Source organism: Amia ocellicauda, chromosome 10 (genome assembly GCF_036373705.1).
Source record: "Amia ocellicauda isolate fAmiCal2 chromosome 10, fAmiCal2.hap1, whole genome shotgun sequence".
Lineage (NCBI taxonomy): Eukaryota > Metazoa > Chordata > Actinopteri > Amiiformes > Amiidae > Amia > Amia ocellicauda.
This window is the reverse complement of record NC_089859.1, coordinates 7,892,925-7,953,872: the sequence shown is the minus strand read 5'-3', so window position 1 is coordinate 7,953,872 and position 60,948 is coordinate 7,892,925. Positions and strand designations below refer to the sequence as shown.

Here is a 60,948-nt window from a genome sequence, read left to right as displayed (position 1 = left end):
TGTCTCTAGCTCTTGCAGTACTTTTTAAAGTTAATTTTCAATTTGAGTGTTTAGTAGTAACATATGTTTATTTCATTTATAGAAACCTCTATTTATTTTTTCTACTACACTCACTAAAACCTGCAAGTGGACACTATATATAATCTCCAGGTGTGTTGTGCCTAAACACAACCAGGTCAATGCTAAATACTGAAGGCGTGGCAGTACTGATTAAGGCCAGTACTATGTCAATTTTTTTTTTTTCGTTTGTGAGGTAGATGGTGGGGGTCTTTACAACTGACTCTTTTTCTGAACTGTTTACATATTACCTTCTTACTGGCTATATTATCTGATCACCATTATTTGGCATCTCACAAACCCCACATTTCTATTCTTCACTCTTCAAAACCAATAAAAACCAATAAATTAAAAACCCCTCCTCCTCAAATTCTTTCTTTCTGACACTGAACCAGAGTCGCTACCAAACGCATGGGAGAAAATTGCTTCCTTGTCCTGAACAGATTCAGGAAGAAAAAGGGTTAAACACAAAATTGAAGGGCCCAGTAACTTGGGGGTTCACCCATCACAATAAAATCTAAATAGTCTCTCTGTTTATTGAATTATCATATATATATATATATATATATATATATATATATATATATATATCTTTTTAGACGTATTGGCAATTTATTTAGTGTAGGTTCATTCCCCGCCAGGTTAATCAGGATTATCTATAGTAGGCTAGCTTTTACCAGATCATTGTTACTCTCATTTGCCTTTGATTGTCTCCTACACATTTCCTAAGCAATGTCTCTTCCCTATACACTCCTAGTGTCGCCAACGCACAAGGCTTTTAACGCACAAGCAGTGATAAGAGCAGCTAGGACCTGAAAGCTGCGTCCATAATGCTGAGGTTAATAGTACAATAAAAGGGCAGAAAATAAAATATTCTCCACATTTTCCTTACTGTAACTACATTCACAGAAACTGGATGGTCTAGAATCTATCTTCGTGAGAATGGTTGGGGAGATTGAAAGAGTACGGCTAAATTAAACACAGGCCACAGTGCTTTGTATTTTCAATTTTGAGTAACCTCAGATGAATATAGGCCTCTCATTGTAGGGCAGTTTCATTCCTTGCTTAAGAAAAGTTCGGGAAACTCAAAGGCAACTCCCAGAACACACCCCGGTGCGCAGACCCTATTCTAACCGCCTCCTCGCAGCCAACCATTTTAACAAGAAGACCCCCTCGAAAACAAGGTGGAGAAAACCAGATGTGGGAATCGTTTGGACTGCAATGTTCTGTGACAGCTGATAATTCCCTTCGCTTTCACTCATCTCAAAAACACAGAATCTCTGTACAGATTGTCCCCCTCTGCCCTCCCCTCTCACCTCCCAGACTAGCCCAGGCTAACCTCAACTGTTCCGCCGCTTGGGCTGTGCGTTTGTATGCTACTTTTGACTCAACAGTCATCGTGCTCAATAGGCTGTTATGTATTCGTTTGCGGACAGGAGGCCCTGTTTTATAGCCTAGAGGCTGAGTGGAGCCCAGGCCCCCCTGCCCCTGTGCCTCAGTCGGACCACTCATTCTCGTCCAGCTCCGAGTCGTCGTCGGATTCGCTGTACTCCACCGCGATGCGGCGCGACAGGATGGTGGCCACGTCGTTGCCCACCGGCTCCTTCTTGGCTTCCTGCTCTCTCTGCTCTTGGACCTTTCTGAGCTGAATACCTGCAAAAGATTAGGGAAACAGGAACAACAATGCTCAGCTGCCCAACTTCACATTTGCTTCCATCTACAAGTTTATTTCCCATCTTCTATGTGGTCGTTTTCTCATCTCTTGGGATACATTCAACAACTTCCTTTGTCCATCTTTGATCTGTTCTTCTTGCAATGTGTCCCACCCACCACCATTTTAACTCTTTCAATAATGTCACATATTTTGGTTTGTCTAAGACAGTTTACATATATCATTATTATACGTATTATACATTTATTCTGCCTATCTTTAATGCTGTACTGATATTTTTGACCTACATTGCCAAACATGGTTTTGGCAGCACGAGAGACTCTACCCATCCACTCACCACGGCGGATAGCTGCTAGCAGGTCGCTGCGGGCGTCGCTCATCGGGATGAGAGGAACCTGGCTCTTCCTGGGCTCTTGGGAAGTGGGGGGGGTGGCAGCGTGAGCAGGTGACAGAGTGTGTGTGGGGGGGCCGGGAGGAGGGGGTGGGGGAGCCACAGGAGGACCCCCAGTGGGAGGATGAGGCGGGGAGGGTGTGTAGGTGGAAGGGGGTGCCGGGGGAGGGGAGGGGGTGTACGGACGAGACACGGCAGCCACTGTGCTGGCGGGGAGGGTGGCCTGGGGGGGCGCAGGGCTGTCGAACGCAGTCTGAGCTGAGGGGATGAGGGGGGGAGGGGGTGGCGGTGCTGGGGGGACGAAGTACTCCGGCATCTGCATCTGTTGAGCGCTGGGGAGAGGGGGACAAGGAAACATTTAGAGTAATTCGTAGCCATAAGTACAGTCAGTACAATTCACCACTTTGACAGAGGCATGATGGGTAACCGAAAGGAAGGCACACCTGTAGTCCTTGACAGGCAGCGGTCTGGGGCCGTTGAGAGCTGGGTCTGCAGGTGGGGGCAGGTGGGGCTGCTGCACCCGGCCCAGAGAGTTCTGCCGACCGCTGACGGTGGTAGGGGGTCGATAGGCTCGATCCAGGGACTGCGTCTGGCTCGGGGCGGTCAGGAGCTCCTTGTTCTCGGCCGCTGAGTAGGAGCTGGAGGTGCTGACCTGCTGAGAGGGGTGGTTGGGGCTGGCTGGGTAGGACGAGTGATCCCCCACATCTGAGGCCACAGACCTGCAGAAGGAGATGGGAGAGAGGGAGGGGTAGAGAAAAGGAAGAAAGAGCTGGCTTGCATTAAAAATAAACAAAAGAAGAGAAAATAAAGATGCTGTGGCTGCAATATATGATGCCAATGTGGTTTGAATAAATAAGACTCCATTTTCTGTTTTCTCTCTTCTCAAATCAATGAGCTGATTGTTTGATATGTAGATTGTGATTCATAAGCGTTATAGTTTTGAAGCAAGAAGACCATCTGCCGGACAGAACTGTAAACTAATAATAATCACATAATAAAAGATAAAAAAATGGCATAAATAAATGGCTTTAATATTATGATTTTAAATTCTTCAAATATAAAATATCAAAATAATTATGAATGTTTAAAATACATAGTGCTGAGTACTATTATTATTATGGCTTCATTGTCAGCTTTAAAGATGAAATTTAAGACAGATCTTTTTTTTGTAGTGGCAATGTTTCACCAGAGCGCGCCAACGAGCAGCTGTGCGTGCCCGTCATTCTGGGCGGGTGGCTGTTTGGAGGATTGCACCACTAAACCACTCACTGTGAGGCTTTAAGTCTCAGTTCTCAGTTACTTGCCAGTGTCTCCCCCTGTCAAGCTGTAAACAACTGTCACTAACCTATTACAACCCCCCCATTATTGTTTCTTTACTATATGCAGACATTTAAATCCCCATCTCCTTAAAGAGCTAAGAACATAGGAATAAAAGGCACTTGTCAGCAGCTAGAGACAGATTCTTACATCTGAAGAACACAGCACACCCCCCGGCGCACCGTGAAAAGCTGTAGCAGATAAAGTTAATTCATATGAGCATTTCACTGTAAGAGTTTATAGAGTCAGAGTCTGTTAGTTATAGGTTCACGCTTAGAATTACAATGCAATTTTAAAAAACAACTCCAATCACTGTGCAAGGTCAATCCTATTAAGAAAGGGGACACTGTAAGGCAGGGCAGAGGCCAAACCCTGTTCACCCTGGGCTGTGGGCTCCCTAGGGTGTCTTAAGCTGATTCACACTAGGCAGTTGAACTTGGATTGACCCCGGGTCAAAAATCAAGTGCTTTCACTGGTCATCTCAACCCGAGATGAAACTCTGAAGCTGGGGTGAACTCACCCTGCTAGAGATTTCCAGGTGCCGCGAGAGAATTAATTCAGAAAAAAATATTATACAAAGTTAAAGATTACATCTGTATTCAATTGGGCGGTGAGCGAATTGTATCAATGGCTTGATGAGATACTTGACCTGGATTGATAATATGTCGTGTGAAACGGTTGTGTCCAACCCTGGGGCGAATCGTAAGCCGTGTATTGTAGCAAAGGCAAATGTGAATTCAAGCAGAGCTGAACTCGGGATTAGACTGTAGTGTGAAGACCGCTTTAGTGTCGTGCAGTACCTGTTGTCCGGGGAGAGGGAGCCCTCTGAGGACATGGCGTGGTAGGGCGACGGGGAGAAGCGGTTGTCCGGGCGGAACTCCTTGTCGTAGGCCATCATGTTCCACTCCTGTCTGCGGTTCCTGGCCTTGCGCACCTTCTTCACCTCCCTGCTGGGGTCCTCCACCTGCTTCTGCTCCTTTACACGAAGAAAGGCAAAGTCTCAGACAAGTCAAAAGTACCGTACCAGCAGTTTTATTGAAATTTAAATATGAATATTTAAACCATTGAGCAGAGGCCCATTAGACCTTGAGGGATACACACAAGAAACACACACACAAAACTGTGTCATTTAAGACACACACAAAATACAAATCAGCAAAAAGTGAAGCTACACCATATACAAAACTACTATTATATAGCCTAGCATATTAACAACCCCCACTGTAACAGCAATCTAGGTTATACTGGAGAATCTAACCGTCACTCAAACCAAAACATATTTAAATGCAAACTATTCCATTAAAAACAACCTAAATGTAACCAACAAAACCATTACTGCTGTCATCTGTATCCCTAATTAAACCTTACATATCCAAGTCCCTTCTTTAATTCAGTCCAAACCTTCAATCTAATACCAATCGACAACAAAAAAACGAACGTACTGTTTTTAAAGTTTCCTTTTAAAATAACATTTTCAATTTATACATCTTCTTCCTGCTTCTGTTTTCTTCCCCCCCAAAATCTTGAATTTCAATGGTATCTACAAACTCGGCTGCTGCTACCTCTTTCCATAATCTGTGGATCAGTTTTTGACCACTGCCATAAAGTCAAAAGAATGCCGTGGTCTGACAGGAGCAGTAATCATAGGACAGAAGCTGGCTTTAGGCCTAACTTTATCTGCAAGGATCTGGTTGGGAAAGTAAAGAGGAGGGAAAAATCAGCATAGCGACCACACGTACAGAGCAAAAGAGCTTTGCATATGCCAAGAAATATCTTGCGCTTGGCTAACTTGCCTCAAAAGCAACATCTATTCAGGGCTCAAATTTACTGCACGTACCTGCAAAATAAGAGTACCAAAGCATGCCAAGTTTTGGGGTCCTAGGCTATCTCCTGACCAAAACCTCACCCAACACACTCAGCCTGAAGGCAAATAATGACTCATTGGAAATCACTTGAGAGAGAAAGCAAACAGGAGGTTTCAAGGCTGTAGAAAAATCAGCCAGAGCAATGCCCTCTTCCACACGAATGCCTGTCAGAGCCGACAGCTGTGGCACTTTGGTGCCGGGGAGTTTTTGCGTTTAATTCTAATAAGCGGTGTCTGCTAATCCTGACAGGCCTGGCAGCCAGAGAGACGTGTGAGTGGAAACTGAGGACGGTCTTATACATTACTAAGGCAAGAAGGCTTTTCAGTATCAGTTTGTGGAGTCACTCATTGTGATACTACATGCTGTTTTTGAATTCCCTTCAAGAATTAACAAACCCCAATAGGCTTTTACGTCTCAGTTTATAATCTTTTTTAGGCACTCTGTGGTCTAAAGACTTGTGGTTACATGTCTTGAACCAACTACAGTGCATAAGAAAACAATCAGAACAGAACTTTGTCAAAGAACTGATTATTACAATTATGTTTGTTTGTTTTTATTTAAAGTGTTATTAATCTCACAAAATACAATTTTCTTCCTGTTTGAATTGAAAATTCAAGAAAATGTACTGCCACATATTTTTCTAAAAAGAAAAAGCTCCATTAATGTAATGCATTAGTTACGTTAATTTGTGTTAATGGGAGTTAATGTCATGCATTGATCAATCAAGATGCTAATTTGCAAGACCCTACAGGCAGTTTAGATTTTAATTTTTTAAACTTTTTTCAAGTTTAATTTTCCTTTGGAGCTTCAGCAGGTGGTGAAAAGCTTTATAAATTGGGTCCATAGTCACCTTCTGCCTTCGCTTTTCCTTCCTCTTGTCCTCAGTGGCTTGAAGCATCTTCTCCTTCCAGAGGTTGAAGAAATAGGAGGGATCTGTGTAAAACTTGAGCCCATCCTTCTTGTCATCTCTGTAGACCAAAGACAAAACACAAAGGAGGGCTTTACACAGTAGAAACAGTCACCTATTGCTTATTGTTGGTATTCAAATTCTCTCTTTGTTTCCTTTTTCAAAACCAGGTGTAATCCAATATCAGACCTTCCTATATACAGTGAGGGAAAAAAGTATTTGATCCCCTGCTGATTTTGTATGTTTGCCCACTGACAAAAAATGATCAGTCTATAATTTTAATGATAGGTGTATTTTAACAGTGAGACACAGAATAACAACAAAAAAATCCAGAAAAACGCATTTCAAAAAAGTTATACATTTATTTGCATGTTAATGAGGGAAATAAGTATTTGATCCCCTATCAATCAGCAAGATTTCTGGCTCCCAGGTGTCTTTTATACAGGTAACGAGCTGAGATTAGGAGCACTCTCTTAAAGGGAGTGCTCCTAATCTCAGCTCGTTACCTGTATAAAAGACACCTGTCCACAGAAGCAATCAATCAATCAGATTCAAAACTCTCCACCATGGCCAAGACCAAAGAGCTGTCCAAGGATGTCAGGGACAAGATTGTAGACCTACACAAGGCTGGAATGGGCTACAAGACCATTGCCAAGCAGCTTGGTGAGAAGGTGACAACAGTTGGTGCGATTATCCGCAAATGGAAGAAACACAAAATAACTGTCAGTCTCCCTCGGTCTGGGGCTCCATGCAAGATCTCACCTCGTGGAGTTTCAATGATCATGAGAACGGTGAGGAATCAGCCCAGAACTACACGGGAGGATCTTGTTAATGATCTCAAGGCAGCTGGGACCATAGTCACCAAGAAAACAATTGGTAACGCACTACGCCGTGAACGACTGAAATCCTGCAGCGCCCGCAAGGTCCCCCTGCTCAAGAAAGCACATGTACAGGCCCGTCTGAAGTTTGCCAATGAACATCTAAATGATTCAGAGGAGAACTGGGTGAAAGTGTTGTGGTCAGATGAGCCCAAAATCGAGCTCTTTGGCATCAACTCAACTCGCCGTGTTTGGAGGAGGAGGAATGACCCCAAGAACACCATCCCCATCGTCAAACATGGAGGTGGAAACATTATGCTTTGGGGGTGTTTTTCTGCTAAGGGGACAGGACAACTGCACCGCATCAAAGGGACGATGGACGGGGCCATGTACGGTCAAATCTTGGGTGAGAACCTCCTTCCCACAGCCAGGGCATTGAAAATGGGTCGTGGATGGGTATTCCAACATGACAATGACCCAAAACACACAGCCAAGGCAACAAAGGAGTGGCTCAAGAAGAAGCACATTAAGGTCCTGGAGTGGCCTAGCCAGTCTCCAGACCTTAATCCCATAGAAAATCTGTGGAGGGAGCTGAAGGTTCGAGTTGTCAAACGTCAGCCTCGCAACCTTAATGACTTGGAGAGGATCTGCAAAGAGGAGTGGGACAAAATCCCTCCTGAGATGTGTGCAAACCTGGTGGCCAACTACAAGAAACGTCTGACCTCTGTGATTGCCAACAAGGGTTTTGCCTCCAAGTACTAAGTCGAAGGGGTCAAATACTTATTTCCCTCATTAACATGCAAATCAATTTATAACTTTTATGAAATGCGTTTTTCTGGATTTTTTTGTTGTTATTCTGTCTCTCACTGTTAAAATACACCTACCATGAAAATTATAGACTGATCATTTCTTTGTCAGTGGGCAAACGTACAAAATCAGCAGGGGATCAAATACTTTTTCCCCTCACTGTAATTCCTTTACAGGTTTTTTAGCAAGAACTGCTTAGTTATTTGATGGCTGACTATCTATAATAGGCCCATTTTTCATCTGTGAATCAAGGAGGAAGACAGTGAAAGCCAGTGATTGGTCCTCATATGTTTTTATTTTTATTTCGCTTTTGGAAGCAATAGAGAAAACTGTTGAGCTATAGTTCCATGGTTTTTTTTTTCTTCCTGAATAAAATATTGAGTAAGCAACATGACCCATATTATATATATATTTTTTTGTTGTCAAGGATAAACTGTTTTATTTTGTTTTCCTATACCAACATAGTATTTGAACATAACACATCCACACCAACATCTAGACGGTGTGTCCTGTGACCCAGAAAACAGCAGAACTCTGCTGGTTAGTTCTGCACACCCACAGTGTCAATTGTAAGTGGAGAAACCAATTGCTCATTGCTAAGCGACAGAAGCGCTGCCTCCTGCTCAGACTCACCTGTAAGGACTGAGGATGTTGAGGGGAGGAGGCTTATCACAACGCTGGTACATCTCCATGACTGGGTTGGGAATGGAGTTCCTGGAGACCACCTGCTGATCCTGTATAGTGGAGCTCTTGAAGGCCTTCCTCATGTTGATGTCTTGAAGTGAAACTGCAAAATGAAAAAGGTGGAGGTACTTAACGCTAAGATTGAGAAAAACACGGTTGCTGCCTTCAGAGTTGAGGATGACATTTTTTTTATCTTCCATGAGAAGATGAAAGGGGGAGAGATCTGAAGGTTGGTAACACATTCTTGGTTTTCATCCCGTGCAAAAACCAGGACCTAATCTTCAATGTCACCTTTTGTGGTTTGTCTTGCAGAGAGACACTGAAAGAAACAAAATCTGCCAGCTAAGGCTTCCAACAGCTATGTTTGTTTACCAGTCTCCTCGTGATTTTAATCAGGCCGCAGATAACCTATTGGGCGCCTGAACCTGCTGCTTTTAATTACTTGCCGTTGATGGGAGGATGTTATTTGACTGATTTGCTTCTGCTGAAGAAGAAAATTCATTGCAGTAGGGAAAAAAAAGTCACAATTTCACCAGAGAAGAGCAGAGAGGAAGAGAATAACAATCCTTGATTAATCTAGATAGGAAGAGTTGACCTTTACAGCAATAAAACAGTCAAGGTTTAACAATTCCATTGCTTCTGATTAGCCTAATGATATGGTCATGAAATAATATGCAACAGTTTTTTAACAGTTAAGAGTCATTCATGCACTGGGAGAAAATTTGGATCCTATTTTGATTAAATCCAATTGATCAGTTAAAATCTAGCTGAATGCATCGATGAGCTAATGCTTGTGTCTCTGTTTGCTGCAGCCAGACAATATATTTATAGGATCCAGAAGAAGTAGACTGATATTTCATTCCACTGAAGGGTAGAAAATTTCTTTAGAGGTCAAATCCTGGCATTCACAGGAAGAGTTGTATGATAAAAGCAGAGTGGGGAGAAAGATAAGCAGTTGTATGGATCTTTCATAGCGGACATCAGTCTCTGGAGTGTTGGCAGAACCAATCACGGCAGGGAATACTGATTCTTCATCTTTGTGCTGTTTTACTGTACATTTTTGGTACTGCAGTGAGTCTCTCCTACCCTGTATACCAGATTTTCATTTTCATAATGGCTTTAAATGACAAACAATACTACACTGGATCTGTTCTGTTCATGTTTCACATTTACTGGTTCTCATGCCTTTAAATATTCTCTGTAATAACACTCAGTACCAATTTTGAAAAGTTTTAGAGCGTGCTACAGATCACAAAACATAGTGCCGGCAGAAGTTGAACTCTGAAAGCAATTCCCCTCACACTCATACGACTGCACTTTAAAATTAAATACACAACTTTAAGCTGCCCTGAGGGACAGCATACTTATCATAAGGAAAGATTAATATGACACTTAACAACTTCATTGCACTCTTGAGTTTCTAACTTCTGAAAAATAAAAATGTTGTAAACTTAGCGAGGTGGTAAATGTTTTATGAAGCTGTCTCTTTGTCTCTTTGAATTCTTTGAGTGTTGATAGACAGGGTTCAGCTAACAATACTTAATAAAAAAAGACTCATGTACATTCCTACTCCTTCTTATAAACATATTTTTCTATCCACTGCTTCATACACATCATATACAAATAAATACAATAAGGCAACAACTATGCATTTTATCTGATGATAACATACTGCTGTAGTGTTGCCATATAACAATGAATGATCATTCATGTCTCACTACTCCTAGTTAGAGCTGTACTTACAGTTCTGGATTTCTGGAAGACCTTCAGACACTTCCACAGGGGTGAAATGGCCACTGAATTAAAACACAGGTGTTTCAGTTTGAGCTTATTGCTTCAGGATACTGATCGCAACAGACCTTTGACATTCGTGCAATGGAAGTTTAATTAAATGCAGCTTCTAACCTTATCTCTGTTCTGCAATCAAGTGAAAATGAGGACTGTTTCAATTAACAGCAGTTTCACACTTGATTAAAAATGGAAAGAGGCTTTGGTGAATAAAGGCTTGCTTTATTTCTTTCAGGAAGGGGGAGGGTTATAGAAACCGCAACAGCATTTGCAGATTTAAGAGCTGCACCAATTGGATCAGTACCAGTCTGGCCCTTGTCAGTATCTAGGTGACAAAAGCTTCATCCACACAACAGTGTTGTGAAATTATATTAATTCGAGACTCTGGAGGGTCAAAGATCTGCAGATTGTGTATCGTAATGTAGGCCAATGTAATTAAGAGTTTACACTGAATGAAAAACACAAGACACAGTGGTCATTGGTGTAACAATGTAATGAACACGTACAGCCAGTGTTTTCCAGTTTTCTACATGTTTGATCTCAATAAGTCTTGTCTAGAAAACTTTTTTCACCCAGCAGATGCTACTTATTTTATGTTCTTAGAGGTTTTGAAAGTTCGAAAGGGAATGCTTGTAGCGCCGATAACTAGAGTTTTCAGGTTTTTCAACTTTAAGACAAGTTTTGCAATGTACCACTTCTTTGAAAAGGCATACACAAAGTATTAAACCTCTGCTAATTTGATGCCATACTGTATAAGCACAGAGATGTTTTTTTTTTTTTTAATTTAAAATGTATTTTCATAACTGACATGCATGTATTCGGTAGCTGCTTTAGTTCGTTCAGTTTTGTTCTACATTTGCTGTTCTCCTTCAGTTAATTAACATATTTCCCACACACTTTCCCCTGATCCAAGCTGCTAATCAGCAGTTCACAGGATTTGATCTATGGGATAAAGCTGGCATGAGCACAGAGGAATGCAATCCTGGTGGTTTCATCAGGTTGAGGCTTTGTTAAACACTAGTGGCTGGTTTCACAGACCTCCATTAACACTAGTCTAGGCCTATTCCACCTAAAATAACATTGGGAAGCCCATGACTGGTTCTAATGTTGGTCTGTGAAGCCAGCCCTAGAAGTTGCTGGCAATGGGTTGCTCAGTGACTGGGAATACAAATTAGAACGGTTTATTAAAGTGTTCCTCGAATGCAGGGCACAGTGGCAAGATTAGCATCAGAGATCCTCTATTAAAACAAGATCGTCAACTCTGCATATTTCACATTGGAACTTCAGTCTTAGCCAAATTGTCAGACAAGTCAATCTGTAAGGTGGTTTCTTAAAAGATGCTGCATGCTACAGCTTTGTATGTGCCTTTACTGGGGATCCCTAGGCTTTACTCTGATTCTATAGGCTTTTGCATCTTACGCCTGAGGAGTGAGTTTCTCATTCATGCATTATTCAATATTCACCCAGTTTCCTTTACCCTGTCTGGCCAGATAAACAGGGTTATACATTTGTTCTTGCTGTAGTGCATACCCTGCCATTATCGGCGGTTGGTTTTGTACGAGTCATTTCAGACCCGGTTCTGGTTTATTTTGCCTGTTTCCTTCCTTCCTTGATGGAATGAGATCCATCATTTAAAGCTGTTTAATTAAGTAGATTCTATATGCATCACCATTTTGTTACCTGTATGCATCACTATTTCTCAAAAGTTCCTTTGCGTTTCGGCAGCCTACAATTGTACAACAGCAAAATTATAGGTGAACATATGTGAAGGAATTCTGATACAGAAACTGCAATTAAAAATGTCGAGCTCAGCTCTGTTAGTACTCCCTGCTGTGTCAAGGATGTCAAATGCGTGCATGAAGCACGGTGGAGTGAATTTCAATATTTATCAAGGCCCACTTTTTGAGGAAGTGCCCTAATTCAGTCTGACTTTCCATAAATAAACACCTTAAGCAAACAGCTGAAAGATGCATTAATGTTGAGCAATTCTGTGCAGAAAGAAAGCACTGACAGTATAATTCACTAATGCAATTGTGTATCAATTCTGTTGTCTTTCCTTGAGATGTTCATTGATTTTGCATTGATTAATATCCAGTGCACCAGCCTTTTAATTCCCATTGTGAAAACAACCCCCAAATATAATCACAGTTAGGATTTCAATATCTCTATCCTGCACTCCCAATGGTGTCTCTCCAAGTCCTACCACATTAAAATAACCCCTTTTAAACATGCATAATTGTACATCCTTACAATACTCATACACTTGTGGTTTAAACATCTGTACGAGTGTCCGCTGCACAACACCAAGCTGCCTGCTACTGCGGTGAATGTGCCTGCTCCATTGTGTGATTTGTGTTGTGCCAGATAGGGTATCATCTCTGTGGCAGCACTATGCCACATAGACACAGCAAACAATTTGCAGGGCAGGCATTTTACTATGAGGTTTTCTATCTCCTTCCGCTGCACTAAAATGAAAGCCTGAACACAGCTTGAAACTAAAAGGATTACTATTAATTAATAATCAACAACAGCATTAAGAACAGCTTTTATATGCCTGCTCTCCTTTCACTGGGCACACTTTCTGAAAGAACTAGGAGTGCCTGCCATGCCAGCACATACTCTGAACCCCGGAGAGATTCCCCACATGGACATTTTATCGAGAAGGATTAAGCTAACTGTGGAATCCAGAGGTGACTCGAGGTACATTGCGTATGACTTTTGATGAATTCACAAAACAGCCTGTTCTGTCACAAAAGCTTTCAGATAATGATGATCTTTCTCAGGCACATTTTCCAGTGTGACTGTGGGTATTTGTGTTGTCCTTCAGCCAATTCAAAAAGACAATTTTTCTACACTAATATCAGGTCACAGAAATAAAAGAAAACATACACGTTTATTGGAGGTTTGAAGCACATTACTTGTATCTGTTTGATGCTGAGTCTGGTTGACATGGATACAAAAGACACAATTTCTAGACTGGGATTAAAATCAGAGCTAAATGCAAATTCCGTTCTAGACTCAAGTATATGCTTTCCAGAATAAAAAGGCCTTTCTTTGCTATATGTTTTGAATTGCCAGTGCTGTATATTTATTTTTGTATGTTTACATGCTTATTATGGCAGTTCTTCCCCTAGACCCAAGCCATTGTGCGGTGGATTCAAGCACTTCAGCTGAGAAAGCTTTATCTGGAAAGCAGATCACCTCTCTAAGCCTCTTCCAGTGCATCTACAAGCTGCAATCTTCAACTAAACCTTTAACACAAATGGGGATCTCAGTCGTTATGCCTTCTTTCTGCAGCTCTGTAGGAGTAAACAGCAGCTTATCAACAGTCTGTGCACAGTCCTAGCAACATCTCAGACTGTCAAGGTCATTCCCACCCAAGCGTGGCTGTTATGTGCAGTAGATGTAAAGAACTGTAGCTCACTTATAATTTAGTCCATGGTCTTTTTTTCACTCCACCATTGAGTTGGAATCATTCCTTTGTAGCCTCTAAACAAAGCCTTGTCAATTGTAATATCTTTCATATTTAAACTAAGTGATTGACAATGGGATGGTATTGAGAGTGCACTCATGCCTTCCCTAGAACAATCAAAGAAAAAATCAAGACTTTACAGGAGAATAATGAAACTGTTATACAAGAATCACATTTTTTTTATCTAGGATTTGCAACAGCAATAAAGTTTAAGGAATGTTGCCAGTTAATGTAATGGGCTCTATTTTGTCTTGAGAGCAGGTTAGGATTTTATTGTGTTTTGAATTAGCACTGGCTTGTAGGTTACATTTAAAATGATGTAATTCAGATCCAACACGCACACACAGAATGAAATGTATCACATTATTGCACATCCACACAAGCCCAGAGCCTTGTGATTACTAGTGAAGGTAATAACCATGCAACCAGCACTGAAGCTTTAAGCAGGAGCGGTAGGCATTGCAGAGCAGTCGCTCAATGCCGGCGATAGCTTGCTGTTCATTGACCTGAACATTTTAATAATCGAAGCAATAATCCAACAACGGGGGGACAGTGATGCACAGCACAACAGCTAATAAGTCTCTACCGCTGGGATCGAGAGGGAGTCCCGTCAAATGCAGGTACACAGTTGCAGATCAGTCAATCAACTGCCATCTGGGGAAAAGGGGTCACCCTGAGCTGATGTGTGACAGAGGATGAGGCGATATCAATGCCTGCACACTTTCACTTACATTTTCCCAAAAAACAGCATGTGCAGGGGAGACGAGAGATCGAGTCACGGAAGGTTCCCCAAAAAAAATCCATGGTGTAATTTACTGCTGAAGTCATAGAAAGCTGTTTAAAGGACAGCTGAGCCAAAGCTCCCACTATGATTGTGTAAGTATCAAATTTGGCTTGTTTTTCCTCTCTTTTTTTAACATGCAAGCTGTTCAGGCTACATATTCTACAGCATTGCTTCAGCTTGGGTATGTTAGTATAGGTACTCCATTTTATCTTTCAATAGGGGGTTTGCATCACATTTTGTTTACTGGTAACACATCCTATTAGATATGCTGTTCACGTGTTGTTCTTTTGCTGCTTATCCAGAGATAGTTATTTAATCATCCTCAGGAAAAAAAAAAAAAAAAAAGATTTGGAGAAAACGACTCAAAGCTGATTACTGGGAAGCAATTATCTGCTGATGCATTAAGATGATTACAGTTTTTAAAATGATACACATGTTCTCTACCTCCCCCTTTTTATTTTATTTTTGTCCTTTTTGGGAGCATTGTTAACGGCTAGTTAATAGTCAGCAGCTGAAATGGGAAAACTACCTAGGATACCCCCATTACTGCTTATTTGAAGTGCAGAGGCTAAAGAATACTCCATCGTTAAACAGCATGAACACCTGAGGCGGTTCCTCCAGCTAAAAAGACCACAAGTTCCTGAAAAAAACCCTGCGTACCTTCTTCCACGGTAGAGTCCAATTGAGTGACCTTAACCGCAAGCAGATCCACCCTCTCCTGAAGGTTATTCATCCGCATGTAGAAACTGTTTGCTTCGTTGAACAGCTCCCCGAATATATCTTCGGCATGTCTACCTGCATTAAACACACACAAAATCCGTTACTGCACTTCGGTGACTCACATCTCCGATGGGAAAGCACATCTAACTGACAGAGCATTCAGGAGAACAAGCTTTAGCCCTGGGAAGGCAAACAAATGTGTGTGTATATGTAGAGGGGAAAGACCGAGCCGCAATTAAAATAACGGGTGTACTTTTAACTACATAGATAAGTCCCCGCAACCATAAAGAGTGTAAGCTCTGTTTAAGGTACTTTGAAGAGTGAAATCATTTTGCATGAGTTGCTCTGCCTTTTAGTAATGCTCAGCATCACCCTGTGCAGAATGTCCCCTCCCGTGACCCTTACAGAGACGGCCCCAAAAGACAGCTGAGCAGCAGAAAGAAGAGATGAGCCCACTTGACCCCAAAGCAAGTAGAGGCACCCTTTCAGAAGCTGTCGGGAAACAACCAATGGACCCAGTCCAAATAAATGGACCAAACAAATTACAAAAGTGAGTCAAAGAAAAATATTGGCTCACGTACAATTATTTTGAAGAACAGACATTATATCTGGACTCCTGACTTTGGTATGCAAGTTTTTATTTTAAGGGACCATGTTTATTGGAGGAGTTACTGGGGGGTTACTTTTGCATTCACAGAAAAGGGGTTGGAAAGGTTAAAGAAGAGAAGGAGGAGAGCTAAACATTTCAACAGAAGGAAATAACATGCTCTCACCTTGAAAAAACTGTGTTAGAAATTGGATAATGGATGATATCAAAGTGCTGTTAAAACCAAAGTCTTATTTGGTGGTGGGTTGGGTTTACACCCTGGTAAAGCTAAATATGCGATTAAAAAGGATACACTTACTGAGACTGCCCAGCTGTTTGATGATGGCCGCAAGGGTGCTGTTGGTGACACACTCCAACTCACTGGTGACCCCTTCTGGTAAGGCACCCCGGCACAGGTGCCGAGGTTCGATACTCCTCTTCACCAGTGGCATTTCTGCCCTGGAAGATCAGCCACACAGCACAACCTGCACAACCAAAGACAGAGAGTGAGTGGATCAGACACTTCCTTTAGGTCTCTAGTCAAACTTGAATGTTTATTCAGAACTGATTATATATTGCTGTGTGAAATGGAGAGAATTTACATCATATATAACTGTATATCACCACTAAGATACCTACTGCTTTATTTTTAGCCTTAAGAATAGGATTGGATAAAGTAGAACATGATTTCATGCACCACCAGCTCGTTCAAGGACAACACTGTGAGATCTTCTGCTCTACATTAACCCTGTATTAACTTGAAATTAAGTTTTGGACTTCACTACAAGATTAACCTGCTTTTGTACTTAACACATATCCCTACACACTTGCATATGTTTCTACGGTTACTACAGGAAGTGTCACTGGCACTAAGTCAAAGGGGTTTGTCTTGTAGTGCCACAAAGACAATTACTGAGTAGGTTAATGGCAGAAACCAATGGCTATTGGGCTAGCTGCAAAAGAGATCTGGGTGGTTTCCTTCACTTGTCTACTTCAAAAAGGTAGTAATGCTTAAAAGAGTCCACTATACTCTAAAAATAAATCACTATACATTGGGCATTGTGAAAAATGAAACTAAGTAATAAAACGTTGATATAATCCTAGTCCTTCAGGATTTTTTTTACTTCAAGTTACTAGGAATAATGGTTGTTGTTGTTGTAGTATCTATTTTGAATTATTAATTTGTGAATTAAAAACCTCTGAAATGTTTGAACACAATACTGCACTTGGAACTGATTTAAAAAAATACTTTAAAAAAACCTTTGCTAAATGCCCCAAGGAAAGCTTCCCAAGAGAACCCATTTTACTAAACTACAAAGTGGCTGTCCCTCAGATTAAAACCCTTTTTCATTCTTACCCTTTCCAACACTATAACACGATTTGACCACTGTGGGATTAATTTCTCTTTGCATTCCTTCTGGCCATAAGTCACCTGCAGCTCAGTAAATTGCCTGCATCTTAGAGTTGGCTGCTTTGGGATATTACATTCCATTCTGGTGAATTTAAAAGGTCCTAAAACTCTTTAGTAATTTAAATCACAGAAGTTGCCCTGGTGTTTCAAGAAAATATACTTTACATTTAATTTCAAGCTCTACTTTCATATTTACCCTGATGGATTTTCACAGAGTGCTCCCTGCACTTGCACAATCAAAAACCTGACTTTATTGCAATTTCTCTTCAATCCCCAGTCCAGTGTTAATCAGCATTCATCATCCCAGGTCAAAGAGAAAGGACAGGAGATGCTTTGCCAGATATTCCTATTCTGCTATACGTCCACTTCTTGTGATAATAGATCGGCAAACTAACTTTATGCTGACAGGCTCAAAGTGGTTTCACTCAGAAGTGTGCCAGGCAAAAATGGAGACCTTTTGAAGTGGTTTGCAGATACCTACACATATTCTGTTATTTTATTCTACTTTAAAACTATTTATCTAGTTTTCTACCACTTAAAGGTAACTATGCACTGATGTTGGGGTGAAGTATTTACAGCTATACAGAAACAGAGCATAGTTTATTTAGTTCGCTTCATTTAAAAATATGTAATTATGTAGGATGATTTTTATGCCCTGCTTTGTATTATAAAAAGTATTCTAAACATATTTTAATCTTTAATTGTATAAATAAAGTATGCATATTCTTTCTTCACATTCACAGAGGGGGCCCACTTTTATTTAAATCACACCTCCAAATTTTGTTCCAAGCCAGTTATAGAGTGAATGAGGATTAATTTATTGTGATCTGTACAGGTTGTCTACCAGCACCCAGGAGATATAGGCCTAGTAGACATGTTTCCAGAACAATATTGTTTGTATTCAACTTCTATTATTGTAAATAATCCTTCAACAGAAAATGATTCATTTAGTTTTCACATGATTTGCAGCACTTGTTCTATTAAGCCATTTAAAAGGGGTGGTTTTAAAGTGTGCTGCAAGTTATGTCATATTGAATAAAATAAATTATTTCTACTGTAAGGAAACACAGTCAATCCATAAGGATATATGAGTCACACAATTCTGAATTATACCAGGAACACAATGCACAAAGAATAGGCTTTTCTCTTCCTGCTCTTACTTGAAGCTGCATGGTTACATTGCAGCACTGGAAGAATATCAATAGTCTACCTATTCACTACTGCCAATCTCAGGAAATCTAGGACATCACGCTTCGGATCTGCAAACCATCTGTGTGTCTCCTGCCAGTGAATGAACGAACACACCAGCACTGTGGACAAGAACAGATAGGCCTAAATCAGTTTTTTCTAATGGGATGTCTTCCAATGAGATGCAGTCTGCATCAGGCAATGTAGAACAGGCTCTAATTGCACTGTCCAGCCTTTAATTACTTTGGCACTTCTACATCTCAAAAGTGTATTTTTCCCCATTGCTGCGAGAAACAAGACCCTTGTAAATCTAGTTAATTTGGGATTAAGTTATTAATTGGTCTTCCACCATTGGAAAATGCTTAGGACAAGAGTAGATGTCTACAGTATGTTTTGTGTTACAAAACATTTCAGAATACTGACAAAAAATACATAAGAAAACAGCAGATTTAATGCAATTTAAATTGAAAAGAAAAATGCACAGCAGATTTAGGTGCTGGTGAATGGTGGAGAAACTTCAAGCAGCTTTATCTCTGCCTTATCTTTTCTCCACTGTCCACTGTGTATCAGCGGGGTATTGTTACACATTAGAGGTGATAGCTACTAATGCCTCATTAATTGTGGCTTGATAACACTGCTAACATTTTTCCACCTTGGTGGTTGAGCAGTCAGTCCGGATTCCGACAAAATGAAGCAAAAAACCCCACAGGGGAAACGGGAAAAACTCCAGATGGTTGAACGTCACATCAAGTTTCACAAGTGACCTTGGTATGGATTGTTCTTAAGCACTGTGTTCAGATCTAGCTTTCTCGCATCGAAGAGCACGATGAGGCAACACTGGCCTAGAGAAGAGCTTCAAATGAAAGCCCAAGGCTAAAGCACTGTTGCGTCTTAGAACAAAAACCCTTTATTGCAGAGATTAAAGGGAAGTCTTTAACATTGGGAAAAAAATGGCCTGAGAATATTGATACGCATTCAGTTTGGCTCTTCAGCAGGGCCGCGGCAAGGTGAACATCATACACATTGGACTGCCATTATATTCTGACTGACACACACCTTCAGCCACAACCCAGCATTGTGCCACACAGCTTCGTGGTGACCCTAAACCAAGCTCCAGCTCGGCTCTCTCCACAAGGGTTGGAGGGATGAATACCAGCTCTCTGCCATACTTTCACTTGTTCTGCTCCCTCACAGGGGTTTCATTCAGCAGCCTTTTTGAGACATTTACCTCTGCTGACAAGGGTAAGAGATTAGCATTGGTAACACAGGCAGGACATTCCCAGTGATCTGAGTGGAGGGAGATACAGATCTCAGGGAGGAACAGTGCTCTCCCAGAATATTCCTGATGTCAGCCATTACTGTTGTGGCCTTTTCAATGAGGCAAAGACTATACGGTTCACCATATATAGCCTAGAGAACAATGAACGTGAAACATGAACATGCACTCCTCACAATTGTTTTCAGTATACAAATCCCCCACTTCCTACCCACAGCCAAAACCCTGTCACCAGCATCAAGCTCTCACATTATAAACTCAATGCCAAGGAAGGCAGCATTAACTGCTGTTAATGAAATCTTAAAAGGCTTCTTCATTGCAAAGTCACGCAGTCAGAGAGCCGGTCTATGAGCACGCTCTGTTCAGTGAGCTCTACCCATCAGGCTAATAGAATGTGACCAAGAGGCTTCTCCGTGCTGCCCACCCATAATGCACTGTGGCATTCTCTAAACAGCCACGACCGAGTCGGAGGGACTATACCACGTCACTGAACACATAAAGCACTTTCGTTTCAGTTCGCCTTATCCGTGGGGCTGTTACTGTTTTTCATTAATTAATGAAAACACTGAAATACTACATGTATTTTTCCCGAAAGCTGATGGACTATCTTAAGTAGGCCTGCTCTCTCTGTCCCCAGAGCATAAAATCAGGCTTAGAGAGTATTTCAGTGCATGGCCTGTACTCCCTAGATCAGGGCAGAAGTGTAACACAATGTGTGGTGTTTTGTTGTGTCCACTAGGGTAAAAGTAGGCCAAAACTATACAATCTATCACATGGGTCACAGATTACTCTGTTATACTTTTACACAAATCAAAATCAGCTAGCACTGCTGCTTTAAAAAATGCTGTACTTTGCTTTATATAGTCTGTGGTAAAGTATCTGACCTCTCCCAGGTTCTTCAAATGAGAAAAAATAAATTTAAAAAGAGCTTAGACATTATGCTAACCCGCTCTTGAAGTAAAAAAGCTTTAAAGGTTAAGTAACAAAAGCTTAAGATAAAATACTGCCTAGAGCACCACAAGGGGGTTTCTATAAGAATTTAATGAGAATAGGCTGCACACTTTAATTATTTAATTATTGCCTCTTCCTGGGCTGTAAGTCTCATGCTAAATAAAATAAGATAAAATGTTTTCCATTTCATAGTACATCTGAATCTGAAAACTAACCAGGCCTAGTCTTATCCGGTTAGATCGAGTTTACGTTGTTATGACCACAATACACCTGGGAATTGGGAACACATTAAACTCACCTAGGGCATGTATCTAAATCATAATTGAGATGTTTCAGGTAACCAGGCATCCACACAGAATCAAACACTTATCTAGAAGGAAATGGCATCTGGTGGTTTTTAATGCTATAAATTGGCCTTCTTGGCATAGCTTACTTGAGAGCTAAGTCCTATGGAAAGTGGATTAATCCACCGTACTTGGACCAAGGCATTCATTCAACAGCCTTTACCAGAGTTTTGCACTTTACAATTTCATTTTTTGACTGTGACTCATAAAAGATGCAACCTTTAAGCAAATCAAAAGCCCATACCTCTGTTTAGTTAATTGCTATTGTTGTTACAGATTTTAAAACACCCATTGCCTTGCAAAACATACTACTACTAATAAATATTACTACTAAAAATATAAATATTAGCCTAATACTGCTGCTAGTAATAATAATACTTGGGCCATGAAGGATACATGGCTTCAGAGAAACAGCAACTATCTCTTTAAGACAAAACACAGTGTGTGATCTGAGGGACGTGAAGGAACACAAACTGAGCTCTGGCCTGCAGTCGTCTCTCTCTCTGGCCAAATCTGAACTGCTTGCATTCGGAGATGGTCGCTATGGCAACATGCAAGAACCACTGCATGCTCTGTTGCCCGTCGCAACAATAGGGAAGTTAAGACACAATTACAAAGAGATAGAGGAAAGAAATTAACAAGAAAAAGGAAAAAAAAATCACTTACAACAATCAACAGCATTCATTTGCTCCAGTTCCGCAATAAATAGGACAGGATGGCCCCTTAGGCTATCATCTTTGCATCCCACATCTGTTTGAATCTACCGAATTTGCATGATGAGCAACAAGAACTGTATGTAAACAGCCTTAAGGTTACAAAGCTGGGGAAATGTGTCCTAATATCACTCAGGAGAAAGCCTCACAGTGGATTATGAATCCCTGTGGTAAGTCAGTAAAGGCTATGGAAATGGCATTGCCAAAAGAGAAGAAAAGACATATGGTGCTGCTCACTTCCTGACTTGGCATTCAAGGCTTCAAGTCACCTGACATGAGATTTAATTTAGGGTCATATCAATCAATTCCAGTTCACAAGGACCATATGATCACAGTATTAATAGAAGTAACAAACTGCAATGCAAGCAATACAATGTATGCTGTATGTGATTTACTTTACTAACAGAATGCAATACAACATTACAAACTATTTTTGTTTTAAGCACAAGCACACAAGCACACACACGATATAATCTTTCACTTTTTGTCTTCTCAATCGTAAATATGATGTACAGTAGAATATGAGGAACAGTTATTTGGTGCTTAATATAATGTCTATAGTAAGACTGACATTGCCCAAGAATGGCAGCCATGTTTTTTAGTGTAATTACAGTCAGTTTGCAATTGTAGCAAAATATATTGGCACAGTACCTTAATAAAGATGGAAGGGTAAAATACCAAACTAGACCATGTCAGCATACACTGCATACACTGAGATATGACTATAATAATAATCCAAGGTATTGTGTTCAAACACAAGATAGGTATTAATAAACCTCAGTACTGTACAAGTCCTGGACTGCACATTTCTATACAGAGGCCCTGAGTGCAACAAGCGTACCATCTCGGCTGAGGAGAAAAAAGCCTGAATCGTCAAACTCCAGAAGGGCATATACAGAAGCTGACATTGAGATGAGCTTGCTCATATTCTGGTTATTTGACAGATACATTTTTTAATAGACATCTTGAATAGGGCCATTATTTGTTATCATCTTTGTCTAAAAGCTGTTGATGAGAAGATGTCATCAGATGGCTTTTATTTCCTTTTATTTCTACCAGGCTCTGCAGAGAAGCAATCAACACTGTACTCATGTTTATCGGAGTTTCAAAAGATGAAAAGAAACCATGGCAACTTATCCACGGTAATGGTAGAATGCATGTTTTCTGCTTCTTGCTGTTGTTATTCGTTTTTTTGGAGAGGGGCTTCTTTTGTACAGAATTTTACATAATTTGGATGCAGCATTGACAAATGAATAGTCAGATTTAATCGCTATCTTGCTGAGCAGTTCTTGTGTCAAACTGGAAGCCATTTCATGTCTGTTTTCTTTCTTTTCGTTTTGTGGTTTCTTCTTTCTACATTTGTTAAGATCTTCAAGTATATCTAATTAGCATTTCTTGAGTGAGATGAAACATTTGAAATATTTAACATTTTCTAGAAATCACTGTCTTAGGATCACTTCAGACCACAGAGTTTAAATGCATCCTTTCCCATTATTCAGTTGCTCAGTGTATAACATCCTTTCTTTATGTCTTTTCTTTCTTAGCAAATATACTGACCAATATAAATGTTACAGACATAACAATGTATATAATCAGATCAGAGCTCTATTAACACAACTCTAAGTATACACACAAGCAAAAAATCTAAGACAACAGTATCATGTTTTTTTATGCAAGCCACTACACTGGGATCCCTGAAGAAATGGCTAGACAAGGTTTTTGAAACAGTTATTCTTTTATTAGTTAGTCTTTTTATTTGCACACAAAATCAGGCTTTCCATTTATACTATGGATCTCATAGACCTTACTAGTGTAACATTTTTACTTGTCAATCTTTCTTGCAACTAAAGCCAGACCCCAGGTCCTCAAGTGTCAAAGCAGGAGATGAAAAATAAAAGTGTTGCAAAACCTGAATGTATTTGTTTACTCTCCCAGCAAGGCAAACATGCTTGGGGATGAATAAAACATCACCTTGAATGTAACACAGGCATGAAAATGTTTCCTGAATTATATGCAAACCCCCAGACAGCAAAAGCAATGGCAACAATGTGACGTACTGTATATATAAAACATATCTGGCTTCTTGATAAAGCCAAGGGAGTGGCAGTTTGTTAATGCACTAAACCAAAGAGACACTAATGCAGCATCTCAGCAAACAGCCTTGGCTAGTTCAAAAGAAAAAAACACACAATTGTAGCCGACTATACAAAAGTGCATGGGGAAAACAAACAAACAAAACAAAAACCACACAGGTCTGATGCTGCTACTGCACTGATTGCAATGGATAGGACTCAGCTTGCTTATCTAACCACTCGGTCACCCCAACGCAGAATTTTCTGTCTGAACTTTTCCCACAATTAATATGTTGCCATCAGCGGAATCACATCAAATGAACCATCAGCAAATGTGACGGTAGTCCCTGTTTGGCAGGAGACAAAGCCCCGATTTACAGGCGCAGTCTCTCACAATACTGTCAATAAACATTTCAGAGGGAACAGAAAGCCCATTTTGCTGTGTAAATGCAGACACCCCCCCACCCCTGGTTTCTCTATAAAGCCACAGACATCAGCTTCAGAGGAAAGCCTCTTCTTGTCAATCTGAAGAATGTTTTCAAGTTTTGTGTTTTGCAAAATATTTTCTTTAGCTTTTGCGCAGATGTCTACCTTTAATGGCAAATACATTTCCATATTAGCTGTCAAGCAATCTGTCAACTAGGCCTACCTTTTATATAGAGTGTGGAGGCATCACTTCATGACAAATTTAGACAACAAAAGGGGGGAAAGAAACAATTAATCCAATGCTTGATTGATATAGGCTAGTAATACTCTCCCAATTTCCTTAAAATGGGAATATATAACTTAGCTCATGCTTTACCATTTTGTGGGGCTGGGAGGAGTATCTCTATGCCAAGACTGGATGTAATTCGTAGGAAACAAATGTGATTTTGCTGGACTTGTCATGTTAGGCACAAACCTGCGAAAGCGACATCGGGAACACTTACATTAGTCAACTGTGCATGGCCACACCTGCGTAAAAAAACACTGTGTTCCTTTACATGTTTGGCTGTTCTTGCATGACAGATAGCAATTCATATGAGAAATAACCAATATGGCAACTTAGCTCTAGGGTGGGTACTGACAGCAGATGGGGTACTGGATGTCTAAGTATTATTCAAGAGGTACACATGGTGCAAGAATCTGGAGAATCTGTTTCCTAGCACAACACAAGACTCTGTTTCAGCATTTCTCTGAGTCTCCATGTGAACTGCAGGCCTACAGGCACACGGATGCCAGAATGCAACTGTAATCACTGTGCTGCTTTGTTACTGCCAATTCTGTATAACCAAGAAACTACCACAATATGAAATGCCACATGACATTTAATGGTTACTGTAATCGTTCCTGTGGGAGTACACTCAGAGGACCCTGAAAGCACTGCATACTGTACACACAGACGATACGCTGCAACTTTTCTTTGGTGAAATAAAAGCTATTAAATGCTTGTTTTTCACTCCATTTGTAAGGTCACCATTCCACAGACATTTGTGTACTGTAGTGGGTCCAAGTATTCCTGTCAGAATTATAACATACTGCACAGGAGGAACGTAGCTGGTTGCTCTATTTATTGCTTCATTTATGTTTGTTTTTGAATTCTTTGTAGATCAAAGAAGAATCGCTTTTGCTTGGCACAACTTCTCAATATAACCAAGGCAAATGCTAGGGCTCGATCACAAGAAAAATAAATATTCAAATAGCTAAACTGCCTACTTACGGGAAGCAGCAATGACAGGCCTGAATTAGATTTTATAACAGTCGGAAATTCACAAACTGCCTCTGACCTAATCTGTCTTGTTTTGGAGTATCTTTGGCAGTCATCGCTGCATCTAAAAAAAAAAAAAAAAAACTGTCTCCTTCATTAAAACAGATGCGGCTTACAAAAGAGTTGTTACTGAGCTTGCTTAAGAAGGAAACTGCAATTCCAATCCAATCCAATCCTGCCCAATCCAATCTAGTTTTACACTTACACCCCAGTACTTTTGTTCTCACTACTTCTCAGTACATTATAATCAAGACTTAAAAATGGTTTGGCAATGACAAATCAAACAGATCTCTTGATTTAACTACTGTCCCTGTTGAAGCCTCACTTACAGACTGTAAAATGAGTTCTACAATTGACTTTAATACCCTGTCTCACACCTACTACATTCAATATTAAAGTAAAACCAGGACGCAAAACACAAATTGGGCTGAAGCAATGTAGCAGCACGATTTGGATGCCGTTCTGCAAGACCAGTGGAGCAATCAACCCAAAAACAGCCACATAGCCTAGTTACTAAGCAAAATAATAATTGCAAGATGTTTAGCAAAACTATCCATTCATCAACTCTTCCTGCACCTTTTTAGTACATAAGATACCCCCAATCACAAAAGCTCTATTTCAGACTTGCTTTGAGAATGCCAACTTCAGTAGGGTGATGTCAGATTTTGATGGTTGAGAGTGAATTGTCATTAACATTGCAACTGGTGTGGGGCATCAAAAAATCCCATTCAGTAAGTCATAAATGAGCACATCTTTCTTGACACTGGATGACATTTTAACATGTACAAGATCTGAACCATATTCTTTCCTATGTGTTCTGCTCATTCTCTGTACCTGTCAGAAGCTGGTCTGGCCTCCAAGCGCAATCAGAGTAGCACTTTGAGAAGACGTGTTTGGTCTCACATCGTGTCTCACAGGACAAGTGGACTCTACTGCTCTCCGAGGCCAGAACAGGGCTTTCATGGCAGAACAGCCTTTATGCTACATGGGGTATAATAGGAGGAAATAACTAAACAAACAAGTCAATGCAGACAAATGTATCCACCAGACATCTATCCTAGCATTCTGCTCTCAGACCTGTTGTTGCAAACTTGTTGGCCACGTTAAGAGAAAACAAAGCAAAGCATTCAATTTTCCCTGTTATGTAGCTTTTGTCCTTTTGTTTTCAGTATAGTGGAGCATTGTTTAAAACCTAGGATAGTTCCCTTACACACTAATACTGGGTAGCTAATTGACTGTGTTTGGCACGGAGGTTTGGTGTGCACCTAGTTTGCTACAAAACAATTTTTACCTTTTCACAAGGAAACAAGGTCATTCCAAATGCATCTGGGATGTGTTGGGGGAACAAAGCTCCTTATAAGGGTACACACATTTAATGGCTTTGACAATGTGTGCAGCTACAAACTTTACCTTTGCAGTCCTGAAAAAAGATTAGAAAAGAAAACATCCAGTAACAAGTCAATGCTGCCTAGCAATATTCCACTGATCTGCTATTAATTAATGTACCTATTTCTTTCTAAACTTTGCTTTGTTTATTGTAGGGCAAAACATGGAAATTAAATCCTCCGTGCTGTGCTTATTCCTACTTTTGGCACACCAAGGTTTTTTACTCATTACAATTTCAAATAAGTGCTACAGCTAAATCCTTTGAATTTGCCAGTGCCGAGTCATTAACAAGAAGAAGAAGAAGAAGAAGAAGAAGAAGAAGAAGAAGAAGAAGAACTGTGTGTAGTTTTCTTTGCTAAATATGGTGGTTGAGGACTTTTGGAATTAAGGCCCTGAATATACACTTATAGCAGTTTTACCCTTAAACTGGTATCAGTTAACATGCTTCATGGCTATATACTTCCTCACCACACATTTAGACACACGTGTGACGTGAACTGCTTATAACCCCTACACTGACCTGACTTATCTTCACTTATTTCACGAGTTAAAGTTAAATGGATCTAAATAAATGTATTTCTATCAGTCCTTGCTGAATTACATTAACAGACTGGTGGAACTATTGGTGATGATGAAGAAGATGTAAATGATGATGATGATGATGATGATGATAATAATAATACAATACAATAATACAGTGTGTTGCTGTTAATTTTCTATTTTATTTCCTAAACTCATGACTGCCTCCTAATTTGTTGAGGAATAAATCTGACAGCAGAAGGAAAACTTAAACTTGCTCTTGGAGATTATCTGAATAGACAGAAATGTGCAGCAATGTAGCACAATTGTGTGACAAAATGCCCACAGTGTGTCTATGTGATTGCTGACAAGGGGGAAATATTTTGATGATAACAGTTTGCAGTAAAGTCCCAGCTAAACATGTTGCCTGTTGCATTTGCCTAATAGATATATCTGCACACATACAAACACATGGCTATAAAATCATAATCTATACATACATGAATTAGTACTGTATAAATACATTAATTAATCTTCAGTTATCAAACAGACCTTAACAGCATAAAAGTTCCCATTTTAAACATATATGTTTAACAATACAGTGTTTCATTTCAGGGTAAATTGTTATAAAGTTACATAACTCATTATTGTGCCAATCCCGAGCATGGCATGCTTACAGCAAGGTTACATATAATTTCCCCTTGCATGGATTAGTACATGATTTTTTACTGAATGCTTCCAGTTCACACACAAACAAATCTATATCCATGATTTGCAGCTAACAGATAATGAAACTAGTTGAACCGTAATGTGCCACAGAATCTCGCCCAGGGAGAAAAAGGAGGCTGTCTCTGGCATCAATATTGGGCATGGCTAAATATTACATAAATCACATTACATTACAATGTATTTCCTTATAAAATCCAACATTAGCAAGAATACACATCAGGTATAGACCACTTCTTGAGCAAATGCATTTTCAGTCCTCTAGTAAAGTCCTATTATTCTGTCTGCAGTTAATCTAGGACTAAGAAGAGAAGCTGTTCATGTCAGCTAGCTAATGAAATCTTTAAAGCCACTGTGTCAGCTGGCCACTTGAGCATTGGCTTTGCTCTATTTCTAGGGCATCATCTTCATCTTCTTCACCTCGAATGGGAATTTGCCAAGATGGAAACACACCCTCCTTCCACTACACAACGAAAGCGTCTCAGATTGGCATTTTGAAATCACCTGCAGCAAAGCACACATCGAGTTATATTTGCAATGTTTCGCACAAACAACATCTTGGTTTTCCACTTGAGGTGCACATCCCTGCGCATGATGAAAGAGGCTCAAGGCTGAGCAGCAACGCCAGGATTAAAATGATGTGCCCATGATTTACCTGAGCAAGGGATTTTCCTCTCCTCTCTGTCCGTCCCCCTCAGTCTTGAGCCATGGCAGATCCGACGCCTAAAATGGATGGACGGCTGTTATTTTCATCCTTTAAGGGACAGGGATGGATGCCGCTCGCCACTCAGTTCACTCTCATGTGTTTCCTTGGGAGGATCGGCTCGCCTCGCATTCTGCGGTGAGAGCAGAGCGCATGCGCGGTGTGGGGCACCCAGACCACCACCCACACCGGCACACACACACACACACACACACACACACACACACACACACAGCAACATGTATAGTGTGTTTTTTAAAGACTCCCATGAGAGCAGCTTATTGCTGTCTCCGAAAGACCAACAAGGACTTTTAAAGGCCGGCAGGCGATTATTGCATTATAATGGCTCCTCTGTGGGAACAGCATCCTTAAATGACATAGTAACCTGCTCTGATGGTCAGGGAGCTAGAGTGATAATGGTCATTCATAAAAAAACAACAGCAACATATGCATATAATAATAATAATAATAATAATAATAATAATAATAATAATAATAATAATAATAATAATACAGGTCAAAGTCAAACGAAAAACACATTTACTGTTAACCTTTTTGAATTTTGGGACATCCCTCCCTAACAGCCATCATGTTAGTACAGGAGTACACATACCATAGAAACACAGAGAATGTACAATTAATAATTATTAAAATAAACAATCAAACAAACAAACAAATAAATAAATAAAATACAAAATACATAATAAATACATAAATACATAATGCACATATGATATAGATACATTGGAGCATTCGTAGTACCCCCAATTATTGTATGTTATATACATTCTTATATTAATATTAAGATATTGAATAGTTATATTGAAGGTACAATCAAAACTGAAGAGGACTCAGTCATGGAGATGCTTCTAGAAGCAGCTTCATCTTGAATTTAGATTCCTGGAATGAGATTTTATATACACACACACAATGGTAAGAACAAGTATCGAGCACATCACATTTATTAACAACCAAATGTGTATTTGATACAATCCACTGAATGTTGGTTGTACGAGGACCTGGTGTTTGTGTTGTCATTTTGTACCTAAAGGTGTGATATTAATGGAATGGAATGTCATTTGGTTTGTATTGTTAAATTATTCAAATAAAGGGAATTTTTAAATCTAATCATAGATGGTTAGATATTAATACATTTTTGTTGGTATTTTATTACAGTTAAAAATGTGTTTGTTTTTTAAAGTTGTTATACTTGTATTTACTAATTATGTTTGATGAATACATTGCTAGGGCTCATCTGAGATAAGGGAGTTACAAAAGGTTTTATTCTATTCCTGGTTTAAAAATTTAGCAATACCCACACACTAATAATTATGCTTTTGTAGATCTAAAAGTGTATTTGTTTCTGGTTTGATAAAACCTTTCTGGAAGCATATTTCTAAGTCTGTGGGCAGTACTCTTACTCTTGGTGCTTTAACTGGACACCTTATAAGATTTTGGGAGTTTGAGAGTGTTTTCCTTTCTGAAGAAAAACAAGGTTACATGAATAGCGGTTAATGACTGCATTTAGATCGCTTGTATAAGTTGCTATTCCTAAAATATTAATATTATACAGATTGATAATGCTTGTTAATAGCTATGGGTGTACCCTCTCCCCCCTCTCTCATATATATATATATATGTATATATATATACACCGATCAGCCATAACATTATGACCACTGACAGGTGTAGTGAATAACACTGATAATCTCGTTATCATGGCACCTGTCAGTGGGTGGGATATATTAGGTAGCAAGTGAACATTTTGTCCTCAAAGTTGATGTGTTAGAAGCAGGAAAAATGGGCAAGCGTAAGGATCTGAGCGACTTTGACAAGGGCCAAATTGTGATGGCTAGACGACTGGGTCAGAGCATCTCCAGAACTGCAGCTCTTGTGGGGTGTTCCCGGTCTGCAATGGTCAGTACCTATCAAAAGTGGTCCAAGGAAGGAAAAGCGGTGAACCGGCGACAGGGTCATGGGCGGGCAAGGCTCACTGATGCACGTGGGGAGCGAAGGCTGGCCCGTGTGGTCCGATCCAACAGACAAGCTACTGTAGCTCAAATTGCTGAAAAAGTGAATGCTGGTTCTGATAGAAAGGTGTCAGAACACACAGTGCATCGCAGTTTGTTGCGTATGGGGCTGCGTAGCCGCAGACCAGTCAGGGTGCCCATGCTGACCCTTTGTCCACTGCCGAAAGCGCCTACAATGGGCACGTGAGCATCAGAACTGGATCACGGAGCAATGGAGAAAGGTGAATCTGATGAATCACGAGTTCAAGGTGTTGACTTGGCCTCCAAATTCCACAGATCTCAATCCAATCGAGCATCTGTGGGATGTGCTGGACAAACAAGTCCAATCCATGGAGGCCCCACCTCGCAACTTACAGGACTTAAAGGATCTGGTTTTGGTGGCAAAAGGGGGACCTCAACAATATTAGGCAGGTGGTCATAATGTTATGGCTGATTGGTGTATAGTGCCTTGCAAAAGAATTCAGACACCTGACCATTTGTCTCATATTACTGAATTACAAACAATACATTGTAATTTAATTCTGTTTGATATTTTATTTTAAAATACTGAAACTCAAAATCAATTATTGTAAGGTGGCATTAGTTTTATGTTGGGGAATATTTGTAAGAAAAATAAAAAAATAAAAAAACGCATTAATATTTGGTAGGGCCACCTTTCACTGCAATAAAAAGTCTTTGGGTAGGTGATTTTGGCCCATTCTTCTTGGCAGATTTGCTCCAGGTTGTTCAGGTTGGTTGGACAATGCTTGTGGACAGTTATTCAGTGCCACTGAATCTCAATGGGACTGAGATCAGGACTTTGACTGATGATGATGCTGCATGATGCTGCCACCACCATACTTCACTGCAGGGATGGTGTGAGGCTTGCACCATACATATTGCTTTGAGTTTTGGCCAAAAAGCTCTATTGATATCATCTGACCACAAAATATTTTCCCACATCGCAGCTGGGTCACTCTCATGCTTTCTTGAAAACTCCAGACGTGCTTTCAGATGGTACTTTTTGAGGAATGGCTTCTTTCTTTGCCACCCTCCCACACAGGCCACTGTTATGCAGAGCTCTTGATATGTCTGACAGCTGCACCATTACTTCACTCCCAGCCACTGAACTTTGTAGCTCCTTCAAAGTGATCGTTGGCCTCTCTGTGGTTTCTCTCACACGTCTCTTCGTTTGAGCACTGAGTTTTGAGGGATTTTCTTGGCAGTGCCTGGGGGGTTTGATGCAGCCTCTACTTCCTGATTATTGATCCAACTGTGCTCACTGGGATATCCAACCACTTGGATATTTTGTACCCTTTATCTAATCTATGCCTTTGTATTACTTTAGCTTTAACTTTTATAGAATGCTCTTTGATCTTCATTTTCCTTCAGATTCACTGTCTGACCAATGAGGCATTCAACAGTGGGGGTTTTATCCAGAAAATGTGACAGCAACTTGGTTCACAGGTGGAGGCCAATGGTGAGGTAATTTCATCGGTGTAAACTGGGAGCTTCCACAACACAGGGCTTGCATACTTATGCAAACAACATATTTCATATTACAAATATTTCCCTACATAAAACCAATGCCATCTTACAACAATTTATTGAGTTTCAGTGTTTTAAAATAAAACATCAAATAGAATGGAACTTCAATGTACCATTTGTATTTGAGTAATATGAGAAAATTGGTCATATAGATATAGATATATGACAGGGGGTATTAAGTAATTGAAATGCTTTTAATGCATCTGACAAAGGGGAGTAGAGGCACTTTATGCTTCAGAATGCTATTATTGTACATTATCGGTTAACTGGAAACATATCTCAGAAGATTGTGTTTAAAATTGCAGCATAATCAATTTTTTGCAAAGTATACCAAACAATAATAACAATGTGGATCTACTTATGACACACATGTATACCAAAGTCAGCAAAAAGTTGGCAAAAACAATAGTTTTGGACTACCAAGCATCAGCGCTAAAGACATGAATTTGAAAGTGAAATAGAATGACAAGCTTTTTTTAAATTTCATTCAATAAAATTGTTAGAAAGATCTTTTGTGGCTCCCAGATCACACTGAAGCAGCACCACTTGAAGGTGTACAGCAAGGAGGCTGCAAGGTACAGACGCGTTAACCACTCACTTAAGGGAGCTACACTTCAGTGTTGGAGTTGTTTTCATGCCGCTGTGTTCAGGCTGTGGGAACACTGAGTGGGTTCCCTCTTTGTAACGTGCAAAAGAAGGTTCAGACAAGAGTTGAATAGATGCTTATTGAAGCAGAAAGAAGCGATTCATTCATTTCCGCTTAAAATAGAAGCCCACAGGACAGATCTCTGGGCCCTGACTGGATAATAACTGTTCAGAAGGTTGATACTCCAGCTTGGCATTATTTCCTTCTTCTTTTTAACTAATTACAAACTGCAATCCAAATACAGTATGTTTTTATAAAATATCAGAGAAAATAGGAACCTTGCATATTTAAGAGTATTCATTAGGTCAATCCTATTTAACCACAGGCACCTTTAAACTCAGTACTTCAGTAAACAAAACACCAATCATTCTTTTACAATATGATTTCATCATGTCAAAATACACTACAATGTCATGCTGTAAGTAGACATAATAAAGACTTACACAGAAAGTACAATCAAGTAATCAACAGTAAACAAAATAAATGATGACATGAAAATGTATATTATTTTAATATATATTCATAACTGGGGTTAAAATGAACCCGAGTGGAACCAAAGTTATGCTTAACAGCTTTGTTAAATTAAGAACATTTAAGTAGATCAACAGATAGTTGAAAATGTCAAAAGTTACTTCTCCCATGGACAAGAAATCAGCACAGATGGAGATATTATGTAAGAAATCAAAAGAAGTGTAAAAATGTGCATTTGGAAGAAACAGCACACTGCTGAAAGGAAATCAACATGTACTCACTAATGGCTGTGGTCACTTCATGAAAACATGATACAGAAACTGTGGATGACAAAGATGAATGCATGTAATAACAAGAAGAGATGAATGAATGAATTCATGAATGAATGAATGACAACACAAATATGTGACATCATCAAAGGAGTGAAAATGAATATATAAATAGGATGTATAACAAAGTAAACTTACATGATCTTAACATTATCCCCTAAAAATAATAACTCCTCTGTACTTAACAGAATGTATACAATATTATTTAATATATTATTGCCACACTGATATACAATTATTTTCTTGTTATATATATTACTTTAGTATCAATTCTGTGGACTATTATTTTGAACATTGGCAAAATATAGCTAATCCATAACATTTTAAGTAACTTTTCAGCATTAATTGAATGAAGTGTCTTCTGACCTTCAAAATAACTGCTTTATTTAAATTGTCCACCAGAGGGCATGCAAACATCAATAAACGAACACAATACTATTTAGCAACAGTTCAAAAAGATAGTGTTTACAAATGTATCAAAAATATTTTTACACAATTCACAAAATGAACCCCCAAAAGGATCACCCCATTTTTTCTTGATGTGCCGGTCACTGCCAGTTTATCTCAGGAAAGGTACTATAAACACTCATCCCAGACTTAATCAGGTGAGGTTTAACAAAACTAAACAATCAAAGAAAAACTTGACATGTATTCACTTTAGCATCTCTTCTCAGAGAAAGGACAGATTGTTGACCCAATTTGGTCTGCAATGCTATAGTGCAGGCGGTCCAAATGTCTGGTGATGAAGGGACAGTTTCTGGAGGTTGCATGGGAGGTGGGGGGCACAGTAAAAAGTGCACCACTGATGAAAACGAAATGTCCCAAATCATACATTTTTATTTCCTGTCTGTTAGGGAACATTTTTGAATTTTAATTGTTGTTTGATTATTTCCCCTAAAATTACATGTGCAATTTGTAACAGAACATTTTCAGAAATATGGTAGAGGTTCAGAAAAGGGGCGGTTGAAGGTTGGCTTTGGGGGGCCACACCAAACATCCTCGAGGGCCGCATTTGGCCCCCAGGCCGCACTTTGGGAAGCCCTGCTATAGTATATTTTATTATTAAATTGAAAAAGTGGAATCTAACTAACTATGTTTTATTCCCACAGCACTGCATACAATGATGATGGAACATTTAGGAAATATATATTTTGATATGTATGTAGTGATACTGTATTGTTACATATAAACACTGTTTTGAAACAGGGCTGTCTAAATTAGGTTTTAAATAGATCTAATCCTAGGCCAGTTCCTCCCCTATCCACATGGTGGCACTAGAACACTGGGAGATTTGTCTGAAATGGAGCACGGCAAAACGAATACATTTATAGCACCAGTTCTCCTTGTAGAGGCAAAATGTCATCAAAATAATTTTCCAAATACATTAAAGAAAAACACAGTGTCTATTTAATAGCATTTTGTTATTTGCTTCGTTTAAATTTATTATTGTATTCTGAACGCAATAAGTTCATTTTATTTCTCTCTTTCTTTTTTCTCTCTTTAAAACAACTGATAGGATCTATGCAGCTGTAATCGCAGACCCACTCACCGGTATTCATGCAGCTGTCTAGGGTCCTGATTTCAGGTGCTGGTTTCTTTCATGGCCTCTTTCATGAGTGGGACTGCATACCAGCAGTCAGGAGGGCAACACAAGCGCACAAACTAAGAAGTAAAACTATAGTCTAGGCAAAAACACTGCCATTGTTGTGAGTGGATGATGGTAAGCATGTGACAGTGCTGCCACTTCTGATACATTATATGTATACTGTGTACAAGAATGCAGATGACACCTGTTTTCATACCATGAGGTTTAAGATGTTTTATACTTTTAATTATCTGGGTCAACAGATTTGTTTTGTGAGACTTAATTGATTCATGCACTGTTAGTGTGCTATTGTTTCCTGCCCCTAGGAGGAGTACTCTGAAATGTTCTCTCAATAACACAATTACCATCTGAAGTGGAATTACTCATGGTTGTGAAATCTTAAAAGGGATTTGTGGAGCTTTTAAGTCAAAACTGTAAGCTAATTTCTTTACAACAAATCACATGGGGGAATTCTTAAAGTAAATCAAGTGATTATGTAAATTATGTGATTGCTTATGTGTCCTTTAAGAAGTGTATAATGAAAACAAACAAACAAAAAAACAAATAATAAAAAAACAACGAGACTGATGCCGAAATTAGCTGTGGTGTGTAAGCATTCATAAAATAAAATAAATCAAACTTTATTGGTTCTGTTTAGAGCTAATGACATTTAAAAAAGAAAACTGGATAAAAAACAACTACATTCATTGATAGTATCACATGCTCAAAAATACATTATTTATAATAAATCCATAATAATAAAATGCATATCATGCTCTATTTGTGTAAAATACACATCTTAGTAGACATAGTAACAAACCACCTTTATTAAATAAATAGCAGCATCACACAAACATAATGTAGACAAATGTAAACAAAATTTTATACCGTTGCTTTGCTAATGTTCACGGAAGTAATAAATGCTAGAAATAAAAAGACAACTGCTCATTATTCTAAATGCACGGGTACTTGAAAGAACATTAATAGCATAGTTATGTCCACAAATGGATTTGCATTAATAGTTTCAACACTTGCTCTTTATATGGGAATTTTGTCATCATAGCCCAACATTTACAGTCTGGAAAAATCTTTGTTTCCATCTGGAAATGCATTACATTCCACTTTTAAAAAACGTAAGCAGAGATTTCTTATTGAACACCTTTAATAAAAATAGTTTAAGTTCTCACAAAGTAACACTAATGGTTAAAAAAATAAAACCAGTTTCATAGTTCATCAGACTTTGCTGAACCATAGTGAAATTGTGTGTCATCTGGTCCATTTCCCTTTTTCATTCTTTATATCCACCCAAAGAAGCAACTTGTTTTGCTATAGTTCTGCAACAAACACAAGATTAGCCTGGAACTTTGTCCAGAAATATAACATTTACAACCTGAATTACACATAGCTATTGCTTTAACATATTTGGCGTGAGAGGCTTTTGTCTGATATGAATGATTTATCTAGGAACAAATAAAAAGTTAACTGGGGATATTTCCAGTTCAGCTTGTACAATTCTTCATGTTTTCTGTTGCTTCATTTTCCAATAACAGCCCTGTATAAGATCCTCTCTCGGCTCTGGTGCACTCGAGCATGAACGCCTGAGAATGCAAGATACTACAGTTGATGGGGTTTGACTTTCCTCAACTGCCACACAGTGGCGCTGTGACACTGCACTAGGTGCTAAGCTAAAAAACGATTAAAAGAGATGGGGGGGGGGAATGCTTCAGGCCTGAGCGCTTTGAAATAAATGAAACTCTCAAAATATAGTACTTTTTTGCAGAACTGCAATGCTAAATTAAAACATTGCCTTATACTAAACAAGATACATAGCAGATGAACAAGACTTCATAACTCGTAAGCTGTCGGCTTTATATAATGTTGCTGGTACTTTTTTTCCCCTTTGTCGTCCTCCTCTTCGATTTCCCAATCTATTTTTATTATTCTTACATAATAATACAATCATTTCTATTCGTGTTCACTTTAAACTGAGGAATGTATAGAAAAAAAGGATGTACAAAAGCCCATTTCATTTATGGATACATTATTTACATTGTGTTTTACCTATACATTATTTTATTCAAAACACTAATGCATTGGGGTGTTAGGTAGCTGGGGCTGAAATGCTTTCCATGCATACCCCCCCCCACCCCATCTGCAAACACATCTGAAGAGGTCAACCATTACACACAGCTGACCTTATCACTGGTAACATTGCAGCTGTTGATGGACACCTCAGATGTCCCAGGCTGCATCTCCAAAGCCTCATCAGTATCGTCCATGTCCATGCTGTTGCATTCGTTTCCGTTCCTGCAATTACTGTTCAGGTTAATGTCTTTGCCGTACATGGTGGGTGTGACGATCTGAGGCTGATACACGTTCATGAAGGCCTTTTTGGGGGTCTTATACTGGCAGCGGATGTAATTGGAGAAGGCCCGCCGGTAATTTTTGTTGAAGAGAGTGTAGACCAAGGGGTTAATGCCAGAGGAGATGTAACCCACCCACACAAAGACATTGAGCAGCTCCAACAGCAGGTCCTTGTTACAGACATCCTTGCAGAGGACAAACATGACATTGGTGATGAAGAAGGGGCACCACATCAGCAGGAACAAGAAGAAAACCACTCCCAGGACCTTGGAGGCCCTCCTTTCATTCTTGATGGCCTGCATCATGCCCTTACGCCCCATGTCCCTGTTGACTGGCGAGTTGAGCTGTGACGCCCCCTCCGAGCTCTGGATTATGGAGATATTGTCGGAGGGGGTCTGGGAAGAATCCTTCTTCAAGCAGTTTAGGCTGCTGCGTCTGGCTGCCTTGGGATTCTCCTTATAGAGGAAGACAGTGGCCTGCTTCTGCAGAACCTGTATAGTCAAGCAGTACGTGACCACCATGATGATCAGGGGGATGAAAAAAGCCACAAAGGAGCCAATGAGGACAAAGTTTTTTTCATTAAGGTTGCAGGTCCCGTTCACAAGGACCTTGGCTTCATTCTGAAGGCCTATGACAGGGATGGGCATCGATACCCCTGAAAAACGAAAATAAGTGAAAGTTTTGAAAATTGTAGGATGTAGGAACACTTGTCAAAAAACAAAACTGAGGAAAGGGTATATTTATGATTTATTACATGTTTTGTGCAATGATAATTTCCTTCCCCTGTTCACTTCCTGTTTGAAATAATTGGGCAATGTGCAGGAAGAAAAAGAGCAGAAGCAATTAAATAAAAAAAATGCAGAACACATATAACATTGCCTGCGCTACAACATCTATTGCAAGACCAACAGAAAAGCATGATGAGTATCTCCACACTGGTTAGCATAGAGATAGCACTCTTAAAACAGATGGCATGAAGGGACCATGGTGTGCTGGGAAGCATATGCTAGCACCATGGGATACTTTGTTTTCTCATTAGAAGGCAGGTAATGGGCAGACCTATCTTACTGGTGTCTTCTAGAGGATTGTGGAGCTGCTTCCGAGACATCAGGTTCTCGACACCTTAAAAGAGGTCACCATATCTGCATGAGGCTGGGCTGTGCTGTGTCTCTGAAGCGGGGCATATGTAATGACTAGACTGAGCTTATATCACCAAAAAGTGCAATCTTATGGGGAGTTTTCTTCAGTGAGGGCAACACAACAGTCCTTTTAGACTGGAGAAGTAAAAACTATCCGCTGCCCTAGAGTGCACTGTCTGAGGTAACAGATTGGTGGAACGTTACTGTAGAAAAAGCCTGCAAGCTCTGTAAGTCTTCAGGACCGTTGGTAGAAATAATGGTCCCACTGTCATTTCATATTAAAGTACTTGCTTCGTAAGCTGTCATAAATCATTTTGAGCACTGGAGGAAAATGAATTGAACAGGTCTGTGACTGTTTCCATTATGTGGAGCACTTATTCATGTACTTTGGAAGAGAACGATTAACGCTACAGTGAGCAAAGGGCTGCCAGGTTGCACACACACAGAGTACTAGGTAGTCATTAGGAGAGGTAAAGGGATAGTGAGTGAAGTGGTGCAAATGAAAATGACCCATATGGCACCCACATTCACACCATCCCATGCTCTACCAAGCACCAGATCCAACACAGCACACACCTACAAACCCACAGAGATTAAAGCTCTCATTGAAACTTTACTTCACAATTATTTTTTATATTAACATCATTATCATTATCATTAATTATTATCATTTGCAGCAGTAGCAGTAATTGATACATTAATTGAAATGGTATTTAACTTGTTGCATTCCTCTCTAAAATACTGCAAGAAGTTTATTCCCTAAACAAGACCATACTCTTGTTCTGTCCAAGTCACATGACCGTAATTTACAATAGCATTAAATATTGTTTCAAATCTCTTTTTAGCCATTTAAGAAAACTTCAAATGTACCAAAAACCTACAGAGATTCAATAATGCACACTGTAGTTATTGCTTAAACTAACTTTCATCCTGACAGAATCAAGTCAAACAAAATCTGACATACCCAAATCTGGCTTTGATAATCTTGAAATCTCAGATGACCTTCTGCATTAACACACACTCCCAGCTACAGCTACATGAATGCAGACGTCTAATATTTTGAATTAGAATTCCACGGCACACCTCTATACTTCATTTTGTTTTAAAGGAGCATGCATCATTGATTAATGCTCCCATGGTGTCCATAGACTTCCATTCTCTAACACATTTACTGAGATTGGACACATAAAAGCCTCCCTTGGCCCTTGGAGTTTATAATCGTGCACAAAGGGGCTGATGCTTACTTAAAAAAACTCTTACTAAGCTTGTACAAATTTAAGATTAAGTGTACAATATGAAACTTGTCTATATCACTTCAAAACAAAGCCCTGACTTTCTCATATTATTGTTCATATTATTGTTCATATTATAACAGCATTTAACAAAAGCCTACATTCAGTAAACAACTCCTTCAAATAACAGAATAACAGTGAAAATAATCAAACAGCTCAAAAGAATGCCAGAACATATAAGAACTGGAAAAGAGGACAAAAAGGGCAGGGATTCATATAACACCTTTCATTCTGAAATCTGATTCATTCCCTGGTGAAATGAATGAATGTTATTTATTTACACGACAGAGTACTCAAAAGTTCAATGTTAAGCAGGACAGCAGAAAGTGTGGGGGGGAAACACATGCAAAGTGTTACAATGTTCTGGTCTTTACTTCTATCTTCCTCAAAGTGAAGCTAACAAATAACCAAGTGCCGTCCTAGTCTGAGGTGTGATTTGGGATGTCCTACAAGCTTCCTGCTGTTACTGTTTCAATGATCAAACCCATTTCCACGTTTTCACGGAGGAGGGATCATAGTTACCGATGGATATGGTCCAGACGGCTGCAATCTTCATCATGGCCTTGGTGCGTGAGTTGAAGCGGCTGTGCTCGATGGGGTTCCGGATGGCCACGTAGCGGTCCAGAGATATGGCGCAGAGGTGCATGATGGAAGCAGTTGAAAAGAGCACGTCCAGGTAGATCCAAATGGGACACAAGGCTTTGGGCAAAGGCCAGGCATAATCTGCGTGAATAAACACAGCTAAGATTAGAAAGGAGTTTGACACTTGGCTTACATTAACATAGGTCATCTGCTCGTTCTTGGCTTCAAAGTATGACATTTGCAGAGGTTTCACAGCACAATCCTCGGCATTGTGTTCTCAGAGACTGAATCAACACACTAAACAAGCACATTTTTCAGATTTTCATCACTATTCACTGTATCAGAAAGAAACTCATCTCCATGTTTATCCACCTACATGTCCACATGACATACATTTCATTTTCTCAGTTTACGTTACTTTTGTTGGAAAAAAAACAATATTGCAGAAACCAACGTGGCTAATTCAAATGAAACCCAAGGCACATTCAGAAGTTCAAAAAGTAGAATGAATACTAGTATAATGGCATAGACACACTCTCTATTCTCCCTTGCTCCGGCATCTGTCTGTAATTACTAATTAAAGAAATAGCCTGACCTGTGGATATTATCCAAACATCCACATCACAGCTGCAATGACATCCTTGCTATCTTGGATACTTATATTGTAAAACCAAACTCTTTAATATAAAAAGGCAATAGGATCGAGGGAATTATTTCGCATTTCAATTTCAAATAAGTCATGCCACAGAAAATACTTTGAGCACCTTAAATCCCACTATAGGTAATATACAATGGGTTTCCAAGTGACTGGTCCTTAGAATAGATGGAGTGAGATGTGCAATATAATGATGTATTCTTCAGGGATTCTGAACAGATCATACTGGGATGATTTACCTCCCAGCAGTCTACAGATGATAAAGACATGATGGAAATCCTGCAGTGGTCAGGTCTCTGTTGAATGAACACAGACTGGAAGAAGCACGTTCTTTAGATAGTAAAAGATGCAGAAAAGATGTTGCACAAAGCTCTTGCTGTCAGAGTGCAAAGACAGTGGAGGCATTACAGATTGTTTTTCTCCTCTGACTGGCCATTAGTTTTAGAAGTGTCTCACTAAACCACACCACAATGCGCAGCACTTTTGTTAATGTGGAATTATATAGACAGTGGCAGTACAAATTATGAGCTCATCTGGAAAGCTTACAAAGAACCTACAAAGAAAGGAAAAATATATAATAAAATATGATGTTATAGCAAAGGTTATTATCCATTGCAAATTAAAACCCAATATTGAAAAAGGGTAAACAACTCAATATCTCAATGTTGTGCTTGTTTGAAGCAGAATCCTCTTTTTCTATATAAATGCTTTTTTTTTTAAAGCAAGATTTGATTAAAACTCTGATTGTTGCTTTGAAAGTCAATGGGTGGTTAATCAGCATATACAGATGGATATTTTCAGGTTTCAACTAGAAACTTTTTTCAAGGACACCAACAATAAAACAAAGACACAAACAAATACATCAAATGGTGAAGCAGTGATCTGTCAGTCTTACAGCTGTTTCAGAAATGAAAACACGGGAAAGAAAACGGGAAAAACAAAGGCATTCAACTGTAGAAAGTGTAATGGATAACAACAATAGTCATTTTGTGAACTCAGTTGTGTAAAATTTGCAGTACAGATTGAAATCTCTAGTCTAACCCAAGGAGGTCTTGAGTGGAGATTACCGGGGGGGGTGAGATGGGATGGGATGGGGGAGATTAAATGAGTTTTCCACCTGAGCAGATCCTGTCACAAAAATATCACAGAATCTCTTTTATGAAGCACATATGTTTTATAAAAAGTCCATCGCTGAATGGAAAGATTTTTTGTTGATAAAGGTGTTAAATTGCTTTGGTGCAATATGGGTATGGATTTCCAAGAGCCCTAATCCCACTAATCCCACTAGATTTATTGTACAAAGAGTAGGGTGAAAGCAATATCGTACAGAGAAACGTCATTTAATTTCTAACCCGAGACATTTACTGTACAATTAGGCCTATACATGCTAGTCTGCCTTTGTTATAGCTGAAATTGACCCAATGTTCAGCTCCCCTGAAGCACAGGTTTTATACCTCCAATCCAGCAAGCACACACATCAGAAGAGTTTTAATGGAAAAGGGATTTGCTTCACCAAAAGACAATCTGAAACAAATAATTTACATTTACCACTGAGATCAGCCTTGGTTGGATGTTCTTGTTATTATAATTTTTAATCAAATTCTGATCAGTCTGCACACACACACACACACAAAAAAACATTTAGAAAATTATGCAATTGCAATGACAAAAAAGAAAAATGAATTACTGTCTTTTCAGTGTAGTGCTGAATTGTTACTCATCACATAACTGATTTTTAAATATAAAGCCAGAGGGGTAGCTTTTCTCAGACTCTTTTCTCCACAATCCACATGAATCTTAGGGATGCTCTCGACAGTCCAACCATTACACAGCGTGATTTAACACAACACAAACAGTCAAGGCAAATCGTTATTAACAATAACCACATTCCCTCTTATCTGTGTTTTAATGTGAGGGGTGATTTTCCCTTCAAGTAAGGAAAAACAGATTTAAGTTTAAATCAATAAATCGACAAAGCAGAATATGGTTTATCCTATTGTACGTATAAACTAATGTATAATCTGCAATATGGGACAATCTATCTATAGAGTGGTATTTAAAATAGTGTTTAAAAAAATAATAATATAATCTTGTAATTATTCGATTTCCATTACAAAAATATTTTGTATGACTCTACCGATTATTATTTTATATATGCATTATTATTATTATTATTATTATTATTATTATTATTATTATTATTATTAATTAATTATTTCTTAGCAGACCCCTTGTCCAGGGCAACTTACAAAATATAAGCGCAATACAAAAAGCAATAATACAGTGCAATTCAAGGCATAATACATTTTACAAATTCACAAGTGTATATGAGATATACAGTAAACAATATATAAGGTCTTTGATCCTAGAATGAATAAATTAAAAAGCTGATACATACGTATGTATTATGAAGAATTCAAACACCAGCCTATCAAAATATGAAGACCATAAGAACACATGCAGACAATTACAGGTGACCGTCACACTGTTTTGTGTTAAAGGGTGGATCCCTGTTGTTTGGCAAGATTGGAAAATCCATTTCAACTCTGTTTCTGCAGGATCAATACAAAGGACCACACAGTTTCAGACAGAACACACTTTTTTCCAGGAAAAGAACAATAAGAGCAAAAACAATCAAGTCAAATTGCAGGAGCAGAACAGGGATATTTCATACAATCTAAATGTACATTATCATACTATCAGTTTTGTTTTTGGATATTCGCCCTGTTTATTTACAACAGTTTATTTTTTAATATGATTTTAGTTATGTTTTTGGTGGTTGGGGGTTATCTGTTTATTTTATTTGGAGTTATATAAACAGGGAATTTTAGTTGAAAACGTCCCTATAGGGTAAACACATTCAGATCTGGTATAGAGCGCAGGATAATTCTCACCAGCTGGTTTAAATGTCCGCTGAACTGCAGTAATCAGGTTTACGGGGATATTTGTCAGCTTAAACATGAAAAAAACAAAAAAGAAAGAACCCTGACTTCAAAAAATGAAGTAGATGTACAATAAGACAAGTTACAAAACACTCTAGTGTGCCTTTTCAATTACAATAATTAACATTGTACTTTGTCAGGGGAGGTTCCCCCGTTTATAGTACCATATTCATTATTGTCAGAGTATGTTGCTTTAGGAGGTAATTTAATCTTGTAAGCGATGTATGGGAGGCATACTCATGGGCCTAATAGTCCTCAGTAGGTTCTGTTTGCTAAATCAGCTACTTATTATATATCTGAAAAATTGTTTTGTGCACTATGTTAAATGAGAGCTGGGAAATTAATATCAGGCTTGAGCAAAAGCGGAAAGGTGTCTGCTTCGTTCTTGGTCTTAATCTGCCTTCCAGACCCATGAGAAACGCTGCAGGGGTCAGAAGGATGGTTTCTTGCAGCGTTGAACTATGCTTTACAGACATCTGATTATAAATTTGCTGTGGGTGGAAAGAGGAGTGGCTGATTCATAGTGACTGTGGCTGCAGGACCCAGACACGTTCTTAAGTAAAACTGTAAAAGCTAAAATATACTCTTTAAAGCTCAAGGTGAAAAAAAACTATTTTTGTCAAAAAAATCTGGAAGGTAAATTCAACAAAAATAAATAAAACATATAAAACAAAGAATGAATGAATGAATAAACAAAAGACTTTGGAAAGCATACAACACTGATGTTGCCCATGGTATTGCAATCCCAATCAAAATAACTGAGATCTCAAGCTCATTTGCATCTCGCATATATCTGAGGATCCGAAATGTCTTTCTCCCCCAACAATACAACAGTGGCGGTGCATTTCCTTCCAGAAATATGACTGTTGAATGGCATCAATATCTTTTTTCTTCTTCTTCCGGGACCTTGTCAATGAAGCACTATACAGAGGCAATTGTGAAAGTGTGCAATGAGAAAATTTGAAGACAGGAGAGTTCATTTACACAAGGCCCGAGAAACAACCTTGCACACTCAATACTGTGCCTCAGGGGGCTTCTTCAAAACTCTAGCAAAGAATCGAGTCGTTCCTAGACCACACAATTCGCTTTCAATACAATGACTTTTTCTTCTTGTAGCATTTCTGCCCCCACCGATCACGATACAGGGAGATGACATTCCCGAAGCCTTTTTGATGAGCACTATAACTAATCCAGCCAGGTTTGATTTTAAAGAGCTATAGAGAATAGCAATTACTGTGCTTCAATCAAATCTCCATCTGCAAGATTTCTCAGACTCTCTCTCTCTCTTTATCAAACCATTCCCAGTCGGTTTCCAGGGAAAGCTGTGTTATAGCTTTTTTCTGACATATGGCAAGCTAGTGGATGCTATTAAACTGTGAAATATCAACCCAATGAATACCATTAGAAACCAATAGAAAAGTGTAGGATTCCAAATTAATATTGACACATTAAAAATAGTGCTTAGCCTTGTGTGAATAAGCCAGGCCTCATCCTATTTCAAATTGTATATCCATTTCATACATGAATCCTGTTATTTCTGGGCCAATCATTTGGGAAGACGGGGATGTATCAATACTGTGGCTTTATGTGTGGCATATGTTAAAGTGCTACATTAAATACAATAAATAACGTAAGAGAGAATATTGTCACATAACAGAGAATATTGTCACATAACAGAGAATATTGTAACCTAAGAGAATATTGTTGTATTTTACATAACTGAATCTAGAGATGCTATGCATTTAATGTCCCCAACACAGGGCTTAGTCTGTGACAAAAAATCGTTTTTCGGTTGATTTCAGAATGCCTTAAGTTGGTTGAGAGATTTAAAAGTCAAAGTTACACAGGGAAACAGGGTTTCTAGTTTATTCAGGTCAGGCAATCTTTAATAGTTTCACTTTCTGTTCATCCTTAAATCCATGCATCTTATAGTTTGATGATTTAGGGGAGAAGAACCAAACACCCAATCTAACCTAAAATGTTTTTTGGGGAGCAGGAATCCGATTTGTAAAGCAACAACAAATTGAGCAATATCTAACGTAAGACACATTTACAAACCACAATAACAGCAAGCACTCGATCGTCAGACCAGTGTAAAAACAAAAGAAAATGTTCCAACAGACCATCCTTCCATCTTCCGTATTCAAATGATCTGTCACCCACAGCGAATTTGCATATTTTTATTTAAGAATCACTTCCAACAGGAGAGCAGGCATTTCCTACGGCACATAATGAATGTACAGGGGGAAAAAAATGATTTATTTGCTTTCCACCAAGGTACTCTGGATGAGAGATGCAAAGGAATCTAATGCATATTAATTACAGCTTCACATTTATACAGTCTGAGGGAATGGGACACCGGACTTATCTGGAACTAGATGTGTAAGCAACATCCTTCATGCCAGAAAAGACAAATAATGCCAAGTCTGGGTTCTCATGCAGTCAGCCTGGCCTCCCTTTGTGAGACTATCAAATCATTTCCAAGACACAAATCATCCCTGTAGGCCTGAAATGGACATCTATTTCTGTTTATATATTCTTGTAATTATATTTATAGTCCATACTATTGCATTTAGAAAACACTTAATTAAGTACTTCATAGGCAGTTTGTGAACACACCCATTAATGAGAATAATTTGATGATATTGTCAGACTGGAAAGACTTGGAATGTTGTTTCTTCTAGACTAAATAATTACAAATTATATTATTTTTTATTTTATAAACACTGTATTGTTTTATTAACACCTTCAATTAAGATTTGACTGTGTGCAGCCTCACAGTTTACTTTCACTCCTGGCATATTTGGAACTGGGTTCCTATTTATCTTTCAGGTATGGATTATAGACATCAATCTGAATAGAATTATGAAAAAAGTCCTCTCATATGGCATCTCTCTCTCTCTCTCTTTAAGAGATCTTAGTATTCAGTGTACAACTGGAATACATAATCTAACATGGCCATCTTGAGTCCATTCTACCCTTTATAAGCAGAATTACCATTTTAGAGCTACTTTATGTTCTACATAAGCACTAATACTAATCAGGATTTTAAATGCTGGTAAACATCCTAACGGAGGGCATTAATAGTTCAGTTTCCCAGGTGCCCATGCACATTGGAAAGAGTGTGTGCACTGGCTCTGAGTTAATTGGAATAAAAGTTTCTCCAAATGAAGGAATAATCTTGTTTCTCCCAAAGGTTTTGATGTTTTCTTACTTTCTTTGTAAATTACTTTTATTTCTGGGAGTTTATATTAATTCCACCCCAACAAAACTACATTTATACTTTAGACCTGAAATATTGGTGAATAGATGGCTGGCCATGTCATTTTACAATTTTAACAGTTGGCAGTGAATGAATAAAGTGATATCCAAACTGGGGTTCCTCTGTCTGGAAAGATTTAAATTTAATACGGTGTACAAAAATCAATATTCTCAGTCAAAATAAGAAATAAAAAGAAATAAAAGAAATAATAATATATGTTATTATTATTATTATTATTATTATTATTATTATTATTTTTACTTATCAATAGTTTAGAGCCTGAATGATACAGGTTTTTTGGGTCTGATACCGATAATTTGGAAGCAAAATTCCTGATTACCGATATATCTGCCGATATTTACTTTTTTGTTAGCATGCAAAACAGACATTTTCTAGCATGGATTCCTCAAATCTCTCCCTGTCAGAGAGAAATTGTGTCAAATATGCACTGAAGGCAGGAGTTTTACATTTTATATAATAAACAACATTAATTTTCATAATAAATAGCAACCACAAATCAAACATTGTAAAAATAAATTAAATACATTAGAATAAGGTAAAATAAAGGAAAAATACAAAAATATGTTCTATACATGAGAACAAAGACCAAGGTATACGAGCAATTTCACACACAAACAGAAAAATGTGCATGCTCTATACATTAGAACAAATACTATGATAGTGTTAAGTGCTGGTCTAGATTATATTAGCATTTTACACGTGTCAGGTTCTCTCAGTCCTGCTCAGTGCTCAACACTGCCGATCACACAGGGCAGGTTATAGCGCAGGGAGCACAGCACAGCTGCATTTGTTTTTTAAAAATGTAAAAAATGTGTTACTTATTTAATACGTATATTATACGTATTGAAATACGAATCATAGTCAAAACACGATGTAGGATTTTAAATAGTTTTATAAATACCAGGTATAGTTTCAGTTTTATCCAACATTGTCTGAGAGATGCGTTTTTCACTAATTTTCTTTAGATGTTTTACTGTGATCTGAGCTTGCTTGTCATTTGGAGACAGTTTTTGTTTGCTAATATCCAGTCAACATCTTCAGCAAGCATTTACCGTTTTTCATTATTTTAATTCCTACTGTGAATTTTCAATAAAAATGCACATCTATGCCATAGTACGTGGTAATCTTCAGTCATGACAAAAATAAACAATAATCAAAACCATGGATACTCAAATGCAGCACAGCCTTCAAAAATACTTTCTATTGGTTATGAGGGTTTTAGTAAGACACATGTTTATTAGATTATAAGCCCTGTGATTCTCAGTGGGTGTGTGTTTGTTTCAGCACGGCACTATGCTGCTGTGCATGAGAATCACTGTGGAGTCAGAGCTTCCAGGGCAAAATAAAGCACCATAACAATGTAAATAATGATAAATAATTATAATAACAACTGTAAAACCAAATAAACATGTATGTATGTATTGTCTGAAGTCTCACAAAGGATTTTATGGTAATTTGAAAAAATTATTTAGCCAATAGTTTGAGAAAATATATTGGTGCATTATCGTTGGAATATGTGCTGATACAGATATTTATGTGAAAGCCCTGTATCGGCTGATAATATCGGTGCTCCGATATATTTGTCGGGCTCTACAATAGACATACAGTGACTATTTTATTTGGACTTGGTTACCTTCCAGACATGTTTTTAATCTGGCATTATTGATATTACAATTACCAGATTCTGCCATATCAACACCCAGGAGGAAATAGCTGGAGTTAAGCCAAAAGAAAGGGGTTGGACATTGAGTCAGACAGGGACATAATTACAGGCCATTACTCAAGATTTTTAACACTAGGCAGATGATTATGTATTTACCATTTGCAAGCTTAAAACTCAAAGGAATCTCAGAGCACATGTCAAACCGTAACATAATCCACAGACATTTACAATTTAATGAACGGTAAAATTTGATTAATCACAGAACGTGATTGAACTTGAAATTGAAATAAATTTCAAAGGAACTTCAATACAATACTTGTATCACCTATCACAAGATACCTAATCAGGAAAATGCAGTTTCTACAATGAACAAACAAGTCCAATTAGATTATTAAAGATTTAAATTAAACTTCCTTAGACTTAGTATCTCACATATTTGAGTTTACATTAGAAATTGTACAATAGGCTTTTTGCACTTTTAAAATGGTTTTACCATAGTTTGGCAGTGGTGTCCTGATGGTTCAACAACTGCATTCTACAGCACTGCACTATGGGAATAACATGGAAAAAACTATATTTCATGTTTCTAAGGTATAAGTACTATAGTACATCATAGTTTAATGATCCACTATAGTAAAGCACACTGAAGGCTTAAATTCATAGGTAACCATTTCAAAACTCTAGTTAAACCACAGAAAAACCATGAAAAAAGTGAAAAAACAAAACCTATGGTAAATTTGAAAACGTAAACTTGCATAAGGGAGTTTGGAATAAAAATGATGAATAAAGAGTTACATGATTTACCCCCAGACACTTTTTGAACATGGTTGTTAATTATAAGAAAGTGTCAAGTTCAGATAAGAGTAGGCATGAGCAACTACTCGAGTGGGTGCTGAATCTGCTATTATCCTGCAGTGTTGCTTTTATGTCAGTTTAATCTGGGTTCTTTATAAAAGTGCTATTTTGAGAAGGGATTTGTCAGACAGCTAGTTTCAAGAACTCCTGAATAAGAATGTTGGTGGTATCTAACTCCACGATGCAGTGTGAGGAAATGTCAAAGAAGCCTGAGTTTAAAGCGGGTAACCATTCAATAATGCCAGAGAAAAAGTTAATGTGCGAAGTAATTCAAGTTATATATATTAGAAATACACTCAATAATCTAAGACACTTGCTCAATAGAATCGCTGTCAGCTGTCTGTTTGCATTAGATAATAGATTCTATAATTAAATTTGACCCCATCTACAGTGCATATTTGACCTTTAAACTCTTCCATTTAATTCTTTATGCATTTAACCTTGACTGTTTTTGTCCATTTTCACACATATGCAGATCTCCACTAAGCTGTACTAAAAGAACAAAATGTAAAATGTGCTTTTTTATTTAATGCCAACTACAAAGCTATATCCATCTAAAGTTAAGAGTTAACAGTTAAGAGGGAGGCCAGTTATTACACACATTGGCATACCTATAAATGCTTTACAGCTTTAGAAGTAATGAATGGATGAAGAATTAAAAATGTAATCTTAGAGGCCTTTGTACCCTATTTGGCCTACAAAAATAACATGATTTTCAGGGGGGAAATAATTGGGAGATTCACACATCATTATACAAAATTTACCAGTCTAATCTGGGACAAAGCCAGAAGACAAACAGTCAAATTTAATTTATTGAATTGTATTTTTGCAGGCAGATCATAATCCATTGTGGAAAAGTACCGGTTGTTTACTTTATTTAATTGTATTTTTACTGCATCTATTTTCATAAGAGCAGCTACTGTTTGTTAGTTACTGTCTTACTTAGCGCAGTTTGGACTATACACCGATCAGTCATAACATTATGACCACCTGCCTAATATTGTGTAGGTCCCCCTTTGGCCGCCAAAACAGCCCTGACCCGTCGAGGTATGGACTCCACTAGACCTCTGAAGGTGTGCTGTGGTATCTGGCACCAAGACGTTAGCAGCAGATCCTTTAGTCTTGTAAGTTGCAAAATGGGGCCTCCATGGATTGGACTTGTTTGTCCAGCACATCCCACAGATGCTCGACTGGATTGAGATCTGGGGAATTTGGAGGCCAAGTCAACACCTTGAACTCGTTGTTGTGTTCCTTAAACCATTCCTGAACCATTTTTACTTTGTGGCAGGGCGCATTATCCTGCTGAAAGAGGCCAATGCCATCAGGGAATACCGTTTCCATTAAAGGGTGTACATGGTCTGCAACAATGCTTAGGTAGGTGGTACGTGTCAAAGTAACATCCACATGAATGGCAGGACCCAGGGTTTCCCAGCAGAACATTGCCCAAAGCATCACACTGACTCCAGTCAGCCAGCTTGCCTTCTTCCCATAGTGCATCCTGGTGCCATGTGTTCTACAGGTAAGCGACGCACACACACTCGGCCATCCACGTGATGTGAAAGAAAACGTGATTCATCAGACCAGGCCACCTTCTTCCATTGCTCCATGGTCCAGTTCTGATGCTCACGTGCCCACGTGCCCATTCGGCAGTGGACAGGGGTCAGCATGGGCACCCTGACTGGTCTGCGGCCATGATAAAGAGATTATCAGTGTTATTCACTTCATATACTATTGTAGAGAGAGATTGTACAGTGTTGTGTGCTTAGCTTTGCCTTTTCTGCAATCAGAACAGGCAGTTACATATAGTTTAGCATTCCAGACATTCCTAGCACTCAGTTCGGCCGACGCTGTACTAGGGCATGACTTGCAGGCTCTGGACAAAACAGTGTAATCCAACGCAATTCAGGTGTATTCTCTCCTAATTAGTTATAGGTGGGCTATTTAACAGCCCCCAAGGACCTCTGCGCCAGCAGTCAGTGCCAGCAGCCTCAGTGCCCCCCCTTTTGAAGGGCCATGCTTACAAACTGCCACATTTACAAAAGGCAGGGACTCTAGCTGTGGTACTCCAGAGAGGAGAAGTCTGCGAGGAGACGCCGCAGATCGTCACCAGGCAGCCATGACTATCACTCCGATTCCTGTTCTGCTCTCTCCTTCCTCTCAGCATGCACCTACATGCCATTGCCTCCCTAATCCTCCCCCCACTCACAGGGCAGGCCGCAGGCTAGACCTCATCTTCTCTAGAGGCTGCTCCCCTTCGACACTCTCTGCGACACCCATGGACATCTCAGACCACCACTTCATCTCCTTCTCCCATTCTCTCCCCTCCCTCCCCACTCCACCCACTCCCTCTGTCACCTTCCGCCGTAATCTCCGCTCCATCTCCCCCTCCACCCTTGCCTCCACTGCTCTCACTCTCTTACCTTCCATTTACTTTTTTTCCATCTGTCTGTTAACTGTGCTGTGTTTGTTCTCCTCCCTCACCTCCTGCCTTGATTCTCTCTGTCCTCTCACATCTCGTCCTGTCCGTCCCTCCCCTCCTCAGCTTTGGATCTCTTCCGTTCTCCGCTCAACCCGATCCCGTTTGTGCACCGCTGAATAGAAGTGGAAGAGGTCTAAATTCCCAGCTACCCTTGAACTCTACTGCTCTCTACTTTCCACATTCTCCTCCTCACTCACCTCAACCATGAAGTCTTACTTCCAATCACTCTTTGAAATCCTTTGTCAACCCCCCCAAACTCTACTCCACCTTCTCCTCCCTCTTTGCCCCCCTTCTCCTCCTTCCTCTCTCTCTCTTGATGATTTTGCCTCCTTCTTCACCTTCAAGATCACAGACATCTGCAAGCTCTTCAAAAGTACCCCCCTCCTCAAGTCTCCCACCGACCAAGCTTCCTTTTCTTCATTCTCACCTCTTTTGGACTCTGAACTTTCCTCTCTCCTCCTAGGTCACAAACCAACAATGTGTGCACTGGACCCTCTCCCCACTTGCCTCCTCCAAGCGACCGCTCCTGATCTATTCCCCTTCATCTCCTCCATCCTCAACTCCTCACTCCTCTCTGGCTGTTTCCCCTCTGCTTTTAAACAAGCTGCTGTCATCCCACTCCTCAAGAAACCTACCCTTGACCCTACCTCTCCTCAGAACTACCACCCTGTCTCCCTACTCCCCTTCCTTTCAAAGACCCTTGAGCATGCTGTCCACCATCAGCTCTCTGCTCTCTTTCCCATCACTCACTTCTTGATCCTCTGCAATCCGGCTTCCGCACAGCTCACTCCACTGAGACTGCTCTCCTGGCAGTCACTGACTCCCTCAGCTGTGCTCAGACTGCCTCCCTCTCCTCAGTCCTCATCCTTCTCAATCTCTCTGCAGCATTTGACACCGTTGATCACTCCATCCTCTTCTCCTGCCTCGCTGACCTTGGAATCTCTGGGACTGCTCTCACTTGGTTCTCCTCCTACCTCAATGACTGGACCTACCAAGTGACATGGCAAGGTTCCTCATCCACCCCCAACCTCTCCTCACAGGCATACCCCAAGGTCTGCAGGTAACTCGGTGCAGTCTGGTCAAGACAGCAGTAGGTGAGGATCAGTGTCTTGAACTGAATGCGTGCCGTTATCGAGAGCCAGTGGAGGGAGCGGAGCAGTGGAGTAGCGTGTGCAAATTGGGGCAGAGAGAATACCAGACGAGCCACAGAGTTCTGGATGAGCTGGAGCGGCGGGTAGTAGATGCAGGCAGGCCAGCCAGGATGGAGTTGCAGTTGTCCAGGCGGGAGCGGACCAGTGACTGGACGAGCGAGTAAACACCACGTGTCAGCGTGGTGATGTGCCGAGTGTAGGAGAGTGCAGGATCGAGGGTGATTCCTAGGTTCTTACCGGAAGAAGAAACCATGGGATGCGATGAGGGGGCCCAGGGAGCGAGTGTAGAGAGAGAACTTGCTCCCTGGGCCCCCTCATCGCATCCCATGGTTTCTCTAACCATTTTTATGCAGATGATGCACAGATCTTCCTGTCTTTTCCCTCCTCTGACTCTCTCATCCCCTCTCACATCTCTTCCTGCTTGTCTGCGATTTCTGCCTGGATGCACTCACACCACCTCAATCTCAACTCTCCAAATCTGATCTCCTCTTTACCCCCACCCTCTTCCTCACCTTCTGCTGATTTCTCCATCTCAATCCCCTTGGAATCTACGACACTCTCTTCATCTTCATCCGCTAAGAACACCCAGCACATCACCATTCTGGCACGCACCTGTAGATTCTTCCTGAGCAACATACGCTGAATCCGTCCCTTCCTCACCGACTACTCGACTCAGCTGCTCATCCAGTCCCTAGTCCTCTCCCGCCTGGACTACTGCAACTCCCTCCCGGCCGGCCTGCCTGCAACTACTACCCGCCGCTCCAGCTCATCCAGAACTGTGCGGCTCATGTGGTATTCTCTCTGCCCCGATTCGCACACGCTGCTCCACTGCTCCTCTCCCTCCACTGGCTCCCGATACCGGCACACATTCAGTTCAAGACACTGACCCTCACCTACATATTTAATTGATGATCATTAGCACCTGTTTGGTATAATTGTTTAATCATACACCTGACTATATGCCTACAAAATCCCTGACTTTGTGCAAGTGTACTTTGTCTTGCTCTTATATTTGAACAAGGGCGTCTGCTAAGAAATAAATAATAATAATAAAAAGCGTTTTACCTTTTGGAAAACAATAATAAAAATATATCATTAAACTTTCTCTACACAACAGTCCAGACTTTTACTGTTGGTTAACCTTTGCCAGCGACAGTGCTGAAACTGTGATTTTCAACCCACAAACATCAGTTAGACTGATAGTAGTGAAGTCACATTAACAAAGGAGAGATGCTGACAAGGACACAGGAGGAAACGCTAAATACATTTCCCATCTGTCATTCATAAATGCATCATTAGATTGAAATCAGCACATCCTCTCTGAAATATGTATTTAAACAAAATGCCTTTTCTATGCTGTTTGCACATTTTTGTAGTGATAAGAGACTTTGTGTGTACCTAAAGCCACATTCTCTTGCCCAGTAAACATACTTATCATTTAATTAGTTAAACTATCATAAGGGGTTTATGTATCTGCACTGCGCCTTGTATGTTTGGATAAACAAGTTAATGTGTCTTTAACTATCAGACTACAATTTAAGTTCCAAGGAAATGTGGCCCAAGAGAAGCTAGCAATGAAAAACAGCATCAGGGGGGATTTAAACCAAGTATTAAAGCTAAACTGTAGCACTGAGGGTTTAATAAAGTAAAATTACATTCATAATTTGTATTTGTTTAGAATACTTAATTCCATGAACACAGTATATATATGATACTTTCCATACATTTGAAGAGTTCTCCAATCAGGGTATCATCCAAACACTAAACACAATCAGACTGAATGATTTTGTATGACTGTTTAAATGATTTCTATTAGCAGTGAATGAGTGTAAAAGGCTGATGGCAAATTGATTAACTAAAGCAAAATGTTCGAAAGTGAAGTTAATATGTGAAGTTAATATGTTTAAGTGAAGATGGAAGTATGTGTAGCTTTAAATTAGTAAATATGTTTTGGTATTCTGACTTTAGTATTTTTAAGATCATTTAAAATACATTATATATATATATATATATATATATATATATATATATATATATATATATATATATATATATATATATATATAATGCTGTATTCATTTTGACAGTTTGCCTTCGATTAATTAAAATGTAGCAATTATTTTCTGAAATTGCAATTCAAAGAAAATGTCAAAGCAATTCATTAAATGTAAAACAAAAAAAGTGTAAATCAAACAATTGTAGAGCATGATAAGCTATAGAGACACAAAGTGAGTGAGTTTGTCATGGGTGAGTCTTGCATCAAATATTTTGAAAGGTAAAGAAACAATGAATTATCCATATTGGTGATGGGTAGAACTTTCCTTTACACTGAGCACTGAGCTAATTTATATTTTGTAAGGCTGAGATTTCACAATTTTTTTACTGTGTGTTTGGGCACTGCTTTGTGTTAATAAATTGTATCTTGTTTTAAAATTATTTCACATTATTGTATACAGCAGTGTTATTGTATACAGCACAATCAGTACATTTTTTTTTTTAAAGATATGAATTTTAATAAATAAATAAAGGACAACTCTGCTCTCTCCAAGGACTCGGTCTTTACCATTAAATCAATACTGAAGAGGTAGTCACATGATTAAAAGGTGCAATTTAATTTTCTTGTTAACAGAACAGGTCAGCAAATAGTGTGTTTTCCACAAGTAGTTCTGACAGATGATTGTCTGCTTAACAAACTGGGGAAAGGTACATACAATGCTCAAGCTTTCAGGTTTCAGCAAACTAGCAAAAGTCATTTTTCAATTATTGTAAAGGCAGAAAAAACGAAGCGTTTGGAAATTCTTCAGACTGCACTAGGTTTGCCAATGTTGGCAGGATGTGGTCCAGAATGTTTTAACACTAATAGTTGTAAACATCCATCAATCATTTAAAAATGCAGGTATAACAAATATTACCCTTACTCTTAAATACACTATTTCATTGCAGTGGCACAAAGCTATTACTTAGATATACCTACCAATGACGTAATTCACAATATATATTGACGTTTTATGTGACTCATATAACTCACACAGTAATATGCATGGCTAGCATTAATTGGTTGTTTAATTAAATTACTATTTATTTTTTGAGGCAAATTGAAATGTAGGCCTATTCTGTAAACACATCAAATAAATTGATTACAATAACACAACATTTTACATTAAATATTTACTTTCTAATTACTATTTATGTTCTTATTATCATTCAAAATATATAAAGATGCAATTAATTATTAATTTACGTTATGTAAAATTAATCGTTCAATTACTAATACAAAAATTAAATCCATTATAAAATAAAAGAGAAACGGGACATGGTTGTTATTTAGTGTAACTAAATGTAATGTGTTATCACTAATGAGCAGCATGGTTTCCATGTAGGAGCTGTATTTACAAAGGATAATTGTGTAGTAAAATATAATTCATAAAGAATTCAGGAAGCCAACCTTACAAGTTACAACTAGCTTCAATAAATGGCACACAAATACTTTCCCTTAGGGCCAGTCCTTGTCTTAAATTGGACACAGGTATCTGATCTGACAATGTCATCCCGGTTGTAGTTCTGGTTTATAGATATTGCTGCTGCTCTCAGAGATGGACTAGATACATTCAACCTGGCATTCCTTTAAAGTTATGAATGAAGGAAAATCACTTAATAGCTTTGACCCCAACAGAGTACTTCCCTAAGGATGAAATATAAATAAACTCTGAAGCAACTGAAGGTTAATGATCTTAGGAAAAAAAAGCTAGATAGGTCAGATAGGATACAATACACAACGGAATTAGTGCTATAGAAAAGACCCTTAGGAACCACAGGACAAGAACTGAAGCTTTACTATACATACAGATCACCTAAAGGGTGCATCTAAAACATTCTCTGAACTACAGGGGCAGTCTATAAATGCTCACGTTTGTGTGACAAGCATGCCTTATCAGTGCTGTGTGAGACTTGACATAACCTTTAAGCAAGTTGCTTCTAGAAGCTTTAGGAAAGTAGTTAATACAATAATAATCTTTATCCCACATCATCAAAAGAAAATAGTCACTGATTACAGGATCCAGGGGATTTGCCATTAAAATAAACAGGCAGTTTACATTTCCAAGTACATCAAAAAACAAATAACAGTTTTTTGGTGCACCCCCCACCCAACCCCTGAAAAAGGATAAAACGTTGCAACTGAATTGATCCTAACAGAATCCAGGGCACTCAATGTACAAGATTCAACATATGACAATTAAGCACTGATACCGTTTGGAAAGAAAAATTAAAAAGTTTCCTCACATCAGTATGAAATAATTGAATTTCCATTTATACATCTGTTGGGAGCTGATAAAGTTAATTTAACTCACCACTTCTATGCACCCTCACCACCTGCTGTCTTACCTTCATTCTTATCATAACACAATTCATGGGAGATCAAATCATTCTCTCGGGTTTGCTCCAAACACATCCAATTTTCTGACAAATTCTCCCCAATTTCTTCAGTATGTAGTACAATAAGCTATCTTTTATTTATTCTCATTGATGCTGTTAGGAAAAAAGGGAACTCCTACTATCTACAAAGTTTCCAAATTAAAATTACAGTTTTCAAAAATCTATGAAAATTCCGCGGGCTCAAAGAATAATGTACTGCAAATGCACACGTCATAAATAATTTTGTTCAGAAGATATGAGAAATAATTGTAAAGATCTGTGTAAAGGTTTCGGGTTAAGCTAAGACAGCTATAGCTGACACATTTCATATTGAGCATATATTTCAAAAGGTTCAGCCGGATCAACTGATATACAATCTGTCCATAATATCTGTAATTTCTATTGCTTACGTCAGTATAGGTCATTACTAGTTCGTTATTTTTGAAAAATGCACACAATTAAACACACTTGTATGACATATTTACCACATGTCCAAATTTAAGCTATTTGTGCACAATCTTCAGTGTATTTAAAAAACCATAAAAGAAGCATAGGCACATCTAGGACTCTGTTATCTAAATGATGCAGAATTCACTTCAATGGAGTGCATCTATTAGCAGTGACCTCTCTAGGGGAAAGTCATAAAGAGACCTACCGTACAGAATGTTAATGAGAGACACCGGCATGACCAGAATCCCCACCAGCATGTCGGCCACGGCCAGAGACATTAGAAAAAAGTTGGTGGCACTCTGCAGTTTTTTCTCCAAGGACACGGCCAAGATCACCAGTATGTTTCCCCCAATGGTGAGGATGATGATGATCAAAATCAACAAGGCCGGCCAGTTCTTCTCCTTCATGGACGTTTTGGAGACGTCTTCGGTGCCTGAGCTGTTGGGATACTCCATGGTGTGGAAGCTCTGGTTGAAACTCACAGAGCTGTTCCCAAGGCAAGCCACGGGGGTGCTGTGTAATCCGGCATCCAGAGTCACTGTGGTTAGACTGAGTAATATCCCTGTGCCACTCGTACCGCTCATCATCCAAGTGTGTTCTTCACCATGTTATAGCATTGGCCGAGGGGTGTTAGATGGTTCAGAGCAGGGGACACCTCCATGCATTGGAATGCCAGTTGAGAACGGTCAAGGCTTGAGAGTTCCTTCAAGCACCTTGTATAAAACAGCTCATTAAATCCAGACTCTCCATCATTTCTCTTCCCAATTATAAGAGTGAGATCTTTCCAATTCCGGTTGCACAGTTCAATAAAGCCTAGAACAAGATGGGGAAAAAAATCACTCAATCTCATTGTGATCTATTCATTCTTCATCATTACTAACAATCATTTGGTAACAATATTGTTTAGAAGTTGTAAATAACATGTTATAGATCCATTATTAACAAGCTATTAACTTTTCATTTTCCTTCTGCTAATAATAAGCAATTAATTTGAAGCCCAAGTACATTATTGCCAGTTTAGTGGCATGTAATTAGTTCTTTGTAGATACATTTTGGATAATAAAGAATTAAAACATGCAATTTGAAACCTCTAATCTAAAGTATTATCTATTTTCTCACTTACAATAATGTCACTATTAAAATGTGACAGCCATGTGTCAAATTTCACAGCCCCCTGCTCTATTCATAAACATAATGCAGTATAATTCTATTTTAAGCACAAACACTGTTTTCAAAAATAGCCTTCAAAAACTTAGACAGGCTTAGCCGAATTATTCACTCAAACCACAAAATTGCTTCCCTGCTACTATGAATGAATACAGACAAGTCCAATCATACATCTTAATTCCTGTCATCCATATGCTTTGTTATCACTGGCAAGCAGTGCGTTTGGTACATACCAATTCTTGTGATCACTTACGTCTCCATGTTGGGACCATTTGATTAATCTTGTGTCCTGCACTCTGTCTGTGTTTTCACTGTGTCGTCCTTGCCTTATTTACTTTACGCCTCAAGGGAAACTCAATGGCATTCAGTGGTCTTCATGGGAAAATTGAAAAACAAACAAAATATGCATTCAATTTTATAACACATTTGAATGGCTAACATCAATCTTTGACCAACATTTTGCAGTGGGTTTAAAATAAGCTATTCTGACAACTGAGAGATCAGACATCTAGATGTTGGCGTACATTTGAAAAAGGCTTATAAAAATGAATCAGTTGTTAGACAAATTACATGTAGAGTTAGAGACATCGACGTTTTTCTTGTTGTACTTAAGAATACAGGGTCTTACCAATTTTTCAATTATGTAATCTATACTCCATTTGAACACAGTTTTTCATTACATTTTTGTATTGGAGCATTTTAAAGATGTTAAAGATGACTCAGTAAATGGCAGTACATTAGACAGTTCTCATGGGGAAAAAATGTTAAGCTTATTCATACATGTGTAAGGAGTACACTTCTGTTATTGTCATTACATTTTGTATTTTAACAATCACACAGGAATAGTAAAACTTGTATTAAGCTTTTGTATTTGTATTTTTTGAGTTGTACCACTGTAAATCTCTACAAAAAACATTCCACATGCTTCAAAAATCACCTAAATGAAGAAAGACTCCAAATCTCTGCTAGAACTATGGAACTGTGGAGTTTATCCTTCATTCAGCCACTGCTGGTGACACTG

General features: G+C 39.0%; 2 protein-coding genes across 3 annotated transcripts; both read right to left on the bottom strand.

Annotated features, from left to right (window-relative positions):
- Positions 1-676: 676 nt before the first annotated feature.
- LOC136759799 (actin-binding protein WASF3) lies at positions 677-29,080 on the bottom strand. Its single transcript, XM_066714837.1, has 9 exons — positions 28,857-29,080; positions 16,188-16,353; positions 15,223-15,357; positions 8,468-8,621; positions 6,153-6,270; positions 4,238-4,413; positions 2,564-2,839; positions 2,067-2,452; positions 677-1,710 (listed from the first exon to the last, which is right to left on the bottom strand). Exons 2-9 carry the CDS (start codon positions 16,318-16,320, stop codon positions 1,553-1,555), a joined length of 1,536 nt encoding a protein of 511 aa, XP_066570934.1. The 5' UTR covers positions 16,321-16,353; positions 28,857-29,080; the 3' UTR covers positions 677-1,552.
- A 7,072-nt stretch (positions 29,081-36,152) lies between these two features.
- Positions 36,153-60,295, bottom strand: LOC136759797 (5-hydroxytryptamine receptor 2A). 2 transcript variants are annotated; one of them, XM_066714835.1, is made up of 4 exons: positions 60,161-60,295; positions 58,966-59,573; positions 40,810-41,010; positions 36,153-38,511 (listed from the first exon to the last, which is right to left on the bottom strand). In XM_066714835.1, the coding sequence occupies exons 2-4, from the start codon at positions 59,345-59,347 to the stop codon at positions 37,673-37,675; spliced, it is 1,422 nt and encodes a 473-aa protein (XP_066570932.1). In that variant the 5' UTR covers positions 59,348-59,573; positions 60,161-60,295; the 3' UTR covers positions 36,153-37,672. The 2 variants fall into 2 exon arrangements, with proteins under 2 accessions (XP_066570932.1, XP_066570933.1); XM_066714836.1 differs by having other exon boundaries at positions 60,181-60,295.
- Positions 60,296-60,948: the final 653 nt, after the last annotated feature.

Excerpts from the sequence above, each read along its gene's own strand:
- LOC136759799 (XM_066714837.1), bottom strand. The coding sequence starts at position 16,320 with ATGCCACTGGTGAAGAGGAGTATCGAACCTCGGCACCTGTGCCGGGGT. Across the intron at positions 8,622-15,222 it reads GGACTCTACCGTGGAAGAAG|TTTCACTTCAAGACATCAAC; the intron begins GTACGCAGGGTT and ends TTCATTTTGCAG. Across the intron at positions 2,453-2,563 it reads CTGCCTGTCAAGGACTACAG|CGCTCAACAGATGCAGATGC; the intron begins GTGTGCCTTCCT and ends CCCTCTCCCCAG.
- LOC136759797 (XM_066714835.1), bottom strand. The coding sequence starts at position 59,347 with ATGATGAGCGGTACGAGTGGCACAGGGATATTACTCAGTCTAACCACA. Across the intron at positions 41,011-58,965 it reads TCTCATTAACATTCTGTACG|ATTATGCCTGGCCTTTGCCC; the intron begins GTAGGTCTCTTT and ends TTATTCACGCAG. Across the intron at positions 38,512-40,809 it reads CGTCTGGACCATATCCATCG|GGGTATCGATGCCCATCCCT; the intron begins GTAACTATGATC and ends TTCGTTTTTCAG.